The sequence below is a fragment of the Pagrus major genome, chromosome 11, assembly GCF_040436345.1.
Source record: "Pagrus major chromosome 11, Pma_NU_1.0".
Classification (NCBI taxonomy): Eukaryota; Metazoa; Chordata; class Actinopteri; order Spariformes; family Sparidae; genus Pagrus; species Pagrus major.
Genome location: NC_133225.1, coordinates 20071248 through 20143336, shown reverse-complemented (window position 1 = coordinate 20143336; position 72089 = coordinate 20071248).

Here is a 72089-nt window from a genome sequence, read left to right as displayed (position 1 = left end):
CAATAAAGACATTCACGAACCCGACTTTTCCTGTAGGCAAAGGTTTAATAGCCTGGAGTGCTTTCCTTTCAGGTGAATGCGCTTGTTCTAACAGGTGCTTAATAATAGAGGGGGAATGCGGTAGAAATGGGGATACAAGCCTGAGCCACTGTAAGCAGGTACACGAAACACAATAGGATTAGAGAGTAGATTGATCCTGGCTTTGTGCGCTGTCGTTTGGCCAGATTACCACAGCCACCGTTTTATTGTGTGGAAATTGGACCGAAATTTGTTTTCAATTTGCCTACTGCTTGAATTGCATTTGGGCATGCCTGTTTTCTCTGTGTGTCTGTGTGCGACACAGAGGAGAGGTGTGGAGAGGAGAAAAGTGGCGTGCTGTGCACTCTACAATTTCACAGGATTAACCCGTTTCCCTCAGATAATTGTGTCGCTAGTGACACTGAATCAACTGTATTCCTTTGAAAGGCTGACATGAAACAGTGAGACTTGCAGAGCTGCACCAACCTAGGCACGCAAGCTCGCTCCAGCTCGTGTTGAATATGAGTGTGTGCGATTCTAAACGAGGTCCATAAGACCCAGCTGTAACACTGAACATTTTCAGGTGCAGAGTGGAGCCTGAATCGATTGTGCACAGACTGAGAGCAGGTCACTGCAGCAGTTCATTATTATTATTTACTGCCACTTCCTTGCGGTGCTGCCACAGCATGTATGCACAAATAAGAATCCAATTACAGTCACATGCAATTTCAACACACTGCGACTTTCTCTTAACAGCACATGCTGCATTTTTGGGGACTTTTGCACAACTGATTTAGATTGAACTTTAATCCCAGAAATCATTTTACAAAGTGTCAATGACTCCAGACAACAACACATTTACCAATCTGGATGTTTGTGATACTTGGAATAACTTGGGTCTCACTTGGAATTATATTCTTATTGGACAGTTCAACCACACTTAGGATGGTATGTTCAGTGCCTTTTATGTAGAAGCTGTAGGTTATCCATCACTGTGTAGGTCAGCAGTGAGTGAATAAACATGTAGTCTGGCAGACTTTCACACAGTAGACTAGGCTAAATGTATCAGACCAACAACTTTTTAAAATCTTAGTCTGAATTCATTTTTTTATCGTGACCATCTTTTCCCAACCTTAATTCTCTACACATGTCAAGGCTAAAATTTTCTAATGTGTGTCTATAGTGGTTTTGCAGAAAACAGTGTTCTACACAGTGAAGCTGTGATGTTGAACTCAGAAAAAGAAGAAAAACACATTTTTGACCTGTTGCTTTATTTTAAAGTGCTGATGGAAAGAATTTTTATGGGATTATAACATTTTTTATAACAGTTGACACCATTTCAAAAATTAAGTGTTGATTGTAGTCTATTACCCCCTTTCACACTGGCCAAAAAACCCACTTGCGCACACAAACATCTGGCTTTTGTGTGCAATATGAATGTAAATTATTGGGATTCACTTCCGGGTCAATTAACCCTGCAGCAGTCACAGGTATTTACCGCCTCTGGCTCAGCTTGGCTGTGACGGGAACACAACACCAGGGTAAACGGCGTTAATTTACTCTCCTTTTCAGGCGCAATGCTATGACCTATGTTGAAGTAAAGGCTGCTAACATGTTAATATCCTTCCATCCGTCTCTGTCAAACAGAAAGGCTCGTCCACTGGCAATGTGTGTTGATTGAGTAAATTGCTGATTATAAGCGGGTTTACCCATGTTTAAAAAACCTGCGCATACATGCTAAGTAAGGTGTCATTCTGCTACAGTGTCACCAGACATTTAATATTCACATTGTAGCTTTGACCATGTGAATGTAGCTGGCATACACTGATATTGTACAAAAAAATACTTTAAAAACCTTGGCAGTAAATGTTCAAAAAATGACATTGACCATGTATCCTGACCTTTCTGCCTGGTTAGTGTCGAGCCTGCCAATGGATTTTGTGTGAGAGACAGTTTAGATTTTCTGCTTATGTTTCAGGGATACTGAGGATTTGACTATCCTGAACACCAGAATTTCATTTTGGCAGATAGAGCTGATCTACAGCATATCAATTAGGGGAGATAAGCCTCTAATCTCAGTTGCAGCCTCACTTCATGATTAGACTGATAAGACAGCTGTATTATTACATAAAAATCTTTCCTGGCTCAACTTAACCCGCACTCAACCCCCTTTACATTCAACGATTTTACTCCTTTAATGTGCAGGAGTCGTACTGTGTATTGAAAAGGCTCAGCGTGCTGCACGTATCCATCCAGTTTTACCCCATTTGTTGTTATTATTTGAATTGCATTGGACTGTGGTGACTGTGAATTGGAAATGGGAGGGCGAAGCGGAGACCACCTCAGTCCCAGTATTTTAGGCACAGTTCTGCCTCAGTGAGCCAGGCTGATTGGGATGCAGCAGGGTCTCTCCCTTTCTCTCCCTCCTGCTTTCTCTCCGCGTCTCTCGTTCTGCTCGGTCTGAAACAGACATTCTGATGAAAAACAGAGGGGGCCAAAATGTTTGTGAAGGCAGGGCACATGCAGGAACACACACACACACTCACAGAGAACATATGACTTGTTTTGTGCATTGCATACACAAATGTGCGTTCAGTGGAGCTGCAAGCCATCCCGGAATTTCAATACTGCTCCAGTACAATATTTACTTAAGCATACGTTCAGTAACAGCATTATCAAATGAAATGTGCAAGTTGAAATGTCATTCCAGCTTCGCTGTCAGATCTAGCCAGCAGCAAGAAACAGGAGAGGGAGAATGTGGAGGAAGTCTTAATAGACGAGAGCTTCAGTCTGGAACTTGTCAGTGAACTGCAGGAACAGCTCAAAACATGACAACATTGTCAAACCGTCCACCACATCCTAGAACAGGTACTAACACACGGTACCGGACTGCAGGTGAATGAAAATCAGAGTAGACGATAAGCCAGTAAAGCCTCTGGGATACATATCTGTGAATCCAATTAGTCCAGGTGAAGGTGAAAACACAGCGAGCGAAAATGAGGATTTATTATTACAGTATATATTAATATGAAGTGTTTTGCCCTTTGTTATTGTTAGAGGACACAATACATGTATGTCAGAGTGGGTAAATATTTTTGTGTGGTAAAAAAATTTTTTAAAAAAGATCCCAGGCCCTTGCCATACTTGTTAATTGACGTAGGGTCCTGATTCCTTAATGTGATGACATGAACAAAGTGAAACAGCCATAAGATCCTGGGCCTCTAGACAAATTGTAATACCAGTGACAGAATGTAACTAAGTACATTTACTCAAGTATTGTACTTAGGTAAAATTTTGACATACTCGAACTTCACTTGAGTATTTCCATTTTCTACTAATTAACACTTCCACTCCACTACATGTCAGAGGCAAATACTATAGTTTTTACTCCATTACATTGGTCTGGCAGGTTTAGTTACTTTCCAGATTACAGTTTGTTCTCCCTTTCCTGTCCAGTGAAAACCATGTATCTTGAATTGTGCAGCCATGGAATTTAACTAAGTATATTTACTCAAGTACTGGACGTAAGTACAAAGTCGAAGTAATTTTACTTGAGTACTTCCATTTTATGACACTTTATACTTTTACTCCACTACATCTAAAAGTAAGTTTTGTACTGTTTACTCCACTGCATTCTTCACCGTGTTTTTCATACCCTTCCTGTCCTGTCTTTCTGTTACTTTGTACTTCCACTCCATCACATTTTAAAGACAAATATTGTACTTTTTACTACACTGCATTTATTTGAAAGCTTTAGTTACTAGGTTCTTTGAAGATTACATACTGCATCAGAGCCAAAGTAGCACATTATTAAATGAATTTATTTGATGGACAATCAGATGAAACATCGCTGAATGCTGATTAACTGACCTGATAATCAGTCGACCCATACATTTAATATCAGTTATTTTAAGACTTTTACCCGAGTAACTTTGGAAGAGAGTTGCATAGTTTTCATTTCCCATCTGTTTTTACTTAATGGACACATTGTTTTCCACTTCCTCCTTTGGTACCTAGAAACTCCAGTTGTTAAAGTTAACACTGGTATTGAAGCAGAACATGACGACCACTGTGACAGCAGGTACACATCCAAGAGCAAATATTAAATCAATAACTCACGTACACACACTGGTGAAGCCCTCAAACTGGCCTCATCGCCTGCAGCATCGCTTTTTCTATTAGACCATCTTAACACTGGCTGCCTGGCTGTTTTCTTGTCTTGCCCTTAAAGCTTAATATCAGTCTGCCCTGTCTTCTGATTGCACATTTCATTTAAAGCCTTACTGAACAGTGGAGTCACCAACCTGTGGCCAAAGAATGAAGTGGGATTAAATGGAGTAAAGATTGCCTCTGTGCGCTGCATGTCTATACACCTTTGCCTACAGCTTCAGTGACATTTATCCAGTGTTCAGAATCAGCGAGGGCTGATTGTGCTGTCTTGATGATATATGTTGATGGAGACCAAGTCATGTTCATTTGCATTTCTTTTTTTTCTGACTCCGCTGACTTTGTTTCCAATTTTTTTTTAAGTGTTTTGTGCCTCACTTTGGCTTCTGAGATGAGCAGCAGCTCCCCCACCGCCCCCCAACGTCTTCTTGATCTTTAAACCCTCACGTCTAAACATTTGTCCGGAGTCAGCCAGGCATATGGTGAAGATTAACCACACATTGTTCTGTTTCTGTTTGTGTATGACTCTCTGTAGCTTGTACGTTGGGGAGAACAAAACACCATCTGAGCATGTCCAGGATTATCATCATCTCCATGGCGACTGCCTCCTCCACCTCCTGCTCTTGCTCTCCTCTCTCTCCCTCTGTGTGGGTAATCTGTGGCGTTCGCTCTGCGGCGCCCACTCATTCATCTCCCATCCCTGCCACAAAATCTGAATTCTGAAATTGCAAAAGGAGTAATAAACAAGATTGACTGCAGCTCTCCCTATTGATCGCTGCTCCGATGTGCTCACATGATTTGTAATATCCCCCCAAACCTTCCCTTCCTCCAACAATAGCACCCGATGGCCAGGCCACACAGAGACAAGGCAAATTATGATGGGACAGGAATCAATTTCTACTAGATTAAGCTCCTTGTTCTACCGTGGCCATAGGGCTTTAGAAGTGAAAGGAAGCATGTACTCAGAAAAAGATGCTTGTAAAAGATATAAAACCCAGAAGAGAAACCCTCCATTATGCTTTTCATCTCAAGGTGATTGTATCAGACACCAGCATGCTGCAACCGGCTGGCAGTCAGATTCTCGCTCTCATCTCATCTCATATCAACAAAAGTTTTCAAAATGCCAACATCGGTTCTTAATGTCTTTAGTTGTTCTTTACTTCTGCTCTTATCTTCCTGGTGTCCTCACAGGACATAAGATTAAGTCTACAAGGGAAATGTGCCGTAGAGCAAAGTTCAAAAGAAACAAACTGATGAAAAAGAACTTAAAGGCTTGAAATTCATCAGAAGGCTTTTTCTCTCAAAAACTGTCTGAACATGACTCGAAACTTCAGCAACCAAATACACTGTTGAGTTGAATGTTGCAGTCGTTGTCTTTGATGGGAAACTGCCTCACTGTGTGGCTCTTTTTGTTGGCCTTTGATAGATATTTTACTGAACAAGTTGCCCCTCACGTGAACTTCATTTCTCAAACAGCCAGTCCTCACCAGAAAACAACCATGTAGGTCGTCTGTGAAAGCAGATTTTTTATTACCCATATTTACATTTATTGTTAGGCGGTGACCTTGAGAAGGGTTGTAAATATGACGGGATGATGTTTAAAGACAGGGGCGTGTCCAGACTTTTTTCCAGACCAGGTGGGGCACCCACTTGTGCGCACATGCACACAAACCGGAATAGCATAAATTGTTCTATTTCCCATATCTACTTTAATTACCAACATTACTGGTTTACTTTTTTTTTTAACATTACATTCATTTAGCTGACGTGTTTGTCCAAAGCTACTTACAGTAAGTGCTTTTAAAAGATTTAAAGAAATATTTATGATCACAACACAGCATCGACACACCATAAATAAATACTTCCATTCTTTGGTCTTCGAGGCCTCAAAAACAAATTGTACTACCAAAAGGACGCTGCATACTAAAGAAAACAATGCACATTCAAAAATTCTCTTCAATCAGTTGGTTAGGATAATGGGGTGGCACTAGGGGTGGCCAATCAGAACTTCAGAGGTGGGCAGTGCCACCCCAGGCCCCCCTTCTGGACCCGCCCCTGTATAAAGAGCAACAAAGTCCTCATTTGGAGGAGGTTAGGGTGGATGGACAACCCAGAATCTCACCCAGGAGAATGCTGTTCGGGTCCCATGTGAAACTAAAAGTTGACTAATTTAAACTTACTTAACAAACTTTACTTAGTTACACATGTAATGTAACTTAAGTTACGTAGCTAATGTACTTATTTTAACCAAACCATGACCTTTCCCTAAAGCTAAGCAAACTGTTATCACCAGATAACAATAAAGGTCTGATACACCTGTCACTGTTACTCTCAAGTGGTCACATATGCTTTGGGGTCACTGGCAATCAACCTATTCAGTAGTTAAGGTATGAGTACATGATGTTGAAAAACTGTGTTATCCTTAATGTAACTGAGATCAGACTGTAGCGTGTGAACAAGCGGGAGCTTGAGTCCCCTTGTCACATTTTTCAGATGTGTGCACTGACATGTGACCAACTCCCGTTTGATACAGTGTGTGGTGACAATTTGGTTCTTGCCAGCGACTGAAGAGTTTGATTTGTTATTCACTGATAACAATGTGTGTGTGCATTCAGCATAATCGCTGCTGTACGTGAACAGAGAAGCGAAAGAAGCCGGGTGGGGGGGATTCATTTTCAAGTCCGATTTTCACAGTACACCACCAATAAGATGCAGGGTCCCACTTTCTTTCCCTCCTTCTCTTTCTCGTTGCTATGCTTCCGCTCCTCTTATTACCATGTTTACAACTTGTTGGCACCCTGAACGCTGTGTTGGCTTTGGCCGCTGCGCACAGAAAATAAAGGAAAGGAATTTTGAAAACATGTCAGTGAGCGCGCTGATATAAGAGGATCAGACATGCAAGAGTGGAATTGGGCCCTTAAGTGTTCCAAAAGAGAATAAAGGGCGAATTATCATTTAATCCCACCCTGGTCAGTACAAGGAGGGGGATGAGAGGAGAGAAGAAGGATTCATTTGTTCCACAAAAGGATGTGAGATACTGGGAATGGTGTCAGACAAAGGTTTGTGGCGTGGGAGGATGAGGAAGATGGTGGTGGAGGGTCAACTAGTGAACAGCAGCGGGCCCACTCAGGCAGAACAGGTAGAAAAGTTCGTCTTTGCTAACATCTCTTAAAAGAGAGAAATGTTTTTGCAAACCCCAGATGTACGTGTCATAGGCCATGTACCATATTGACATGTGAACAAAACGTGCCATACCACGTTCGCACTACGTATTTATTTCCTGACTTTCACGTCGTGAGGTGGAGGAGATGGTGGTGGAGTTACAGGTGACGAGGCTGCCAAATGTGCAACCACAGTCCGAGTCCATGCTTTCGGCATTTGTAATTGCAAAACCACTGGGTATTTTTTAAGGAGAACTAGGGACAATTCCCAGCCGTGCATGTTGCAACCAAAACTGGATATTTTTCAGGGGAAGTTGGACCACTATCAGCTGCGTATGTGGCAACCAAAACAGGTATTTTAAGCCAAACCATAATGTTTTCCTTACGCTCAACAAGTGCTTTTTGTGTCTAAACCTAACCAGAGCATAAGCACAGCACTGTGACAAGAGGGAAACAGAAAATGTAAACTAAATGTAAAGTTGCAAATATAGAAGTGCAAAGTTTGAACTATATCTATGGTTTTGCAGAAACATACTCAGCTAACATTTACTCTGCCAATTGGTTTGGGCAATGGCATGGAAAAGGGCCAAACAGCAAAAATATGATGAAAAACTGGACAGAAAAGCTGTGTTAGACTTACCTTACGATACAATCTTGAATTTGTAGCTTTCCCCTTCAACAGAGTGCAGACATGGTATATTTTTACAACATTTTGGGCCTCCTGTTTAGTATCATGTATGAGAAAACAGATCCTGAATGCCTATCTGTTGCGAAACAGCAGAAAAACACATCCAGTTATCTCGTACTGTAGATCATCACTTACTGCATTCTGCATACAAACAGCTGGCATTTCATTTGCAAAATGGCCCCATGTCACAACACTGCTCTGAATAAAAGTTAAACATGATACACTGTAATGCACCGAGATAAGCACAGGAGTAATGCATCTCTCTGAGTGCAGGCCTGTTTGTTTCATTATGAGAGGGCTGCAGAGATAAAGGCACAGGGAGAGATAATGTGTGTGTTTGTGTGGACCCACTGCTGGCTATCTCCCTCGTGAACATAAAGCATTCCATAACAGAAGAGTCGGCTGTGATACCCACTGTCAAATAAATAAATGTGGACCTGACTCTTATATCCTCTATAGAGGAGCATTGTAAACAATAAGGGGAAGCTTTGTTCGATCAGGGAGGTAAAGCTTTCGCATCTGAGGAAACATACAGACAGGGGTCTGCTAGTTATGCCGAGGTTGCTCTTGCGTGACCAGAAATACTGTATGTCCGAGGAGACAAATGAGAAGAGATGCAGGTGTTCTGCAACTACAAGGTAAATCTCCAGCTTCCTGTAATGACTTACAGGTCCCTTAACAGGCAGCTGCAGGTCCCTATGAATGTAAATATCTCCATCAGAGAATTATTAAAGAAAGTGAAGAATGTACTGCTTGTGGACATAAAACAACAATTAGTTTCAGAGGGCTGATAACAGCTTTCCTATTTCCTTTTCTAGACTAGTTTTTTTCCCCTTTTTTTTCAATATGTGAATAGTTATGCAGATGTAGCCGAGATACAGTGGGAAACAATCATAACCTCTCCAAACATTGTGAAATGATGTTGTGAAACTCTTAAAATACAGACTAAAGTTCCTGAACAATGACATGAATAATGTTTGTTCCATGAGGACAGATCATGTCCTCAAATAGAAAGGTCAGCTAAAGGTTTCTTTAAAAGGAGACGTGTAATTCCTCTTTTTTTTCCTCTTTCCTTCAGTATTTAATATAGGTTCTTGTGCATGTAAAAGATTGTGAATGTTAAAAAAAGGGTCAAAGTCCACACCAACAGAAGCTGCTCTCTCCCACAGATAAAACTGCTCCTGAAACGCCCTGTCAGTAGTCTGGCCTTTAATTCTGTGATTTTGTGACATCACACTATGTCACAAAGTCACATATCTGCATCATTTATGCCTAGTGGCTAGTTAGGCACAACTGTTGCTTTTAACAATGCTGGCTCATGCGTGTGTGAGCTGACCAATCCGAGGAGACTGGGTATGCAGGAGGGGGGGCCTTAAAGAGACAGGAGGTAAACAAGGGTGTTTCAGACAGAGGTGGAATACAGCGCTGCAGCCCTGGACAGTATGGAAATTGATGCTTTTTTGGAGCATTTAAGCATGTAAACCTCCTCTAGTAGCAACCCAAAATAAAACTATGAACCTGAAAATGATCCTCATATGTCTCCTTAAAGGTTTTAGAAACAGAAAACCTTAGTTGAGAAAAAAACTTAATTGATTTGTTTTCATGGGTTTCAAAAGGTTTTGGAATGGTCTCTTGAAGGCCACTTATCTCACAAGCTTACTTTCAATATTCAACCAGTGCTTTATAGTTGTGTCATAATTATTTTGTAGTGCAAAAACACATTTCTCCTAATTTTGTGAGACTGTGAGGCCTGAACAGCTCTTTTTTCCAAAATGTTTACCAGGATTGATCTGTAAATCAAGTAGGACTGACCAACAGATAGCAGAGCATTCATGTCTTGTTTTTTTTTTTAACAATCAATGGTTAAGATAAATATCAAGTCCTATAGAGCTTAGTGTTTGTTAATTCTGCAGGCTTAACAGCGTCTCAGAGGGAATTACAGATGAAGGAAACTGAACTTAAAACTTAAGACAAAGGCAGCGTAAAGGAGAGACTTTTGGAACCGCCTAGGTCTCGAAAATGCTTTGTGTCAGCCCGCTTACCGTTTCTCCTTGGCTGATCAGGCGCCATTGGCAGAATCTTTTTTTCACTTCAATTTTAAATTTTCAAGCCCCCACTCATGGTGTATTACCATTATCGCTAACTGCGAGACTCCATCGAGCTGTCTGGTACCTGTGGACATGCGTGAAAATTGCTGCAAAATGCTAGTCTAAATGTAAATGGACTCAGGTAATTGTTATCTTTTGTGAGTAGAACTTTTCTCATTGACTCCTCTTTTTAGGGTATTCTGATTTTTTCATTCAGTATAATTTGAATTTAATGCCCCTGATGCATGGTGAAATAGGGTCATATAAGCTGTTAAAAATGAATTTCTGACACTTTAACCTCTGTGTTTGTAAGTGCCTTCAATTTGACTGGAGTAATAACAACACTGTTTTGTCTGTGAGGAACCTTTGCAAACTATTACAGTGTGTTTGATATTGTCGCACATCTATTTACCACGGTAATAACCTTTCTCCATGTTTTGTTCGACTCTTGTACTGCATCTGCATGGCCCCATTTAAAAAGAGCCCGTGGTTTAAATGTTTCCCAATGATTTTCTATTTCTTTGGCAGTACCTGTGTGTCCCCATCTGCTCTCGATTTGTTAAACCTTGGCAGATTTCTGGATCGTCTAATATCCAGATTTTTCTTTTTTAAAGTAATTGTAAGTAGTTGTTCCCTGAAACACATGATGTTAACAAATGTGAAATTAATAGTTAAGCCTGAAACATGACTGCAAATGTAGGGCAATAGGCATAAAAATACAAAAGCTGTTTTATACGGCTTCCTTTTAATTAGGCAAATGCTAAAACTGCATTTGTTTTCCTAAATGTTATAGATTTAGATTGTTGCCAGATGCCTTTTAGCATCTCCTGACCCACGTTATTTCCTTCTACTCCAGCCACGCTGGCACTACTAACCCTCGTTGACTGCAGAGGTTTACTTTCAATCCTCCGTGTCTTTCTCTCTCTGTCGCTCAAAAGCACAGGCATACACACACCTCAGAGCGCCACCATCTCCCTGTGCGACATGCTTCATGCGCTGAGGGATCCACTGCTGATAAGCAAACCCCCCACACCACCACTGAAAACTGATTTCAGGTCTCCAAAGCAGAACTGTCCACAGAGGACTATCTCCACAAAGCTGCTACGCATGAGCTGGTGAGCTGTCTCATTGATCTGCCTTTCCTCACAGTCCAGCCTGGGCATTCACTCTTGTTTGCTACGCCTTAGCGAGTCCACTTTGGAAAACATCACCCATGGGAGAGGTGGTGGTGGTGGTAGGGGGGAGTTTTTTAAAAAACCTCATACTCTCCAAATAATAAACTTTGGTTCCAGCTAGCCACTGCAGGCTACGCGCGGTGATGTCATCTAATAAAATGGAAATTGTATGCATGCTATGCAGGAGAAACGAGTGGGGCTTTACATACGGTGCCATGCACAGTGAAGTGGAAGAAGCTAATCTGGCACTGACGCTTGCACATGCGTTAATGTGAGTATGTGTGTGTGAGTGTGAACATGTACTGTATATAAGTGAAAGCATGCATGCTTTCCGACGGCACGCCAAAGCTGCCTAGTGTATAGATTCCAGATCCATGTTGTGAGAGAGTGAAAGGGTTAAAAGTCCACAGCATCATCCTGGGACTCTTGTATTCCCCCTCTCCTAACCAGCACACACGCCATTTTTCTAGTTCATTTAAAAGTTCCATGAAAACATATCTGGAATTATTAAATCAAAGGCAATGATGGAGCGTCTTTGGATTGGTCCAGTTGTTGTTTTTTACTGAGTGAGGATTTTCATACACTAATCTGAAAACCTCTCCCCCCACCCCCTTCTCTGTGGGTTAGTGGAGAGGCAACACACCCCTGCCGCCTCATTGTTTGGTAGTATTTTGGCCTCGACTGCTCCTGTAGGTGGGTGGATGGGTGTTGTCTGTAGTGTTTCGATGTTTTCTACCAGAGCTTTGGGACCTTTTTGTGGGTTTAGGATCACATTGCCGTAATGGAATAGCTGCACGGTGGGAAAGGGGGTGAGTCATGCTTCTACTGTGTGTGTGAAAATGTGTGGGGTGGGGGTTTGAATGGGCGAGCCGGGTTTGGTCGTGCATTTCACTTGTTTATGCCCATTTACATTAGTCATATGGACATACACCAAGTATCCAAGCATCTATGCAATTCATGTTCAAAAGCACAGTAATTTACTGGGTTTGCGTTCCCAGTCTTTCTTTTTTCCGGTGTTGAAGTGATGGTTCTATCTACCAGTATGGAGCCGACCATTTTCTCAAGCAGAATTCGGGAATTATTGCAAAGGAAGTGATTTCCGTTATCTTATTCAGTTATATCGTGGTTCTCAAGGAAATTTGAAATATTAGGCTGAATGGCAAAGCCAATACTCACTTTTGGATGCTCACAATGAAAAAGTTACTGAAGTTAGTGGAGATGAGTGACCTCACACATGGACACAAACAGGTTTATTTTCATGTATCAGATGCTGCCAGACACAGATGGTTGACTCTGAATTGCATTTGATGCTGCAACTAACCATGTTTTTTTTTTTGACAATTAACAAAACAGTTATAGAGCAGAAACCAATTCCGGCCACATCAACAACAAAATCCGAAGACATCTCAAACTAGAATTGTAAGCTAAGGCCAAAAGTCCCCTTTTGTACTTTCTCATAGATATCAAGCACCATAATTCACCGGATTTTTTTTTTCATCCAGATGCATTACATCCTCAGAAATCAATGAAAATGTCGAAAAACACCTTCATGTTGAAAAAAGTGATAAAAATGTTCTGGATCTTATCTGGATCTGCACCAGATGTTATCGGGGTGTATTAGTATCTGAGACTCATCCTTCATCCAAGTTTCATGGAAATCCTTTCAGTAGATTTTGTGTAAATCATGTCATCACACCTTAAAGTCTCGGAGTTGGAGAGAAGGTAACAAAGCAAAAGATAAATGAATACAAATTCTCCAAGGGTCTAAACAAGTACAACAAATTTCCTGCCACTGCACTAGGCTTGCTGAACATATCATGCATACTGACCGTGCTCCAAGAACCATGTGTCGTTTTTTTGCTTGTGCTCATGGGGTAACACTTGGTAACTTTCATTCTCGTGCAACTATTATTAGCTTGAAAGCAGACAGTCAATCTAATGCTGAGGATTCTTTTCAAAAACTATCTCTCCCCATGGGTGCAGCAGCTTTGATTTGATTAAACCTGATCCCTGGCTCTCAGATGTCGTTTAAGGCTCCTGGCGTCAGCATTATCTGTGTCATCAAGCAGACACAAAATGGGCACTTTTGTTGCATTTGCTGCCTGGCATAGTTAAAGGTCAGAGATCAATGTTGTTATTCATCCAAACAAACTTCTGCAAACGTGATATCATCTTTTAAGGCTTGCTATAAGCTCCAAAGTTGACTCAGTAACACAAAAGCTGCACACTCACACACACAGTATGAAACCAAGGAAATCAATCTATGTTTACTGATAAGTGACAGCATCTGAAGTGTGTCATTGACCCTAACAGCTGCTCTACTTGTCAGAGGAGGGCTGTGTGCAGTGCCCATGAAACCTCTTGGAGAAGGGGTTCGCCCCTGGGCTGAGGATTTAAGATGTGATAAGGTAATTGCCCAATGTTTAGACAGAGGTATCATTGGTCCTCCATCTCTAGTTCACTGTCAAGGAGGGTTAACGACCAGGAGCCCAGACAGTGATTAAACATTTATACAGGACATCTAACCCTTTATATATCAAATGGTCTCTGCAGCATAGGCCTCTGACGGTCCAGCTCATCTTACGTCTCTTCCAAAACCCTGCACCCCTCATCAGCCTCCTCTGTGTCCGGACCTTCACAGTACACATGGGAACTGTAACCCTCTGGACACTGTTCATATTTTTTCATCATCTTCTTCCAATGGTGTGGTATGCATCTTCAAACAATATGGGGTTGGAGCTGCTACAGCCTTAAAAAATGGCATATTACACGCATAAAACAGAAAACTTCCCCTCCTGGATTTTAAGCATTTATGAGCAGACTTTTTTTTCAGCAGAGGACAACTGCTTTAGCTGCTGTGGTTGGAGAGAAGCTGCGTTCGCCATTACGTCTACATTCAAAACCTTGAATCATTCAACGGTTATGAGCTACACTTTGCCAGCCAGCATTACCAAGGAAGCGAAACCTTTTTTTTCCAGCATCCTGATATGTTGAAAAGCCTAATCCAGAGAGGCTTTTATAAGCTTTTAAACTGATTGGCCATATCGTCATGGCCCCGGAAGCTCCTCCCAGAGCGCTCGCTTTATGTGTAGGAGTTGGCCAGTGAATAAAGGGTGTGGGGTTACCATTTTGCCACAGGGTGAACCTTTACTTTGCCACGGTTCCTCCCTCATTACTTCAGCCTCTTAATTTGTTTAATGCGCGGAGAAACAAAGCCAAGACAATATAAAGAGTTTTACTTCCCCTGGTGCTTTCCCTCACAATCCACTCTCTAAATTGAAGGAAGTAAGAAAATAGAAAGATGGATCAATAAATCCTTACCAGCAGTGGCCCCTGTAGCAAAGCTGTTCTGCCACATCCTGTAATAGCCATTCCCACAAGACCTTTCCACCTGCTACATCTGTTCTCCATTGTCTCCCAGCGTATCTCATTGGAGCTACTATGGCATATCAAGCAAAGGACAGCGAAGGTTTTGTGGCTAATCGTTACTGCCTCAAGGCACAGATATGGGAATCTGGCTTGTAGCCACTGGCCTTACTCATATTGTTCTGTTGTTGTTCAGTTCCCGTCTCTAGGGAGCTTTTCCGTGCTCAATATGAACCTGAGGGTGTCTTTTAAAGATGATATTCCAGAGATCGATATGAATGAGTGTGGTCATTGGGGACATGGCCCTATTTGGAACAAGTGCACTGTTGGGGTGAACTATAGGCACTCAAACCACATGACAGGCTTCAGGCGCAAGGTCTGGTTTCAATCTCAGATAAATAAATCACAGCTTAATACCTGTCCCATATAATTCCTCTACTACCTCTGTGACTGGAATACAGGCTTGGACGGGGGATAAACCAGAATGTGCACTGCATCCCAAGAAAAAGAAAGTGAGAAAGAGCGATGGTGGCGGGGGTGGAGGGCCAGTTGCTTTGGATGGGAGGCCAAACGTTCGTGTTGGCAGACATAAAGGCAGGATCTGTCTCCCTCCCAGTCGCGCCTGTCCCTTTTCCAGCTCGGACGGGGGATAGAAGTCTGGGATTGGGTTACCCTGATTAGAAGATTGCACAGGCTGACGCGCCAGGATAAAGGATGGGCAAGCCATGTTGGATGTAACCCAAGCTAGCAGCTAGTCTCTAGGTTAATTGGTAGGATTAGAGAGACAGGTGTTCATGGCTTGTCGGGGGAACAAGTTACACCTGAGACACAGGTATTGACGGGCGTTTCAGCGTAGCATAAAATTGCTACATTATGCACTATTGTGTTTCTTAGTAACCGTCCTCGGAAGCACTTAGAGGCAATCTTATATGGCTTACAGTAAGCGTCCTCACACATGTATCAACCTGCACTCCTAGAATGAAGCTGCCTGGTTTTGTCTTACATGCATATTTTAACACAAGCTAATTCAGGTTTGCATTAATGTGCCTCCTACTCTTCCTGCACACAGACACGAAAACATTGCAGCTCGAAATTGTCCTGATCTGAAAGGCTAATGTTTTGGGAAGGAGAGGATTAAGATAAGTCTTTAATTTGCAGCATCTTTCAGGACTGTTGTGTACACAGCCTTGGAGATTAGTCTCTAGCAAACAACTGCTCAATTAAGAAGTGAAGATAAAGTTGCAGCAGGGGTCCAAATACTTGCAGAAAGCAATATAAACAAAACAGGTTGCCACACTTACAGTCAATTTGTAAAGGGGTAATTATAGGCCTTCTCTAGCTGCTTTCTCTGGTTGTTTTTTTGCCACCCAAAGAAGATATACAAATCCACTATACTTGGGCTTTAACCACAGTTTTGAGCAACAGCAGATGCTTTTGGTATTTAAGTGTAACCGACTCTTTGCTGAAAACCACCGTACTTAGTAACTATGACTACCTCGCTTTCTCTTCATCCTCACCTGAAACCGAACACCTGAACAAAGCCAGTGAAAGAAGACCGTGACCAGGCTACAAAGAGGCCATTTGGTCAAGCTGGACTACCACAATGCCTGAGGGTCCTGCTCTGCTTTGCAACAACGTCTGGCCATGTTACCTCCTTCGTCCCCCTCCGCTTTCTGCCCTCTGCCTTTTCTCCTTCCTCTCCCCTTTCCAAAACCATGTGAATGCCACTGACCCTTGCCAGGTGAAGTTGACAGCAGTGAAACACACTCTAAACCTCAGCTGGATGGTATGGATCTAAAGTCGGCGGGGAGAAAAAGAGAAAGGGTCTCATTCATTATCATTGGCAGCTCCTTCTCCTTCGATGCCTTGCTTCTGTCTCTCTTTCACCTCGCTGGTCCCGTATGGGCCTTTTCAAACTTCATAACAGGTTTACAGCATGGCAGATTCATTTAACATTACATTACACCACAGGAGACCTGGCCAGCTGCCTCTAAACTAAAGGGGGAATGGAAAAATGACAGAAAGCGACGTGGCCATGGCCCAAAAAAATCTCAACCCACTCAGAAACAAGTGGCTCTGTGTTTCACTGAAGCCAACAATGGAAGCCCTAGCTACATGTTGATAATCCCTGCCGTGTTTTATGTGCTCATTAAGTATGGATTCATAATCGTGTTAAGAGCTTGCCAGGATGATCCAACACACAGTGAGGAAGGAGGTGGAGCCTTTGAGTAAACAAGCACCTTGCGTTAGCTCATCTTTCATTGCGAGGGCCTCGTCCTGGGAGTTGATTAAATAGCTCTGGTTTAATGAATGAATAATGAAGATGGTGATATACTTAGTCGTGTATCACATGTCAGTATTTACACATGTTTACGTGGGTTTAGCTGCCCGGGACCCTGTGCTGCCATACGGTGGATGAGAGCCATTTCGTTCACACTTTTATCAAGAGTATTACAGATACATAAAAATACTCTCTCACGACATGTAATGACTTTTTTGTGAATTTTCTCATTTTGCGTTAATGCCACCTTTTAATATAGTGCAATAGTGCAATTCAACAGCACCATAAAAACAGCTTCTAAAAGCTGAATCAGCACCTCTCTGACACTGTGTCAAAAAAGCTGAATATTAAATACTTATTGCAGGGCTGTACAGGGTTGAATTGTGCCCAATGTGGGTGTACCTATTAAAGTGGCAACTTGGTGTTAAATCTGTCACATAATACGAGGCTCATATGAGGTAAATAGTAAAAATACCTTTTAGTGTTTGAGGCAAAATTATTACAGCAAACCCAGTTTTTCCTGTTTCCGGATAAGAGCTTGAAAACAGCTTAAACCAAGTAAACTTATGTGCTTTCCCCCCAATTCTTAATCCGCTGCGCCTCTGAGGACATTTTTCAACTTATGAACTTTTCTCAAACACCCCTATCTGATTTGTCATGCTCAGAAATTCCCATTTTCCTCACATCTGATAGGCAGTTGACAGCTATGAGCCTCGTAATGATTGGTCGAGAGAGGCTCTGTTTAACAGGCGATCAGTATGCTCAGTGATGGGTGAGGATTCCATTAGGGGGAAATTAGGAAACTCAAGAATAGGAGTAGCAATAACGGCTGATATTAGACCTCTAAATCATCCGGCTCTCCAACCTTATAGCTGCCCAATCCTTCCTGTCTGCCCGTGTCTCTCCACTTCCTCCTCCTCTCTCTCCCGCATGCTCTTGTCTTTGAGACCTTGTCAGATTGAAAGAGCTCAATCAGTCAGCCTGTTCTCTGTGGACTCCTGGCCGAGCTGTTGATAAATCAAGCCCTATTCTCTCACAGCACCAAAAGACACATAGAGAGGAGGACACACTATCTACACTGTCTTGACCAGGGACTTGTGTTATTAATTTTGCAGAGGGCCTCTGTAGAGAGCCTCGAGGCTGTGGGAAACTGTGTGTATTCCCATTGATGTGTGTGTAAGAGTGTCCCAGTTAAATCTTGACAAAAAGAGCAGGTAGACCGACCTCCATATATCCACATTCCACTTGTAGTCAAGATGAATTTGATTTTCGTTATAGAATAAGAGAGAAAGCAATATCCAGACATTCAAAATGCAAAGACAGAAATAAACAGAATTATTAATGTAACTTTTAGGAGAAGTATGTTCTATGGACTCTAGTTGCGTTAGGAACATCATGCATTGGTTTGTGGACTCCCGTTTTGAAGCCTAAAGTTTGGCATTACAACTGTTGCCATCTTGTTTTTTTTGGGTGGGGCTGGGGAGGATATCCTTATCTGACTGACAACCAGAAGATCTTGACAATCACAAAGTAGCCACGCCCTAAAGCATACCCTGCTTTATCATCTATTTTAAAATGTGACCATAATTTACAAAATAAACATCAAGCTGTATTGAGGAAGATCTGCAACTTGCGACTGAGACCATGAGCTCATTAGCAATCTGTTGACTCTGTAATAAATCAAGTGAGAATTAAGGTCATTTCCTCGTAAGCTTAAATACAATTGGACTTCTTTTTGCAACCAGTGGAGTCTCCCCTTTATGGCCCCTAGCAGGAATGCGTATTGGCACTTCCACATCAGCAACAGCATTACAGCTCGCAACTATGCTAATTGGCAACTCTGATGTATTCATCAATACCAGAATGCAGCAGAGTGGAAAAAGTTTTGTGTGCAAAACAACAACAGAGAAAGAGATATTTGTGGTTACAGCTACCTACAGTATTGGGGATATAATTTGGCCTTAATCTGCTATTTTATCATCTTGCTGTACTGTATTATTTATTTTTTATATTATATTTCGGCCCTTCCTATTGTTTTTTCCTCCAGAGCCAAGGATGACATTTATTCACATAACTACACTCACTAGATCATCCAATGTGGGAAAAACAAAACATAACCAGCACGACAATCAGACAATTTGTGAATGATAATATTCTTTAGAGTTCATACATTTACTCTACCAACTTTTACCCATATTTAAAAAACATTTGCGCTGTAATGAGGGTCATGTACTAGACTTGTTTCATATATTTTGTGTGTGATCACAGGAGCCCCATGGGCGTCCAACATGGGCGTTGTCGCCGGGTTTGCTTTCTTCTGAGCGATCCCCTTTGGTTCAGGTCAGCGAGCATGAGCGCCCGCTACAAAGCAGTAACACTTAGTAAGAGCAACTCTCTGCGGGGTCCCCTTAATGTTGTCACATGCATGACATGGCAGACATCCAGACCACATACAGACAGTCCCGTCCATGCAGATGATGGCTGACATTGAAACATTGGTCAGTGTCGGCTGTTATAACTCACAGCCTGTGTAGTTATAGACATGTTTTTGCATATACTGTACTTTTACTAATTTCCTTGACGGTTTGCTTAATGCACTATTTGTTCATCAGCAGCAGGATTTTCAAGCCCACAGCTGCGCTTGTTTACACATGGGAGATGCCATATGTGCACTTCCACTGCAACACTGCTCGATGTCCCATATTATTTAGCTTCATAATATTGTTTTAAAACAATAAATATGACTAAAATAAATAATAAATAAATCAGGATTAGGATGATGTTCTTACTGATGGTTTGCAGATTAATCTAGTGCAGGCATAATGATATTCATTAAATGAAAATGAAGAAAACCATAAATAAATAGATTAATAGATTTTTCTAATGTAGAATACACAATCTGGTTATGCAACAAAATGTGCATTCAGGGAATGGATGTCCAATTAATGGAGAATTGGTCATTATGAATTTAAAATACACTGTACATCAACAACACCTAGGCTTGATGAAAAGATAAATGATAAAAGTTGATAATATTTGAACATTAAAATGTCTCATATGTGATCAATTCTACAGAAATACATACTGCTATACATGTTGAAGTGGCCAAATAATACAGTCAGCTGTTAAAGAGAAGATACTGTATATTCCCATGGTTGCCGCAGGATGTATTACGTTGCCTATGTGGACATTACTGGAAGAAATGAAAATTTTAATTCTCATAATAAAGCCTGGCTCCAGTGTAACTTAATAGTAGCTCTCGAATAAGAGACAATATGTCTCAACTGAGCCAAATTGGAGACTTTTCCAGATTCAACCCCACCCTATAACGTCTACACTTGTGCCAATTACCACATTCAAGCCTCACAGTGAGAGCTGCATACCGCAAATGCAAGTGAATTAAAATCTTCATAAATTAGAATCATATTGAAAAAGACTTAATTTTGAGCTCATAAACATGAGGATATTTAGGAATTTCCTTTGGCCTCAGAAACTAAAGGTACTTTGTTCTAGATCTGAAGCATATCCTGACCTAAGGGGAGGGTTTTAATAGTGCGAGAAGAGAAACACATTTTAAACCGCTGCAAATGCAATTGAGGAGGAAGAATTTGATTAAGAGGGTGGTAATCGAGTCAGTGTGCTATAACCAGAGGCTCGCCGCTGCGAACTGCTATTACACAAGTGTAACGAGAGTGAATTTAGCACCCGGCGTGGGCATTTTGTTAATCCAGCTCTGTAATTTAGTCCTTCCTCCCCCATCTTTCAATTATCATTATCATAAAATGAAGTGAGGCCTGAGAAGCTCTACGTGCAGCGAAGTTTTTAATTACCCGCTTCAAAGCTTTGTGTTTTCATCTCTATTCAAGATGAATTTTGAAGTTCCTGCAATGTCATCTGGAGCTCCTTTTTCTGCTTAGAAACACGGTGAGTCGATCAGGCGTTAATCAACGGAATACCGAACAGAGATGAAGCTCAGATTTAAAACCAGCGGAGTGAGTCTCAGTAAGTTCAATCTCAGTCAGCAAAAGTTGCATTGTATGTAATGATGTATGAAGTGTGTACATGAAGGCAGACACAGGCATATTTTTACACCTGGGCTTCTATGTGCCTACAGTACAACTCCATATTATGCTCCAGGCAGTTTAAGACATGAGCGTATGTGCACAGTCAAGGATTTCTCCAGTATCAAATTACCAGGAAAAAGATAAAAACACCCGAACTATTTAAGGGGCAGAGGCCAATGACAACATACCAATTTGCTTTTGGGGAGTTTCATATGAACAATTAGGCTAATTCTAACCTCAGGCATTTTCCTCTCCGCACCTACTAAAACCTGTCAGTTGAAGTCATTGTTAATAAGCCTCCCTGATGGTATAACTTATGATAAAATGCGGTAATGCCGAGCTGGGTTCACGGGGGCCAATCATTAAGGAGATGAAATCAACTCCTCTGGGAGCCGCGGAGACCTAAATTGCTCTTTTAATTCATTAACAAGCAGATGTAGACCATCCATATTCAGCTCCCGATGGGGACTTACCAACCTAGGCAGGGGTTAAAGGGTATTCTGCAGAGGAAGCTGACCCACCACTCATCAGCCTCGCTGTGTGGGAACTATCAATCAGGCTTCCACAGCCCCCACAGAAGGGCTCATCTTAATTGTGGCTTGGGTCTTCATCAAATATGGATAGAGAGACCTCCCAGTAATGTCTTAATTACTTAAGAAGAGGACAGCTCTGCTCAGTTTGCCGATCAGCCTGTCTGGGGCCCGTAGGCAATGAGAGGCAAACTCTGAGGATGGAAAGATCTCTCACTCTGTTCTCCTGCTTCCTCCATCTCTACCTCCCCTTCCTGTCTGCTTCGATCTCATCAGCATGGATGCTCGCTGACAGGAAATCAATCTGAGAGTCTTCTTAATAAAGCCCTAGACTCATTTCAGCTCCTCCTCTACGCTCCACGTATTACTCTTCGGCCTGTGGTTGTCTCGTACTTCCTTGTGTTGGTGAGTATCTGGAAGTCCTCGAGAGGGTCGACTGACAAAGCTGCGGCTCATTTTGAGAAAGCTTCCTTGTTCAAATTACCTGGCCTTTAAATGAAATATAGAGAGTTTTACAGATAAACAAATTCATCCTTTAGTTTGACCACTTCTCTTTCATGGAGATTGCTTTATTTTCTTTAATTAAGCTGAAGGACATCAGCAACAAACCCATTTGGCACAAGCTACCCCCTCTACAAACGTCTGCTATTGGCCACACAGCATAAAATAACATATTCATACATCATGACTAATGCAAGACAGTACAACAGGTAACCTGGGCCAAGCAATCCTATTAGTTGCAGATGTGCTCCAGCCATGCTGTTTACATAATGAATCGTTAGCTTTGCTTAACTGGTTGCTATGCCAACTCCGGGTTGCCAGGGTGCTAGTTGGCAGCCTGATTGATTAAGCCTGAATTGGTGATTTACAATTTATTTTTTTTGTTCTTGTGTGTTTGCTACTTTGCAAACACGAGTAACAGCATGTTTTTTTCTTCATAGATCTTTCTTTTATAATGGATTTTTATGGCAACAGACTTCTTGCTACCAAGGGTGTAATGTTATGGAGGACTGAAACTGCCAAAATAAAAATGAATAAATAAATAGATAAAATAAAAGGCTCAGAAAATATGTTAATATGCCTTTAAATGCAGTAAATATTACTAATAATAAATGTCTGCATTAATACATTTATATAACGTGACATAAATGGTTATTTCCATTTAAATTTGCACCTTTGTTTATTTACCTTTGTCTTTAAATAATTACTTAATTTATGTGTTTATGTATCATCTTTCAAATGCAAAGGGAAAAGAATATAGGAATAAATGCAAATAAATGCAGAAATAGATACATTTAAAAATAAGTTAATTAATAAGTAAAATGGTATAGTAAAAACTATGAAAAGTACGTAAATAGGTAAATTAATACAGAAGCAATTTATGTCATATTTTCTATATTTATTTATTTATTTTTGTGCATTAAATGGACTATAAGTTATTTATTGAGTTATTTATTTATTTAATTTTGAGTTTGGTGGTTTTAGTCCTCCATACATGTGTCCTGCAGTTATAGCTTTGGTTACTATTCCCAAAAATTTACAAAACATACTGTTGTTTGAATGAGGCCATGCAAGATAAAAAAAGCATGAAGACATTTGACATTTCTGCTTCTTATTGTTGCATCTATAGTAGTGATTACATCATGAAAGCAAGAAATGCTGAATGATTCATGATCTCTAAGATGTTCTCAGTAATAAGGATGATTAATTCATTATGAGGAAACATCAGTTCCCACAAGATGCTAACTCACTCAACCCATTGACTTTAACCTCCGTGTCAAGGATGCCTCGGTAGGGGCAGTACGTCCATAAAAAACTTAAGGTGTGTCTGGTAAGCCAGCCGTCAAGATCCTGGGAGGCCGCCTTTGGCCTTGGAGGTCAGGAGGTGAAGGCGACTTAGTAGTATTTCTCTGCTCCCCTGCTGGAAATTCCACTTGGAAAATCCAGATAATCCCTCAATCCTACACAAAAATGTACACAAACAGCTACACGTTTGGTACACACACACAACAGTAGTAAACACACAGCAAGTGCATGTGTACATTCAGGCAGAAAACAAGTGTCTACACACACACACACACACACACACACACACACACACACACACACACACACACACACACACAGAGACTGAACGTAGGCCCCAGCTCACCACAATGCGGATAATCTCCTTTATCTAGCCGAGCAGTGCTCACCAGGTCAACTCCCAGATTACCCTTCTGTGGCTGTGTGTATGCGTGTGTGTGTGTGTGTGTGTGTGTGTGTGTGTGTGTGTGTGTGTGTGTGTGTGTGTGCGTGTGTGTTTACCACTTATCTTCTGGTGAATGTTTGTTTGCCAACACTGCACTGCTGCTTCCAACATTGCTGATATTTGCTATATGCAGTGTTGCATATCTTCATTCAGATGGAAACTTCTATATACACATTTTTCTGTGTTGGCTTATCTTCCTGGGCTGGATGGATCCTGGAGACTGTCCTCAACAGACACATGACAGCACTTGGCACTCTGTAAGACGTGTATGTTTTTTTCTGACAAGTGACCTCGTGCAATCATGTGAAGAATGACTGTTCTCCTCAGAGAGAAAGGAAAAAGTTTTGGATGTGTGACAAATTACTATCAAATCAACTTGTGCTTTGCTTACTAGCTCGTTCACACTTTCCATGCTCGTTATAAGTGAATTAAACTGGCTTAATGGCAGATGCATGGAGTTCGACCTTCTACCCTCTGGATTAAGATTCAGACTACGAAAGATGAGATTTTACAGGGTGAAAAATTATATCTATTCTAAATCATCATGTTGTCGAACTTGAGGACTTGTTTCAATCTTGCATAAGGACAGTGGCAGGATACTGAACACCCTGTAGTGAGTATAGTATACCTCATAATGTTTATGTATTAGCAGAGCAGGACAATCTGTCTTGACATCACCTTTAAGTCGAAAGATACCTAAGAACATCAAGCAAAAATAATTCAATTTTCATGCTGTTTTTGACCACATTGAGGTTTCCTCTGTTGCACACTCTGATTAACTGCATAAGGAGAAAAAGTCTAAAGTTAATTGTGTGGCCACTGAGCATGGCTGAGTAAGGAACCTCATCTTATTAATTGTCATCATTTTAATTACAATATAGGCAAGTTTTCTTTTGCCAGAATATCCTCTTTCCCTCATTTACATTGGCTAATATATTTGAATTGAGCTTTCATCAAAAAGCATTGTGTGGTTCCTTCTTTTGTATTTTTTAAACGGTCTTTGTAGTTTTTTTTTGTCCACTGACCATCACATGGTCATGTGTGGATCACAGAGACAGATGTGTGGGAGTTGTGTGCCTGTGAAGAACAAATGAGATCGCATGTGTCAAAGGCACAGGTTCTTGGCTTTGATCACTTTGGAGAATTAATGTGCCAGGGGAGCTGTCAGCCTCAACAGGGGGCGCTGTGGATGTTCTCCCAATGGCTGCCGTGCCACGGTTAAAGAGTGTCGAATCAAAGGGAATCACTCCAACCATCGTGCTCCCAATCACCGCTAATTACTGGTCCGTGACTCAATTAGGTGAATGATTAATGGCTTTCCAGAGAGATGTGGAAGGATTCAATTACAAACAACACACAAGCGACAAACCACCGCTCACCTCATCTGTGCTAGTAGTCAGGACTGAAATGAAGCAGACTTTGGCCAAATACTATACATAGAATTTCAGTTTTTATTGCAACATTTAAAGTAGTTTCCAAACTCTGCTACTGCTTCATACTGTAGTTGAAGCTTCTATCTGGAAAATGTCTGTTCTTAAATCTGTGCAAATGTTCTCTTACAGTATGTCCCACTGGCTGCAGGCCCCGATGAACTACTTATTGGAATGAACTGGCAAAATGCCTCCAGAAAAGAACCGATCCGGGGGAGTCTGGCACATTTTCATCCGAGGAGAGGTTTTGGATTAAACAAATGTATGATAAAGCAAACGTCTCACTAGGCCAAATCTCTGTCTGCGCTCCTCCCCGGCCCTCACCCCTGTGTATCAAACAAAGTGACATTTGAAAGAGAGCAGAGAGGGAGAGTGGGCAGATGAAGGGAGGTGCTGGGAGTGAGAGAACGGGGAGGTAGCCACAGAGCCATCTGGCTGGAGGAGACGGATTTCAATGAATTTTTCTCTCAGGAAATCACAGAAATACCTTCGACGCAGACAGATGAAAAAAATGAGAAACCTGTTACGTATTAGCCCGATATTAAACAAATGTCATCTATTTTTGTCTCCGTTCTCTGCTAAAGGAGGTCGAGTCTATACTGAACTGCTACTGAAACCCATCACGGTCTCTACCAAGACTTCCAAATGTGTACATTAGAAATGCATTATAGCACTTTTTTATGAAACTCCTACAGAGTCTTTCCTTTTGTTTTTCATGAAGTGTGCGTCAAGTCTAAAGAGGAAGGTAAATATTTGGGTCACTATTGCAATTTGCTGTTGCTAGGTGAAAGAAAATCCGCTCAGGGCTACAACACATCAGTGCCTTGGCCTGCATAGTGACACTCACATCACCTCCGGCTACTCTGTGGCAGCTCGAGCTGTGACAACACCAAGTCTGTCACTCACCTTTCACACCTATTCTGACATATTCCAATAAGCTCACGCTGACATCAAACGACTCTATGATAACCGTGACAGAACTAATTTGGATTTTGTGTGGCCTGTGGAATCTTTTCTTTGTGGCTTTTGTTTCAGAGGGGATTTGTATGACAGTTTTTTGTTTCTTTTTCACACTTGAGCTCATCACTAATCCAACATTTATTGAAAAAAAGTTAAACACTTGGAAGCGTGCAAATGCACACACTGCAAATTCAGACTGTAACGTGAACTCACATGGCTCATGTCATACTGACTTTCACAGGCTGTGACAGTTAAAATGCACTGCAAACTGCACACAAACAAAAGCTCCCTTGCCTGGTCTATTTCTCCCTTTTTGTTGTATTATTCGTCACCAATTTGATGATGATTTTTTTGTGTTTCTGCGTTATCCTAAACATGAGGTCCACGACACAAGACTGCAAGACAAAGCTATTTATCAAACATCAAAAATATAACAAGGCATCTTCTGATGCCACACATACAAAACCAACACAAAAACAATAACCTAACACTTCTATATACTTTCAAATGTATTTGCATATATGTTTATGTGCAGAAATATTAAAATAAATTGTGCACCGAACAGCAGAAAAAAGAAAATAAATACTAAGGCTTTATCAAAGTAACTGGCAAACTTTTGCATGCAAGTGTCCATATATAAAAAAGTCTATTTCCATAACTAACCTGTTACAAAGGACAATAGAAAGCAATTTGGAACTAATTTTCAATACTAACCAGATACACTTTTTCTAGACTGTCATTCAGTTCTGTCCACTTTCAACAGTGAGATACCAGATTTCAACTGAGAACATAATGACCTTTGCTTCTTAAATAAATCGTATACAAATATTATATTGTACACACATACATATAATTATCTCTATGTATCTTAAATGTACCCCAAAAAGAGTTCCTTTACAAAAGTTGATCTTTTAAATATTAAAAATATACCTCACTGAACTCACAGTTGTAGAATAAAGAGCACACTTCTTTTGACAAAGATTCATTGGTCAGAGCATTTAGCTCTATAATATCAAGAACCGGATTACAAAACTAAGCTACACATTGGTATCCTCCAGAAAACTTCAAATGATTCCCATCCCATTTGCAAAATATTTTGTGAATGCAAATGCAGCCATATCGACCTCAGCCTGGACCTACTTGCTACCTTCACAGGAAGAATCTGTATCCATGAATGGAAGGTTGCCTACATGAATCGAATTGTGCCAACAAATGTTTGCAATGTACCTTTTCTGCAACCCACATATGTTGAATCATTACATTTCTTTCTGTTGCAACTTTACATTTCCTTAGTTTCAGTTGTGCTTATGGTCTGGTTCGGTATAAGCACAAATGACACTTGCTAGGGTTAGGAAAAGATCATGTCCCGAGATCTCTGTCATGCCATTGTCACTGGCAGCCTTCTCACTTGTACCTCCACCACCGCCCCCTCCACCACCACAAACATGTAATGTGAAAGTGTTATGACAGGTATTAAAGACATGTCAGTCTCGTACACGGGCCTTTGACAAGTACAAATGCGAATGTATCAGTGATTTGCTGAAACATTTGACCCTATACTTTGTGAATTCTGTTTGAGTTTCACCTTTCTTCAAGCATGATTAAACTAAAATAAACTTGCTGCATTTCCAGACAATTCTCTGTAACCTTTTTCTTTACTGAATGAGTCACCCCACTACCTCCACGTACTATAATGACTAAAAATACATTGTCACCTGCAACAAAGCACCAATAAATGTACAGTTCTACTTTGTGACATTTACAGAGCTCCTACTTATAGTAGCTGTCAGTGGAACACCAGCAGTGTGTTGGAGGTAGAGAAATAGTCTTTCCCACAGCAGAACAATGAAAACAACATAGCGTGCTTGCATGTCGTAGCACTAGTTTCTCTCTAATTCCAATCTCTGAAAGAAGGATAGTCTTTCCTGCACACCTCCATTGTGCTCGCAGAGTGCAATTTCGGTTTTGAACAATAACTCTTGAACTGTACGAACCAGCGAGACTGTGTTCATTATTAAGCTACAGCATGAAAGATTTTTTGCCACCTTTAACTGCCTCAATCTGTCTTTTTCTCATGCTTACTCATTTCTGTCTCTGTCTCAGAATTGGTAACTAACGGCTAGGTGTGTCTTCTTTTCCCGTGGAGGAAAAGTGAAAAGGCCTACAAACCAAACACACTCTTTCACACAGACACAAACCCCTTTAGAAGACACAGATGGAACTCAAATAGAAGGGATAAGCAGTGTGGTGGGACAAAATAACAGGTCCGAAGATACCTGAAACCCTAACAGTAATATGGGGTGCCAATAAACACAAGCACACACCCCAGAAAACCATCAGTCATAATATTTATCCCTTACTTGTCCTCTGTTTATTTTCTCTGTCCTTTCTCTTCTTTTCACCCTCAAATGTCTTGCCAGCAAATGCAAATTGGCAGCACAGTGTCTAATTTGACAAATGGTTCACTGAAGTATTCCTTTGAAGAGGAGAATATCATGAGACACAGACAGAGGAAGACACAAAAGAACGGAAAGAAACAGTGATGTATGTTCAGTTTATCAGGCGTTGCGTTGTTGCTCACCGGAGATCAGAGAGAACGTGTCAACCCCGACAAACAAACGTTAAAAATCGGCTTCAACCAATCCAGGCGCCCCCTTTCTCTCAAACTTTCCTGGACTTCTTCACACTTTATTTGACATCACTGGCTTCTTTTTCTAACAGATGGCCCACGTGTCTTTTGGAGACCTCGAACTGAGTTTGCCCTCGGACGAGTAGATGTGCATCATAGCCAAATGGGGTGGTGGAGGGTCTTGAGAAAGTTGCAGTTTGTGAGAAAGTTGACCCTTTTTGTGGATGATACACACATTTATCTAAATGACCATCACACGCCAGACATTTAAACCAAGCAAAAGTCCAACTGTGGCATGTCTCCTCTGTCTCTGTCCAGGAAATGTGCTGAAGAGTAAGCAGAAAATATCTGGGAAGAAATATGAAGTGTGGGAGTCTACGGGCTCCCAGCAGGTCACCATTTAGAGAGATGGAATGGAAGAACAGCGTGGATGGTGCAATATCTTATCCGTCACAAATCCAGGCCTGGGCTTTCTCCCCTTGATTTCCAGCCGCCCTCTTTCCCTCCATTTACGCCGTCTGCTAAGGATGTACATGTATCTGTGCAGATGTTGGCTTGCTCTGATTTATGGCTATGTGGATACACAGTAGAAAGAGAATCAAATGGATAGTCTGCATGTGTTCTTTATTTATAGCCAACACAAATGAAAAGTGAGCTCATCCTTTCCCTCTCAGTTTCTCCTTCCTTGCTCAGTTTCTCTCGCCCTGCACAACTGCCTCCTCATTTCTTACAGCGAAGCATCTGGAAAGAGTTACAGTCACCACTCGACCACAAGAAAGGCAAGTGTCTGCCCCTCAGGACCACGTTGATTTGGAGAAGACGTTGCCAACGAGGACCACTGTGGGTGTCCATAAGACAGTGCTCATGGACAGAAAGTACTAAATATGACTGAAACGCATAGTAAGTAATTTCTGCCGTGAGGGTTCTCTCAATCAAAATAATGAAAACAAAAGACGTTGTTTGATGATGGTTTGAAGTAGTGTGGGATCATGGGAGTTGCTATCTTCATTGTTAAAGGATAAGTTTGTCCTTAATTAATTATGTTCTCACCCTCATGCCAATGGAAATTCGGAAGAAGTCTTGCCGACAACAAACCTTTTTTGGAGCTTCACAGCAAAACAGTGTTGCAGTAAACTGCTAGTAGATGGAGACTTGTTCTAAAAATGTAAACAAAACAACTAAAAGAAAACACCAAATGGCCCCATACATCTTCCCTGGCATAATCCAAGTCTTTGGAAGCCCCAAATTGATTTGAAAAGACATTCTTTTATACCTTTTCAAAACTACATTCTTCACTGTAGCTGCTAAGCCAAAAAAATATCAGCACGCTCCTCATCTGAACTGGATGCACTAGCTTGGCCGCACGTCGAGGATGTAAATAACGTCTTTTCAAATCAATTTGACATCTTGGGGCGTCTGTAGACTTGGATTATGGAGCCATTTAATATTTTTCTTTTATTTACGTTTTAGAAAAAGTCCCCATCTGTTTCAGTTGTTCAGGAGAATGCAGCAACACTGTTTTGCTCTGAAGCCCCAGAAATGTCTTGTGACAGAACTGTCCTTGATGCTCCATCTGCATCTGGTTGAGTAGATAATGACTGAATTCTGAATTACCCCTGGAAGTTATAGCAACAGGATCCGGCATGAATTGCGCCATTAGCTTGAGTAAAATTCCAAATTTCTTCCAGTTTGAACATCAACAAAATAAATAACAAAGGTCTCGTCATTTTAAGACATTTTACTGTGATTTGACTTTTACCTGTGACAGCATTGTTTTTGGAATAGCTGAATTTCAAAACAGTGTTTCACTACCATTTGTCAGCTTTTCTTAATCACTCAATGAATATTTTAATGAACACGTCAGGTCTTATTTATTATTATTTATATTCTAATTTTGGAGGAAACACTGAGTAGGTTGATAAAAGTAATTGCCACAATATAATATATAAGATAATGACATGCAACATTTGCAACCAGTTGCTTCAGTACAAAGCTATCAGTGTCTGTCTTATAAAACCCAGTCAACCATAATAATTAATATAATTATTTTGGCTTTGAATATTTCTTTCTGTGCTAACAAGACAAGCATGGTGTATGAGGATGACTAAGGCAGAACTGCTCCGTAGGTATGGAGCAGTATAACAGACTGAAGGAATTCCACTTTTCCACAGGGAGGCAATTTTTTTTTCCTTTAGAGAGATCCCTACTGCATGATAAGAGAAACAAAATTACAGTACAAAATTAATTAAGATCCAGCAAAACGATTACTGGATTAGTCTAGCATTAATTGAAAACTCTAACGACGACCATATAGAGTATCACAAAGATTAGAAGCAATCTGAGCCTCTTGTGTTCAAGGAAACAATATCAGGCCGGATTTTTTATTTTTTTCATTTAAACGCCTGCTGGTGTGATGGTGGTGGCAGGGGGTGAAAATACTGAATCAATTACCACATCTGCTAAAGTCACAACACTGAGACTATACACAAAGTTGTCAGATTATAAGAACATGAAGACAGCTTGATGGGAAACTATGTAAATTACTTACTTTTAACACTTTGTTTCTAACTTTGCATGTTCACACCCTATTCACCACACACATACACACACACACACATACACACATTCTCGCACAGTACCCCATAGTCTAAAAATAGAAATCAACAGTTTCTGACTTCCAAAGCTATCCTTTTGAGCTATTTTGGGGTCTTTGCCAGCTCAGCAGGCTAACACTTCAAATGCAACACCTTCAGCTTCACAATGAGGAGAAAGGAGCAGTGATAGCATTGCCGTGGGGTTAGCAGACTGCAGCTTTCTTCTCTCCGAGCCTGTTCCCCTCGTCCCTCCCCCTGCATCTGCCATGTGGGATGTTGTGTGTTACTGAAGGCAAAGGCTGCTATTAGCAAGAGAGATGCCCTGCCTTAGTCTACCAGGCACACCGGGTCTGCCTGTCTCCTCAGCCTCCAGGCTCTAGATGTCCAATAAAGGTAATCCCCCCTCAACAGCACACATGGTAGAGTGGATGGTTGAGTGTCTTTTGGCAGACGTGGATGGTGGGCTGACAGCAAGGTATGGATTTGACTGGGATGAGGTCATTGTTTACCTGCAGAGGTTGTGATGAAGTAGTGCTGTGCTGCAGGGGAGAACTTTGTGTGGAAGAAGAGCGCAAGGAAGACGTCTCCGAATCTCTTCCGACTGCACAAACCATCTCTCTCAGTCTTATCAGTCTCACATTCCATCTTCTTCCTTAAGTATATATGAGGATATACATGTACATGCTTGTTTGGAGGAGAGAGATTGTGCTGCCGCGTGCACGCTGTGTGTATTTGTGTCTGCAAGCGGAAGGATCCAGGTAGAAGCCAGATAGCCACCGCCATCACTCACACCAACAGCGAGTCTTCGACTTTGCTGAGCCCTTACTCTCAGATAAGGCTTCGGATCCCTTCGGCTCTGCAGTTTGATCAATCTGCAGATTTACAGCCACCACTGCAGCACACTGATGAAGCATAAGAGCAGTAAATTCAGCTCCCCTCATAGAAAACTCTCCTCTCTATCTCTCTCATGTATTGATGTAACACCCTTGAAATCTTTCCTTTCTAGTTTGGGTGGAATAACTAGCGAGTGGCTGATCTTAATCAGCTAAGACTTGTTCCTTTTTCTGTTTCTGTTCATATTACTGTTTTTGCACACATTTGCGGAACATCTAATACTTCTCTGAAATTGCACGATTTCTCATTTACATCCCTTAATGTCGGTGCCGATCTGTCAGGCGCTCAGCAAGACTTCGTCTAGCCCTCTGAGAAGCTTCCCTGTGTAACTGAATTTTCACCCCCGCGGATATTTGATGCTCATCACGGCTTAAATGGCGGGGCTTGTTCTTCTCGTATTCAGATTCATATCCCTGTCAGTGTCTTCTCAAGTTCTCCTCATAACTTTTAATGCTCTGCGTTTGGAGTCTTTTTCTGTCTTTTTCATTAATTTTTGACTGTCTTGACTCTTCTTACAGCCAACATTCGCAATAAATTAGATCTTTCACAAGCAAGAGGTTCTTGGCGCTCCTACAAATATGGATTTTGACAAGATTCTGACCTAATTTTGTAGTCAGAATGACGCTCATTGAGATAGTTTCCCCGCTGAGTCATCATAACTAGACTTGGGCAAAAATCTGATGCCTGCCAAGCTTCAGTCAGATGCTGGTGGAAAACACAGACCCCTTCAGCTCCTCTTAGGGTCTTTTATGATTCTGCAGAGGCAATGCACACCTGACTATAGGCCTGAAAATGGCTCTCCCTTGGGCTGTTACTTGAGACATGATAAAGTCTCTGGAGTCTTAAAGGCATGGAGGTGATGAAGCAGGCACAAAGCCTGGATCCCCTACTCCTGCATTGTGAAGGGGGGCTGGGTAAAAGGATAAAGGGGGGCTTAATGGCAACCTGCCTAACCTTCTAACCCTACTTTGTTTGAAGGGAGGAACCAGGGGTACCTGACCAAGGCTCCATTCAGGAATAATAAAAGCACAAAGCTTGGATATCCGACATGTGGTTCGAATTCCTCCCATCTTTACAAGGATTTGGTGAAGGCCCTTGTCACAGGTATACAAAGAATTTCTTCTATTTGTATTGCAGTATCTGTCCTAACTAACAGATTTCACCACACCAGTCCACAAATGACCACATTATTAATATCCCAAGATGCACTCTCACTAATTCTACCTTTTTTCCAGCTTGGCTAGCTCTGTCCTTAAATGTCTGGCAGCTGTAGTCAGCGTTTATGAATTAGATGTACACACTTACTAATCTAAGTCAGTTGGGGCAGGTGCGGGGGTGGGGTGGGGTGGAATCATTACTCCTGGTAAGGCTGACATCTGAGGCCCGGAGCAGGATAAAACACTCTGATCTCCTTCCCACATGCTCTACAGCCTTGGAACTTTCCCTTAGCAGCCAGATTCCTACTGACTGTGGATCAAACGAAGCCTCGTTTCCCCAGAACGAGTCTCTCCTCATTTTCTCCCATCGTGAGCATCCTTCCTCTCCAGCTCGAAATGTAGGAAATACAAGCTCTTTTTACATATTTGTGTATATTTCCTGCTTGTTAAGCCTTGAGTGTATTAAGTGCCAATGGCTGTCTGGGCTCACCAGACATTCCTCTAAGAGGGTAGCAGAGTGAAAGAACAGAGAGGCGCTCCCTCCCCTTGCCTGTGCAGTTTGCTCTGCACCTCTCGTCCTATAGGGGGAGCCATGACCTCACGTTCTTGCCGTCCCACGCTTCCTCTCTTCCAGCTCTTTTCTTGTGCTGTTCTGTTTCACATTGCTCCCACTGTTGTACTTAAAAACAACTTCAAGCCCCGGCCCTGCGAATACATCAGAAACGGCGCATACTTTGATCGAGCGCAATACATCTTGCACAGTGACATGGACATGCAGACGGGCAGCAACATACAGCAGGTAATGATACGTGATATATGTGCTTTTGGCTGCACGATGGGCCTTAGTGGCTGAGTAATAGGTGTCACTGTCAGTCAATTTGACTGCAGCTCTATGGACAGCAAAATATGTGGTAATACGCTGTTGTTGGATACAGCGCAGACAGAGGCAATATCTCAGGACAGTGTGGTGCCTGTGTTGCCCATGTGGCTGAATAAACAAACAAGCCAAAGCCAATTCCTCTATAATGCAATAAAGGGACACACGCACACGTTATATTTGATGATTTATACATTTGGTTCATAACTTCAGCTGTTAACATTCTGCTAAAGAAACACATCACATAAAGGCAGAAATATTAAATAAAATAATGTTTATCTTTGCTTTCAGAATGTTAAGCCATGAATTTTGTTTATGAAAGTAGTCCACACCCTTTCTTATCTCTATCAAATTCAAACACCTTTCTATGTATGACTATATGACAAAAAGATCCTGATAACACATGGTGGACAATAGATGATTTATTTACATTGCTGTCTGTAACCTTACTCAGCACTTGAGCACTGAAGACAGACAATGTCTACATAATTGTGCATGCAAGTGCATAAGACTGAATGCTATTGAAGGATCCACTATTCCTCTGACCCTGTTTGAGCTGCAGGGCAAATACATCAGCCATGTGCTCTGAATAAACAACATAAAGAAGGGGTTAGTCAATGGATCTCTGTTTTCCAGAGATAAGTGTGGCTTGAACACAGAAGCGTCAAATGTGGAAAAAAAAGAAGGATTTTGATGTTTGTTCCTGACCCAGAGATTATACATGCCCGTGGAGTGATGTACTTCATGGCCTGGGTGACAATTGGCAGGATGTTGGTCGTTGTTTAAGGACCTTCATGCAAGAGAGACTGTTTGGCCTGAGGCGAGGTATACATCTGCATGTCTTTGATGCTGCGCTTCGGTTGATTCACATGTTGGGTCTGGGGTCAGCTGTGCAAAGCAGTCCTAAGCAGGCCGAACGTCTCACAACACACTACTGGCTGGACAATTATCTCTCAGCTGGGCAGACAACATGATACAGAGGCATACACTGTATGCCCACTAGGTCTTCCTGAATGAGCAACAACATTAGCCATAATAACATAATTGAAACCATTGAATAAATTAGATCTTCAAGTTAAGAGCCTATTATTTATTCTTCAGCTGCTTTGTCTGGTGTTCAAAAAATGATGGAAAGTCATTGATTGAAGCTATGAAGCATCTTCAGACTGCATGTGGCCCTGCCAGCTAGACTGATTAACTTACCAGTGATTGATGCTTATATAAAAACATGATGTTTGTCTGCAAATGTTGGGACACCACAACTATGCAACTTTGTGCTGTATTTCATGTTGTTGACTTTTAAAAGCCAGCATCTCAGTAGCAAGTTCCTTAAAAATACATGACTGCTTGGTAGAGTCAGCAGTACATTTAAAGGGGCTCTGCTGAACTTCTGTTTTGTGCTGAAAGCCGGTCGTTATTTTATGTTAGTGGACTCCATTTCTAAACTAACGTTAGCTACTGTTGCTCTCTGTTAGCGGAGCAAAGAGAGGCACTGAGACGAGGCACTTGAGAACGTGCATATAGTCACATCCTTTGGACTGTTGTAAAAAATCTGACCCGAGTCCGAAAACGCAACCATTCTTAGTTTCAGTTGATTATACACTAATAAAAAAATAACTATGGCTTTTATACTCCACGTTTGCTCCTAAATCCTACACACTGGATCTTTAATGGTGAGTTGAGACTATGGGCTTTTGGATCACTACATTGACCTGCTCAACTCTACAAATTATATGATCAGTGCTTCATCACAGCCGCATAGCCAGACAAGAAGGTCAATATTGGATGATTCTGCAAAACCCTGGATTATGTTCAGTGATGTTTTTTTTACACTGCTTTATTATTTACTATATACTACATACTACAGTATGGATGAAGTCAAGGGAAAAGTTGTGGTCATGTCTGTTTGTGTTCGGCCACTATGGGCTGAGGTCAAAAAGTCATTTTTGCTTAGAAAGGTTCCTAATAGAATGAAAGACCTGGAGGTATCTAGGTGGCAGCCATTATAAGAGCTAGTTAAAGTCTCTAAATGCTAAAAAAAAAAAAAAAAAAGTGCATCATTGCTTCCCTTCTTATCTCTGTTAGCATAGGGAACACTGGACCATCCTTCACAAAGGAAAGGAGATAATGCTGCCCCACAATTCCTTGCAGAGGCTAGTGTAATTCGATTTGGATTCTCCTAGCAGCACGGTTGTCTTTATGAATTCTCCTTCACATCTCACCTTGACCTCATGACATTTTCCATGGAGGTCAAAGGAACCCCCTATATCCATTCTGCTACATCGAGGGCACACTAATGCCTTTATTGGGACCCTTGAATTGAGTTTAATCTACTTCAATGTGATTCAGTGACAAAGTGTATTGAAATTATAAGTTGTACGTCATTTTAAATGGTGTGTAAGTGCGCCCACACATGTACAAAGCCAGTGTTGGGGGTTGAAGTGGGGGTTGGGGTCTTTGTACAGAAAATTGACAATATGCCCAATAGCTCATACTGGACTGCACCACTGTGTGACCCATCTGCTCACATCTATTCCACCACTACATGGATATAATATTCCTTATGCACCATAACGACCATGGACTCACATAGACACACTCATTATTGCCTGAATATGCACCAACACAAACCGCACACTCTATAACATGCATGTAATCATACTCTCATGCAGGTGCAAACACATACACACGCGGATGTGCACGTATTAGCATATCACATTTGCATGCATCCATTTGACCAGGCAAATATTGATGATTAATCCTAACTTATTGTGTAAAAATAATAATCTGATGATTGCTAACGTCTAATTGTCACAGCTGTGTGGGTCTGTGTGTGTGTGTGTCTCTCTCTCTCTCTGCTAATAGAGCGAGCGGGTCCTAGCTCATTACTCTGGCAGAGAGAGAGGCTGCTTTATCTACTATCTGGCCCATTTTAAAATGCTAGCCTATTTTTAAATGGGTTTCTACACAACGCCTTGTTAGCAGCAGAGAACGTAATCTCTCACTAGGCTTCACTACACCCTCCTTCTAACTACCCAAGTCTCTCTCTCTCTCTCACTTATTGTCTGGCTTTCTCTTTGCTTGTTGTCTCCTCAGATAATTAATGATAATGGGAGATGAAGTGTTGCATCTTTTCTCGGCGAAAATAATAATTTCATGCAATGCACAAAAATCAGGATCATGTCCACGAGATCTTGTTTGCTATTGCTGGAAATAAAGTGACAGTGATTTAAGAATAGTTTATGTTATTGTTGATGTTATGGAGTTTACGGTAATGGACAGACCGTCACTACCCGACTTCAAATTTAACACCTGACTAGAATATTCAGCACACAGGTGGACTGATAAAAGCACTCTCCTCTATACAAAAGGGTTTGAGCAGTTAAACGGCTAATTGTATTTCCCTCAGTGCTGAAGATTGACTGTGTTGTCTCACATCTATGAAATGATCTACAGTGAGATCAAAGAGAACCGCTTCCCTCTGGAGCGAATCTTGAGAGCTTGTTACTCGCAATGCTTCAAGGATTTTTCGCATTGTCCATCTTCCCTGCTCTCTGTGCCTCCCGCTTTCTCTCATGTGCTCCCTCTCTTTTCTTCCATTCCATCTGTGTCTCCTTGCCCTCTGTTACTAAGGGTACGATCAGCTTTCCTGCTTTCCCAGCTTTGCCCCTTCGCTCTCTCTCCCTCTCTTGTTCTCTCCCACGTGGTGTTCAGGGGGGGATACTTGGCCGACACCCAGTTTGCAGGCAATGTGTTGTAATTGCTTTTGGTTGGTGGTAAAAAATAAATACATCAATAATCACCACTGGAAAACAAATTCATTCTCTTACAGTTGTTATCACTGCATTCCTGAATGTGTTGTAAATGTAAATGTAAATGTAAATGTTCATGTGATGTCTTTGTCCCCAGTTGCTTTTTGTACCAGAGCCTAAAAACTGTCCTCAGAGTGTTTCTCTTTATGTCTCAAGTGTTTGCATACTACGACGGCACATCTCCGCATTTGCATGTCTGACAATTGGCTGCAGGAATCTGCTGTGAAGGACAGTCTCTTTGTCTTTGGAGGGAACTCATTAGGTGTGCAGACGTTTGCCCCATCCTCTTTAGTGCTTACTCCGTCAACACCATTTGTGCATTTCATTTTTCACGCCTGCTCTTTCGCTCCACTCCCTCTGCATCCCCCCCACCCGTCAACCCCAGCCCGCCTCTCGCTGTTTCCACCCTCCGCCCCCGTCCTCCCCTCTTGTTCTCTATCCCCCTCGTCTTGGACCGGTGCAAATCTAGAGCATTCTGCTGCAAGGGCTGATATTTCTGAAGCCAAGTAACACATACATTCATGTTTCAAGCACCCATGACTGTGACGGACATGTATATAATGTTATCAGACTCTGTCAGACATGCCAGCTCTCTGCTGTTGTTCATTTGAAAGCTATTTAATGTGTCAGGCCCGTGTGTCGTGGAGACCTACAGTGACTCTTTCCTGTACCATGACGCTCTTTTTGCAGGTGTCGACACACTACTGCACATGAATATAAAGCACATTTTACATTTAAATTCAAGTATTTAGCTGACGCTCTCATCCAGAGTGACTTACAAAGAGCGAGCAGCATGGGGGGTTGTCAGTGTCTTGCAGTACTGAACTTCAGTCTATCATAGCAGTTGCAGGGATGGATCCTGTGACACTCTGGATGTTGAATTTCATACTATATGCTCTGAGAAAACAGTGTAGCAGCAGTGAGAGGCTCTATTAAGTATACATTATGTGTAGTGAGATGCTACTGATGAAGCAGTCTTCTTTTCATTGTTAGTGGGATCCTTGAAGTTCAATTTTCTAAACCCATAGGGGGTAGAAGTCTGTCTTTATCTGATAATGAGCCCCATAAGACATGTCCTCTCTTTTCGCTCTGCGCTCCAGTTGAAGAAATCAGAGGCCGATATACAACCAATCATGGGCTCCTGAGCCCTGTATTCACATCACACCGTCTTCCTTCCATCCTCAGAGACGATGTTTCACTTTGAAAGGGCTAACATTTCATCTGCACAATGTAAATGTCTCAGTCTTTCACTGTTCTTCAGCCGATTTAAATGGCACTCAGATGTGACTGAAAAACTCAATGGAAATTGTACAATGTGGCACCAGTAAACTCCACAAAGCATGATTTACTTTATTTGTTTAGCTGTAATGTTTTCATGTGACAAGATAAAGAAACACAACAACCATGATTACAGAAGAACATCAAGAATCCAAGTCTTTTCAAAATTTTGAGTGTTTAAAATTGTAATATTTTATTTATTCAGTCAACTGCTCAATTTTATTTTCTGCTTTTTCTTTTTACATGAACGTCCAAATTAGTCATTGTCAACCATATTAAAGAGGCTGTATGTAACAATTTGTAGCAATTCACATGTAATAATCACTTTTTTTATTGGCCATGTGAGAGGATTGTTGTACGATGTGAAAAATTTGACATTCCCCTTCTCTCGCTGTTGCCTATACAAGTCCGTGGACGATTTTTTTAAGTTGTTTTATGCTGCTGGACTGTGGATTTCTTTCATAAGGACTCTGGTCGGATTTTCCACAACAATCCAAAGGGTGTGACATTATGTACGCTAACAGAGAGCAACGGTAGCTAATGTCAGTTTAGAAATCCAGCCTCCAGCAAAACACAGAAATTTCATAGAGCCCCTTTAATGATTTCAGAAAATACACCCATCTGGCATTACTCACTGATGGAAGAGTCCCAGTCCGTCCTAAGAGCTTACCCATGGTGATGAGCCAGTAAGTCCATAACTCATAGTTCACCTGTTCTGCAGCATCGGATTATTCTCAAACTCTAACAGCTCCCGAGATGAACCAACAACAGCCCACTGGCTGGACTACAGGAAGTAACTCCAGAGTTATCGGAAAATCTCTGAGCTTCTCCCACAAGAGCTGTCAGCTGGTTTTTTATTTTTTTTTGGCCAATCGTTGTATTTGGTCTCAAACTAGTATTTCTGTTTGCTTCCTGGTATTGCGAAGAAGAGTGTTCATTCATTGGTAATTGAAGTGTGGGTTCTGTATGACCACTGACTGCACCCTAGGCAGAGGACCGAGGGCATTTTCCAGTTAAGTAAGCTACATAGTTATCATTATGGAGTCTGTTCTGACACAGTCTAATAAAAACAACATTCATTTTCTAAGAAAGTGGAAATAATAGGTCAATTAAGCCTAAATAAATTCTTCATTCTGTATTTTAAAATCTAGCTCCCACAGCGTCTGCTTAGAAAAATTCTGATAGTTGATGACCCGTGGTCTAAGTGCTGTTTTTGACTGCTCAAGCTTCAGTTTATATCTCTGGTGGAGAAATACAAAATCATGTATTCATTTATTCCTAAGTCAGACTTGTTAACTTATAAAAATACCAACCATGTAATTAATTAGTAGCACAATGTGATCTATCCCTGTGTTGCTAAAACCCAGAAAACATGCCCTCAGTGCCCTCAATAGTAACTACAGAAGAATAAAGAAGAAATGTCTTTGGTCAAACACTTACTTCTCTGTAGAGGAGTGAATACTCCTTGTGCTGATAATGCTATTGTCATTCTGTACAACCCGACTTCAGTATAAACCATCATTTTAAACATTTCATTGGTCCCCACTCAGACCTCATAATTATACTGTAGATGTTATCATCGTCAACCAAGTGACTACATCACAAAAGTGCCTGAAATTAAACACTTTAAAGTTGCACACGCTCAGAGAACGCTACCTAACCCACCTCTGACACTGTTACAGCGTGCCCACTCCAGGTTTGAGGACGACGTGGTGTGTTTTTCTGTGTTGGTGGCGGTCCAAAGCGGCTCTTCAAAATTAAACTGTGGAAAAGCCCCACAGTCAACATTGGCTTAGCTAGTGCCCACTGGCAAATCGGGTCGGATGTGCAAAAGTCACCTTGACAGTTTCCACAACAGTGCTGTCATTGGTGAACAGCGATGTCATCCAAATAGATGGTGGGTATTAAGCGCGTTAAAGGACATCACACACAGTCCAGAGGAGACACTGCAAATGTTGAAACAGAGCAGGCAACATAGTGTTTTAGCTGTTATTGCAACAGCCACAGGAAATATCATCACGTTTATGCACTACGTGACTGTGTATGTGCATGTATGTGATGCTCTGATGATCAAGGCCGTCATGTATTATAATAAACTGAACAATATTGGGTTTCGCCCAAACCTCTAAAGCCACCCCCCCACCATCCGACTCGATATGCACCATTTCCCCTCACAATAGGGGATTAGTGATTTACCTACAGTACTACAATGCAATGCACATGTCGAGCTGACAGATTTAGTGACTCTCGCCGACGGGATTTTTCATCATAATATGCACTTTATTCTTCCTTGTAAAAGTTCCCTGTCATGTTAAGTAGGATTGAACAGACATAACAAACTGTGACAGTGTCTGTGATGAATGATCCTCCAGTCACAATCTGAAATTTCACTGCTTACAATTTCTCAGAAGCAATTTTGTTACATAAATCATAATCTGTGTATATGAGCTGTCAAAATCGAACATTCTAGGAGCAGGAGACTCGTTGGCTCCATCATCCCAACATGGCTGGATATGCTTACAGCATATCTAGATTATGGGAGCAGTAAACTTTTTCCAAGATTCATATTTTTCCTCACAACAATTCCAGTTTGACCAGCGTCTGCAAAAGCAGCTCGACCACAATCACCAAAACATTTGACACAAAGTACAAACACAATTTACTCGACACGTGTACAGCTAAATTCTTCAGTGTAAGTGGTGAGCAGCAGTAGTTACATTTTGTCAAATACATGCAGAACAAGCTCACTGTATATGCATGCTTTTGTAAATCTAAAATATAGTAAGCTGCATCTAAAGCTGTGGGTCATTATGAGCCAAGACACTGAAAATCCCAACCCTAACCTACAAATGCTCCCCATACTCACTCTGTAATAGCACTGAGTTCCCAGAGAGTCCTATTGGACTTCTGTTTGGCAGGGGGGCTATTGATTTCATTAAGAAGACGTGTGGAGCACATTACAGAATGATGACTGCTTCATGGGAGGTCAACAAGAAATCAATATGAAATTATATTACAGCTTCGACTGGCTGGGGTAAGGCCAGCTACCACGCACCACTGCCAACGCCCGGCTGGAAAACGATGGAAGGATTTCTCCTGCAGGAATTTCATGTGGGAGTGAAACATGGTGAAGGTAATAAAAAACTGAGGATTAACCATGGCTTTGTCTGTCAGTGCGAGGCTGACTACGTTGAACTGACCACTATCCTGTTGAGAGTTTCCATGTGTGAAAGGTGAAAACAGGAAGAATGGAAGATGTAAACACATTTCAAGTGGACCCTAAACACCATTCTCAAATAGCCATGCTAATCAAAGGGGGCAACTTTTGTGGATTTAATAGCCTATATATTAATGTCAACATTGTAGCTTTAAACCTTAAACACACAACACCAACCATTTATCAGAAGAATAACTTGTATACTACTATTTTGCCACAGCAATATTTTTTGAGAGTCAGGCAAGATATATTCTATCATCTCATCATATAAGTTTTTTTTAATAATTATTTGGTTTATCTGCAATGTTGCTAAATGAACAGACTGAATAATATGTTCACTGTCAAAATATTCAATTTGTTTTCTTGGCAAAATCCACTCTGGAACAACAAAGGCATAATTCATGTTTCTATGGTTTTAGGCAACTCTTGGTTCTTGGTTAAATTAAGGGGAAAAAATTCTTGTTCTTGGTCAGTTATTGAAAAAGAAAACAGTGACACAAACCACAGCATGTTCACTTTTGTTAATAAAGGATGCAAACATCGGCCTCCTCCGTCGAATTCCAGCACTTTGTGCATTTTAACCGTGTTGCACATTGTGGACTTGCTAGTATGTTGCTAGTAAACATAATCTACACTGCAATTATGTTACCTGCAAAATGTAATGGGCAAAACTATTTATAAGTGTATGCAGTAAATGTAATTTAGGAGACAAGTGAGGCTGTTCCACTAGCACTTTTGGGCGTGACTGGTCAAACTGAGCCAAGCTGAGCCAAACCACGCCCGGGATGGACCCTCTCTGGAGTAGGTCCAAAGTGCGCCAGCCCGACCACCAACAGGAGTTTTATTGTGAAGAATTTATAGGAAATGAAACATGTCTGCTACCGTATTAATGGAGCTTTGTTACAGCCACTTTTCTGACCACTACACAAGCCAAGCATGTCATCAGTGAAAGACACACCTCCAAGCAGGTAGCCTTGTGTTAATGGAAATGCAAATTCCTGCCACGCTGCATTGATGTGCCAAGTCAATCCGAGTATGGAGCCAGGCTGGCGGATGTAATAAGAAAATGCCAAAGGCTGACACGACAAGGTTCAAATCTTCATTCATCAACAGTTACACATTTTTGCGCCGTTCCTTTTGTTTGGTATTATACCTGCAAGAATACAATGAAAATACACCACTGGATAGAAAAAGAGGACAGGTACATATTGCAGTTTCGAACATATACGTATAATAGAAGCTACAATGCAGGATTGAAGAAAGCAGCAGTTGCTTGGAATTTAAAGAAAAGGATAGGTCAGGGTTTTCATGCATGTGCTGGAATGTGGCTGACAAGCTGAAAGACGGCTCCTGATGTTTTCGAAGTAAAACATGTCAAGCAGGAACAATAGTGGAGTAACCAAACAGCAACACAACATACATTTACAGTCTCTCGTTGAATAGAGCAGAATGTTGGAGACAAAGACAGACAGAAAATATATTCAAATCCAGCCTCCCTCCCCCATGCCAGACAGCGGCGTACCCTCGTGTGGAGCAAGGGAACACCCTGATCATTAATGTAATCATCACCCCCACACGGGCGTTAATACTCATATTACTGATAAAAATGACATTTGAAATAGGATGTCTGACCTCTTTAAAATGTCTCGCTCCAGGTCTTTCTATTCTGTAAAACATGTTCTCATACTAATGGAGTTCATATTCACAGTTCTCAGTGGCGGGGTTTCATCTACTACCGCTCCTGCACTGTATCATTAAACACTACTGTATAATTTATTGATGCCCTACATTATATACACTACATTCCAATGCACCGAATTTTGTCGCGCTGCACTTTGCCATACTATTGAACTGAATGAATAATAGAAGAGTGTTTGGCTTGATCAGAAAATGGTGGAGAAACAACAACACAATAAAAAAGGCTGATTATTGTGGAGAGAGCTCATGCGGGTATGAGCACAAGTGTATTCCACAGGGACACAGAGCAGCCTGCTGCTTTTGTATGAAGTATGTTACGGTTTTTCAGTCTGTCTTTTTAAAAAATTTTGGTCGTGTTTGAGAATGTTAAAACAATAACTCCGTGATGGATTCTGAACACATGTTTTATTCACTTCAAACATAAGAGCATTGTAAGGGTATTTTCTTTTTCAAAAAAACTGAACACTGACATGAACAGCCTTATGTGGGCTAGCTGAGATACAAGAAAGTTACTCACCAGGTCACCACCACACAGATGCATCTATGGAGGTTCTGCAACCCCAGGCTGATGAACACGAAACAAGTTTATGCAAATGAGCGCGCAGAGTGAGGGCTAATGAGATTTATCAAAGCTGATGCTGTAACCGTGGGAGGCATGGTTTGGTTGGATTGTGAGGAACCAAAATAGGTGTCAGGAAAAGCATGCCCCCTGGCAGATGATTTATACCTGCTTATCAAAAATATGATATCTACTAACATGAGCTGCCGTGAAAGACCTTGATGGTAGATGATTAATTACTGTGTGAATTAGTTCTGAATTAATTACATTCTCTGCTAGACATTATTAAGACTCTAGACGCACTGAAAAGTTCTCAATTGAAAGATATTTGTCTAGGGCTGTCTAAGTTGTAGTCCCTTCATGCTAAACAAATGTACAGATAATTGAAATAAGAGTAGGATAAAATATATATTTTAAAAAAAAACAGTATATACAGTAATTTATATGCACATGCACACATATAGGCCTAAACCCAGGAAATAATTCTGTAGTGCATTTTTTTTTATTTGTGTCGGCTGAATTGAAACAGCAATAAAAAGGTAATGATGATAATATGATTTAGATCTTCACATAAGAAGTTATCAGGTGAACACTGTCCATCAACTTCGACTGCGTTTGAGCACCAAATATCATTAATGTTTAAAACACAGAGTTCGCTTCCACTCGTCCTACGCTCAGTCGGCTCAGAGCACGTTAAACCCATCAAGTGCAACGGCACTGGGATGATTGAGACAGAATCAGCCGTTATGTCGAAAACGCCCGTCCTCTTGTTCATTTGAATGAGTTGAATAGTGTGTTTTGTTTAACACAAATGGGTCATCGAATGATGCTCCCACACAGCATTAAGGATTGACACTGATTCTGTCTGTCCATTTCATTATCCTGGGAACAGACATTAGCCAGGAGTAGCCTTAAGTCAAAGTGGGGTTAACATGGCTAATGGCTCTTACCTTGTCAACTCTGTTCTTGGGGTGGTCGGTCATATCACTGTTTGCAGTATTTGGTGTGGTTGGAAGATACTGTGGAGTGCAATCAGTGATCGTGATCAGTGATCGTCTCAAGGTCTGTTGCTCTTAATCCAAAAACGCTTCCTTCTCTGAATCTAATGAGTGTTTCTGTCATAGGTAATACAAGTTTTAGCAACAGATTAAAACAAGAATGTAGCCTCTGAAAGAGCTACCGGCCACGGCATCTACATGTGCTGTCATTGCCATTGCAAAAATGAAAGTCTCATTGGGAAAGAAACCATTCTTATTGATTGAGCCAAGCCGTCCTTTTCACAAAAGTCACTCCTGATGGGAATTCTGGGTATAGGTAATGACATACCACTAGAGCACTTGGGATGTGGTGGAAGGGCTGTGGGGGCTTAAGCCATTTCACCAAGGAAGCCATGAAGTCTCAGTGAAGGAAAAAACAAGCAGAGTGAATGACAAGTTAATTGGTGAGATCTGTGGACCTCAGGGTCTGGTCCTGATGTGGAGGCCAGACGGGGTGGGATGGTATGCCAGCTAATCCGCCTTTGTCCTCCCACCGGTGTGGGACCAGCTCCTGAGAGAGGAAGGACCTGTTCAAGTGAGTACCTCAACAATCTGATTGTTCCAGCTCCAGTTCCAGTCTCACAAAGGCTTGGTTTATTTTTACTTTGACTGAAATGGCCTTTGGCGTGTAATCTTTGGTTTATTGACATCGAAGAAAAAAAGTCTCACTGCAAGCTTTGGAATAATCAGCTGTTATTTGAAATGGCAAGATAATTTGTGGCTATTAACGGCATTTAATTCTGAATAATCTGTCTTGGTATACTATACAAACAACTCATTAGTCCTTTATTGAATGACTGTGAAGAATTTTACTGGGTTTCAAATACCCGTGAGTTTCTGCTCTGATGCACCAGGATTGTCAAACCTATTGGTATACACCAGGGGTAGTCAAATAGAGTCAGAGTCCCCCGCACTAACATTTCAAGCCCAGACGCCAGAATAAAATGTTGGCAGTTAACGTTTCTCCAAACCACTGATAAGTTTATATTTGTACGTTTCATAGGCCCATGTACCAAATTGACGTTTCTGTATAAAAATTTGAAACTGTACCTAAAGATATGTAAAGTTGCAACATATCTGTGGTTTGCAGAGATGTACAATGGCAACATTTATTCTGGCGATTGGGTTGAACATTGCTCACCAGTTTCACAGGTCCAGAAAGGGTGAACTGAAACTTCATGACTATGGAGTAATGCTGTATGTGAGTCTTTTGTTGTGTACCCAAGTAAGTATTTATGACAGCCCAGCACAGAGAGAGAGGTCAATAATGAGTTTTCTTTGTATTTATAGCTGAAAATGTTGATTATTTTACCATCTCTTGATGTGCCATTGCCTTAAAAATGTAATAATCATAATATTCTGCTGTAAGTTTTGTTTTTTTGCCTTTGACTAACCCATATTTCAAAACCCAATCATTTTTAAATAACATCGCACACCTTTCCGTCCTGTATTATTTTTGAACATTCTATCTTGCTTCTGGCTGAAAGACAGCAGGTGCGTTGAGGTGATAGCAATGTATCGCTCAAACAAAACTGTGCCCAAATGTAATTTACTGGATTGAAATGGATAATGATTGAAGTCAAATATTTCACTGGTTTAAGTCTATAATTTATACAGCAATTACTGGATCATTTGTTTGGTGCCAATGCCACTGTAGGCATCTTATAATTACAGGTATCTTTGAACATTAGCAGCAACAGCTGGAAGCAGGAGGTAACATGTTTAGATGGTATCCAGTCCCATTCGAGATGTAAGGAGGGTCGATGGGTTTGGCAATTGTTGGGATTGAGTGCCCCATGGAAGTCCTTACTCAGAGATGGAGTCCACCTTCACATTCAGCACTAACAGTATTAAACATCATCAGTGATGTCCATTAGTGTACCCACTTTCCCTAAACCTGTTTATCTACTTTTAGTGATTTCCAACTTTATGAAAATCCCCTTTGAATGGATTGATGGAGTTGAACTTGCTATCAGGGAGTCAAATGAGTAGATAGAAAAATATGTTTTAATGGCAGAGTTTCTTCTGGCTAAGAAAAATAAAAGTTGTGCCCCCTGATCTAAATGAAACAGTCCAAGGAGAAATTAATATCACCTTTGCTTCTTTAATGAGGAATGTCATTTCAGGATCCTTGAACTTTCACAACGTCCCAGAAATAAAAGAAAGGCTGTATTCATGTATAATGTGTTCAAAACACTTAATTGAGTTTGAGAATAAGGACAAGGTCTGTCAAATATTTCATATCTGTACGAAATAGGAGGGAATATCATTCTCCGTGAAGTATTTTTTTGCACAGTATCAGAGCAGAGCTGAAAGCACGCCATTAAAAAGAAACATAGCAAAGAAAACCTTTGAGTCATTCATCACAATTTAGTTACTTAGTCCCATATTCCACACCTGGGTGCCCAGCTTGCCATTAATGTCAGCTGCTCACCAATACAAGTCAGCGAGACACTCCAGAATATCCAGTCTGACACATTGGCTCCTCGCTTTGAAAATTAGCGATTCATATTTCAGTTAGAGGCATTTTATTTTCAGTCTGAATTCTCTGTCCAAAAACATTTCTCCTCAGAGCTGGAGACTTACTGTAGAGCAACTGTTGTGAGTTTAAAGACAAAGCACAATAGAAATTTCATTTTTGGAGAGCGCATTAAAAGGGATAATGCCAAAACAATGAAATTATGAAAATCTGCCATGTGATCTTATTATTACTTGTTTAAACGTACCATCATAGACGGAAAAAAAATCTGTGAGTGAGTCTTAAAAAACTAAACTGTCAAGTTGTTATGCTAAAGTGTTAACATTGAATCTAAGTCTAATTCAGTCAGTGTTAATAACCAGAGATAGCAGTTACTGCGGCTTTAAAATGCAAATGTGCTGGCAGTTGAAGTCTTCTCTGTAATTACAAACTGGCCAATATATACCTTCTGTAAAGGATTTAGTCACATACTTGCAATAAAATGATGTTATATCTTCTCAACCATTTAATTTAAAATGTATTGCAAAGAGCACATATCATTACACAACTTGATATATTACAACATTAGATCTAAAGAGGGACATTATAATCCATATGTAAATGATTTCAGTTCACATTCTAGCAGCTCATTGTCCAACAATGCCTTGTTCTGTTTAAATTACTTACTGACCCTTTTTTTTTTATCTAAAACAATACATCATGTTAATTGAGATTTACACATTAACTGGCAAGTGGTAAAGTGTGTGTATTTGTGGCCTTTCTGTGGCCTTTTACATAAAAATGCATGCACTTTTTTCATTAAGCTACCATACCATCAAGAGGAACTGAGTGTGTGAGACAGTCAGAATGAAGTGGGAAAAGGTGTTCTTCATTTATAATGGTTGAGTGAGGAACAGTTTGGGCGTACAGTAGCTGGAGTTGGAGGTCAGTGCTGTTAGTGAGCAAACATGTTCTCACTCCCTCATCAAATACAGCAGTTTAGCCAGTGGCTCTACCTACCCCACTACCATCAGTTTTGCACATGATGGGCTCGAGTTAGCGAAGTAGTGCTAGATAATATGCAACATACGGTAGACTTTCAAAATAAAGGCTTTGTCGTCAAGATAGCATTTATAGCTAATGTAAAATTTCCATTTAGACATTCAAAGTAAAGCTTGCTGACCAGCAGTTCATAGTGCGACATATTATAACTTTTGGACTGCCATTAACATTGTCAAACTGTTACAGTTCGGTTCGGTTTGGGCACCGAAAATACTTGTGAAGGTTGAGGAAAAGATCATACATACATTTTTGGGGTTGAAATAACTACATTCAGTCTTTTAATGTAAGTTATTCCATTTACGCATGTTAATTTACTTGTGTTATGTAAATATAAAAACAAATCACTCTTGACTCTTGGTCACAAAGGGGTGCAAACCCCAGTCTCCATAGGGAAAGTCCTGTGGGGTGCTTCAAGAAGTGACGCTAAAGGGTTACCTACAGCGTCAAACTTGACCAGGCTGCTGTATTTGACGACATACAGTATAGGCATCATCGTGTCAGAACTGAGTTAATGAGACTTGTTTGACCCCTTGGAAACTCTTTTTTTAAAAATCCTTTTCAGTCCTACTCACCACTTGCAGTAGCCAAAAGTGAGAAATGTTTTCTCTTTCATGGCTTTTTACCATAGCTATACTTGACATGTTTAGAAATTGTATCATATATCCCCTGATTCAGTGCTTTCTCCACTGCACTCAACATTCAGAGTAACATCACACACAACAGACACTACACTGGTATCCAATCTAAGGATTTAAGCCCTTTCAGACATATTTTACCATCTATATATGTATTTCTAACAATCACTCCTCTTTCACTGAGCCTGAGGAGGGATACATTGAGCAAACAAACAGCTTGAGGTCTACCTATGACTGTACATACTGAATGAGCAACGTTGAGTGAATCTGCATACATCTAAAGGATGCCACCACGCCAGCCTTATATTAATTTCACATTTATATTCATATCATGGCCCTGAGGGCATGTCTTAGCAGGATACCACTGTAGGGGGTATGGAGGGGTGGAGTACATACCTCCAAATCAACATCTCAAAGTGAAAGTGTTGAAGCATCTCAAAGAGCAAGCGTTAAAAGTTGCAAACATGCATACTCACCAGTGGGAGTAATGGTTGTTCATACTAATAGAGTTCAGTAAGCAGACTGAGGAGTGTTGATTGTTCTGTGGATACATTCTGTCCTCTGTAATGACATCAGCTACCTCACTGATACGACATCTGACACCATCCAGTTGTTTCTTGACCTCACCAAACATACCAAGCATTCAAATTTGGGCTTGCAGTCTCCGTTATAAACTAAATGAATGAATAAACTCACGTTTTGTACTGTGTTTTTGGTAGTTGCGATACTCAGGAAAACAGAAATGATCCAATTCTCTTTTGGACAGCAGGGCCAACAATAATACCACTTGGAAACACTGAGAAGGGGACAGACGTTTTCTGTTTCCACTTTAATCAAGTAAACACTGTTTGCAATAATTCTTTTCACAGCAGCCTAAGTTAGCTCATAAAACAGTATTTAAAAATCAAAATTAATAACAAAATCTTGTGCACAGGAAGTAAAAAAAGACTGAGAGCAGTTTGTTTAAACTAATAGAAGAATAATGTCAAGTAGTAAAGAGATGGGTACTTATAATGACCAGTTCATGGTTGCCATGTTAATATACTGGTAAAACTGTACTCTTCGTGAGTGCATGGTCTTGTGCACGTGTAAGCAGCAGTGGATTCAAGCTGTCTGAAGGGCTGGGCCAAATCATGTTTCTACTACCTTCAAGTTTATCAATCATGAGCCCCCTGAGACCCGGAGACATACATGACAGGTGTTGAATTACTATTGTATATTAATGAAGTGTCTGTGCCATACATATAAAAGTTGCAAATGCAAGCAAATGCCTGAAAAGTGATACATTTTATGTTATAGGGTTTCTGATTCATAATCATATCAGCAGAATCGTGAACTTCGATAAAATAAAAAGGACAAGGACTCTCAAAGCAAGTTACAAGCAATTAAAAGGATATTAAAATTCTAAGTTTCTATGTAAATCCAAGCAGATATGGGACACCATGACTTATCCCATCAGTTCTTTCTGCCAAAGTAAAAAGAAAATGCAGAATATAATCTTGAAGGTTTAGTACTTTAATAACTCTTATTAGAGGCTTTTATTAATGCTGTACTGATATACAGGGTTAAGATACTTTAGTCTACAAATTGTAAAGGCCCTGCACTCTCATGTTGAACCCACTGAAGCCATTTTAATTATTTTAACCTGACCTTCTCTCAGGACCACACGGGGCTATAGACTGTGCTCGATTTTATCTCCTCAACTGTTGCAACTGGGAAAACTTGAAAACCCTCCCTTCTTTTCACCCGCACTAACCATTCATAGACACAAACATACATACAAAATGTTTACATCGGGACACAAACCATACACAGAAAACCACTGCAAGATTCTGAGGTACAATGCCTCAGACATGTGCGCCTTAGCTCTGATGAAGTCTACTGTACGCTCAGTCTTTGTTCTGCTGCTGTGTAGAAATAAACAAGTCTTTCTATGCCTCCTCACACAGTGAATTTCAAGGCCACGTCTTAATTGAAAAGCTCGAGTGGGCCATTACATTTTGTGTAGGAGGCAGGAAAGAATAATTTGAATTCACATACTCTGTTCAAAGTGATGACTCAGACGTCTTGACTGATAGCATTTATTTGGCAGTCAAGTGAGAAACAGCATTATTAGTAAATCACACTGACTCCTTTATGTTTGTAATGATTTGTCCATTAACTCCTAAACATTGGTGTATTTGAATTAGCCCTTGACGCTGGTACAACTCGACTTTATCGGTTCTAATCCGTTGAGTACGTTCTTGGACCAGGTTTTCAGTGATAATTTGTTGGTCAAATGTCAAAACAAGAGTAGGCCCAAAGACATAAACAAGAGGACAAAACAGTGTTTTAATAGCTATTTTCAGAGTGCATGAATAAGCCATTACTCATCTTCCCCCCCACACAATTTTCAGCTTATACAGATATTCTAATAAACTGGTCATTCTAAGAAAGCAGACTGTGGTAATGGGAGAACAGCTCGAAGGTAAAGCAGTGGAAGAAAGTGATAGCTGTCTAAGGAGACAAAGAGAAAAGAATAAGTGGTAGAGGGGCGTTTCATGTGTGTTGAACGAGTGTTGACACGTCGTGCAGTGGAGAGGACTCACAGTGAAAGGCAGCGCTTTGCTATTTCCAGCCTCTCATTGAGATAAGATGAACAGGGGAGCCTCTTCACCGTATCTCCAGGATAGACCATCTGGAGTCTTCCCACACTCAGTTGTACATTCTCACATGATAATAAGTTGCTTGATTTATGTGAATGGTTAACAGAGAAACTCATAAAGGAGATTACTGCTCTGAAACTAGTCACTTAATCAAATGTTAGTTCACTCCTAAATTGTAAATTTCTTCTGAGTGTAAATCAAACAAATGACAAATAAATCAGCAAGTTGTTGCAAATTCCCCGAGATGGCTATTCATAGTCATTTCTTGGAGAGAATATTTGCCATTTGACCACAAAGCACACAGGCAATTGACTGACTATGATTACACTTTCCCTCAGCCCAAAAACTTTAAAGACAATCTTCTTATATTGAGCCATAAAAGCTTTCCTGTGCACAGCGCAGCCTCTGCATATCGTTGCCTGTTAACCCTGGAGGCTAACACGGCTAACGGTGCCTCAGGTCCGGCTCCTAAGATGGATTAAACTGCAATCGTTGAGGCAGAGGGCTCCGAAGCCTGGGGTTATGTATTCACAAGCCACCCACCTCCCGGAGGCTGAGGGCAGCCAGAATAGCAGGTCTTATCCAGGGCTTTTTCTGTGCAAGCCCTAACGGCACTATGTCATCAGCCTCTCAGAAAGACTGGCAAAGGCTGCAGTTTCATTTAACTGAAATTGACTTTTCCTTTTCTTGCGTGCAAGCAAGCAATGTGATTAAGACTGACAGTGTAATCCACATGAAATCTGATTTAGTGCATTCTTATAGACGAATCAAGCGACCTATTTGTGTTTTCTGCAATGTAGCATCACCGCCATTAATGGGGGGTTTCAACTGTCCGCTGCTGTCTGCTGACAGTGATAGTAGCATGGTTAGTAGGATTAAAGATGTTAGTCAGTGGCCTAGTCAGTTACTGATTAGGGTACCTTATATGGATGCTGATCTTAACACAATTCAGATTTTACATATTAGACATTGGTTATGACAATAGCCAGATCCACCACATTTCAGGTGATGAAGTGTCGTGTGATACGCTAACATTACTGTACTACCTTGCCAGCATAATCAGTAAAGTACTGCTTTCAATCATTGCAGACGATCACCATTTTATATTCGTAAAAAATAGGAAAGAATAAGAATCTGTGTTTTTTGTAGGTCTTCAAGAATTAATTCATTAATAACCATATAAATTAACCAATGATAATTATAAAAGTAATCATAAAATCTTGATTCATTTCTGATGAACATCTTGGTCCTCCCTACACCCAAGAAATTAATGTGAAGTGTAAGCGATGGTCTCGGACAGGGTCATGAAACAAAGGCTTGTGTATCCCATTAAGTTTTGTTCCAAAGATGAAGTTTGCCGCTACTGTCGGAGCAGCTGAGAACTTCACTGGTTCTTATCGATTTCCCAAACATCGCTGTCAAAGGAAACACCATGCATGAAGTAAAGGTATAGAAAATAGTTCACTCCGTAGGATAGCTTGCATTCCACTGCCCACTGCCACCACAGTAATGCCCGATGTTTGTAAACCAAAAACACTGCTGTGCAGTGACACAAGAAATGCTGCAATTATCATGGAATGCTGCACTGTGCATGGTCTGCTATATGTTCTGCATGACCAAACAATGTACCATCGAGATTCAACAGCTTAAGTAGAACAAATTGTTTGTGCTAAGACAATGGTTCGCATGCTCTTTCATGCATTTTAACAGTAGTGAAAGACTCCCCTCCTCTCAGTATAACATCTGTTTTCTCTATGCAAGATTTTATTTCTTGTGGTTGAAGATGTGTGTTTTTTGTTACCAGAATTGGCTGTCTTGGATGAAGAAATGAATTTCATTGCTGGAAAATACTGTCGATTCAATGCAATTCAATTTTACCCAGCATATATTAATATTATCTATATATAGTGTATATAGTCATAATAGTCATCTCAGGGCACTTTTCATATAGAGCAGGTCTAGACCTTACTCTTTTCTCGAGAGAAAGTACTTCTCAGGTAAAACATGCTTTGATTTCTTTGGCAAAAGGCAGTTGTGTTGCAAACTTTTTTGTGCAGATACATCCACACACTACACATGTGAGTTCAACCCCATTCATTTTTGTGAAGACCCCTGTGGTTGCTCAGTGGTATCTTGTCACTGTTAATGCTTGGTCTTTGAGCTAACAGCTCCGTCTGTGGGTTTTTGGAGGATAAAACCAGCTTTTGCACTTCATGTCACAAAAAAGTACATTATTCATCTGTCTGAATATTAATGTTCTTTTCCTCTAAACAAACCACATCCTTTGAAGAATTAACTACCCATCAGTTAGTAACACCACAGATGGTGTGGACTGACACAGGGACGTCACACTCATGTGACGACTAAATGTATGTGCGATAGACCGCATAAATCTCTGCCCGTGTTTTCCGCTGCGTGTTTGCATATGGGTCACTGCATAAATGTAGTATGGATGTTCTACAGGAGCTGGGTTCGTGACTCCATGTAAGGAGGTCAGCTGCAGGGCAAGCGTGTGATTGCTGCAGTTTGTAGCTGTATCCGTGTGTTTACATGTTCATCACCAGTTCAGCACAAATGCTGCTGTCACCTTTAAAAGTATAACTTGCACATGGCCTTTCTCTGTCTGCCTGTATGTTATTGCTTTATATGCACTTGTCAAAGGGATGGAACACAGGCGAGAAATTCACTGTCATACGAGTGTTGTGTTGAATCCTGCTTTGAATAAGTACACCACAAATATACACAGAGAGAACTACGCTAAGATTTTAAACAAACCAAACTTATCCCAGAGACAACCCAAACTCAAGACGGACCTGGACAAACTCTGGATAGCTTATGTAAACCTTGTTATGATTGCTGTAAACAATCTTGATAAGGAAAAAGGTGAAAAGAGCCGTATATGGCAAATTGTTCTGTATGTAGTTGTTATTTTTTGTATTATAAAGATGAAAGCTTTCTAGCATTTTGCTTCATCGGTAGCCTCTTTTTGTTGCCTGACGCTCCTCAGCAGGATGACGTCAAACCACAGTTGACATATAAACCTGTTTTATAATGAGATAGCGTTTGGCTAGATTTCAGCACAAAAACAGGTTGGTAAGTCTAAAAGTGAGGAAATGTGGTTTGAGTTCAAATGAATACTTGGCTGAGGTTATGGCACCTTTGCGGTCATTGTTACGATAAGAGACACTTGGTTAAGGTTTGGCAACAATCATGGTCATGATTACAATAAACACAAAGTTGTTTTTCTTTACCGATTGCTCTTGTCATAATTAATACAGCTGCTACTACGTTACTTGAACATAAACATACATCGTGTTGGGGCACTGACGTACTGTTGTTCTTCTTTGGAGGACAGTCTCGTCTTTGGCTGTGCTTCAAACGTCAAAGAGTTACACAACTTTTCATGACTATTTTTTTTCAACTGCATTTAATTCCATGAATAATACAACCCGGTATCGTGTCAAAGCATGTTATTGACCCGCCGTCCATGGGGTCATTGTCTAGTTCGGCCTAGGTGTGAAAAGTACAAGTTAGAAATAGTAACTATGCAACATTTAGACTTTCAAAATAAGGCTCTCTCAGAAATATTACAGCTTTGGCAGTTTGGTTAGGTTGGGCAGCAGAAATAGTTAGTATGTACGTAAGTTAAAATAAGTCAATGCTGACTTTTGGTTTCCTGTGTGTCTGTTCACGGACTTTGTCACTCTTTGTATTACGTTCAGTATACTGCACCTTCACACATGTGTGTACTACAAACACCTAATCAAGGCAAAACCTGACATTGACACAGTATCCTCTGGTGGATCGGTGGGTCGAATACACACTTTGGCATGAGACTTGTCAAAATGAAATGGACCGGATGACAAATACAAGGCAATCACTTAATGTGATCCTCTTGTCCTGTAAATGAACCTTTCCTTGTGTTTCTATCTCTGTTTCTAACATTGTTGCATATGTAAAGATGCTACTGTTTGTTTTTGCACCTATAAAAATAAACAAATACATTTGATCTGCTTCAACAACATCCAGAATGAAATATAGCATAATTACATCAAGTTATGAATAGATAACCTGATGAAGGTCTAAGAACCGAAATGTTGTTGTCATTAAACTTAATTGCGAGTGAAGTAGACAGTGTGCGGGAGTCTTTTTTCTGATTTTGTCGGCCTTTGGTCTTCTCCTACACACCTGTCGATCTTAAGGTGTGCAAAAGCTGAACTCAAAGAAAAATACTTGAAATCCCTTCCCATTTTATGGGATGTACACCCATATGTCAGGGAAAACTTTCTCCTCATGCACCTGTTCTCCATCGATTCACTTCGTTGCCTTCCAGACAAGGTCTTTCAAGGTTTCCTTATCCCGGCTACTTTTAGGATAACCACTAGATTTTCGGATGTTATATATGCCAATCCCAGCTTTCACTTCCTGCCCCCTCTTTTCTCTCCTTCACAAATCTCACCTCAATACTTTCTCTCAAAGATGGCTGGGAGCTACATCCAGGTCTCCAGCTGGATTGAAATTTATTATGGCAGTTGCAACAAAGCCAATTGCTTTCCACTGACAACATCCAAGTGCAGATTTTTCCGTGTGCCTTCACGTGGTCACGTCGCTCCAGTGGACATATTTCGCAGAGGCTCACAGAGCGGCCTGCACCTATACCATTTAAACGCACACGGTAAACCGATTTGAGACATCCCTCACTCTAAATGAAGCACATAATCAATCAAATTGAGGTAATACTGTCAAGGTCTGCTAACAATGCCTCAATGTGAATGAGTCTGATGCATTCCTGCATATTTGTGTCTAAGGCAGTGAGGGTAACACAATCTCCAGGAAAGTGGAGGGGAAATAAGGGGTCGAGTAGAGACAACAGGACACAGTGTAGGGTTAAAAAAAACTAGCTGGGAAAGAGCGTTAAGGAGGAAGACTATCAATGACCCTATCCCTAGACACTTCCACTGTATCTGTATCTGCCGGTTGTCTCTAGAGAGGCAAGGTGCCTGGACACTGCATTCCAAGGGAAGAGAGATTAACATTCCTCGGATGCTACAGTTTGGAGAGTTATGAGAGAGGTAGTCACAGGGGAGTTCATTTACTAACAGGATGTAATGGAGAGGAGGGAAGGAAATCTGATTTACTTACCGTTTAACATATGAAATACAGTATGACACTGATGAAAAGATAAGTGAAACCGGCTTAAAACATTTTTTCCTCATTTAAACAGATGTATTTAGCAAAAAAAATAAAACACTTTTTCTTTCTTAATGCTTAATCACTGAGTGGTTACCTTTGTTGTTATTCACAAAATCGACATTTGACAGGACACACTGAAGACAAGCATGTGGCTCCATTCCTTTCGCAAAAATGCAGCTGTTTAATTTCCCCAGCCTTCCTCAGCTGCAGCTCCAAAAAAAAAAAAACGAACCAGTTGTGAGTGGGTGAACAGTGTTGTGACGGGAGGGGTTGTACTTGGTTAAGACTGTCACAGAATGAAATATGGCTGTTTAAAAGGAAAGTGTTGTGACATACAATACCACACTGAGTAAGCCACAATGTGTGTGTGTGTCTAATGACATAGGACGGCTACTGTCTGTCTGTTTGCCCTCCCACTATTTCCTATGAATCCGTCTCTGCTCGCAGGACAAAAGGCTCCTTCAGTGACTCTGTCTGCCGACCAGTGGAGCAGCAGAGGCTTTGTCTCTGAAGGTTTTGTGGGAGACAGAGGGAGACCAAGATCGGTCCACTGATGCCTGTGTGTGCCGGAAAAAACATATTTATGTATCCTTTGAAATAATAAAAAAATTGACCATATGCACATCTGTAAAGACTGTTTACTCCTCTACGTCTGCTAAATGTAGTTTGAGGGTTAAGACTTTGTTTTAGGGTTAATGTTGAAGTTAAGCATAAAGTTGTGATGGTTAAAGATATCATATGTAACATTTCCACATTCAAGGAGACATATTATGCTCACTGTCAGGTTCATACTTTTGTTTTGGGTTACTACCAGAATACCTTTAAATGCTTAAGTGCTCCAAAACACATTGGTTTTGTCATACTGGCCAGTGCTGCAGCAATATATTCCCTCTCTGTCTGAAACTCTCTGTTTTAGCTCCTGTCTCTTTAAGGCTCCCCCTCTTGAATACCTTCTCTGATTGGTCAGCTTACACATGCCTGAGCCAGCACAGCTAACAGTAACAAAGCAGCTGCGCTAAATCAATTATTCAGTGCCAAACTAGCCGCAAAGCATTTATTATGCCAATGTGTGACTTTGTGACTTAGTGTGATGTCACAAAGTCACAGAATTAAAGGCGGGACTACTGACGAGGCGTTTCAGGAGCAGTGCTTTCTGTGGGAGAGAGGAGCTTCAGCTGGTGCGGACTTTGACCTTTTTAGATGTTTTACATGCACAAGAACCTATATAAAATCCTAAAGAGAAGGAAAAACAAAGCACAAAGCATAATTGGTCTTCTTTAAAATGTCCAAAAACAACTGGACCTCTCTATATATTTTGTTAAGTTGTGTGGTTACATTATCACAAATGTTTTAAACTATATTCAAACCCGAAGAAGTCCCTAATTTTATTCAACATAACAGTGTGTTACATTTGGTCCCCTGTTGCTATAACTTCTGGAGAAACACAGAAAACTCCTGATTATTCATTCGAGAGTAGGGGGGAGGTTGGTGATCATGACTAAACGTAAAAGTTTAAAACATGAATGCATCTGTGAACATTTCAATCGGAGTCACATCAGATAGATTTTCAATGAACAATGAAGACAGCAACTTTCATGATCAAGGCTATCAAACTACACACATGCTGTGCTTTAACGGTTAGAAATATGCAGTATGATGTGATGGAGAGTCCTCACAAACACAGAAGAATCTATTTGTTAGTATGCATCTCCATCAAGTCTGCAAGCCCCGATGAGCGTGCATATTTGTCCCATTATTAATATTTTCTGTCTCTGTTTCTGCATGACACTGTGCATGTGTCTGTCTGTGTGTGTGTGTGTGTGTGTGTGTGTGTGTGTGTGTGTGTGTGTGTGTGTGTGTGTGTCTGTCTGTCTGTCTGCCTGTCACTGTGAATGGGTTTGGAGATGACACAGGCTGTCAGACTGTAAAGCACTGTGAGGAGTCAGGGGATTGCGTGGGCCCGCTCTCAGATGCTTCCCTCTGTGACCTCGGACCATCATAAATCTCCTAATTCCCTCATTCCAGTGTCAAACGGAACGGCGCTCTCATGTGCTGGAAATTCCCCCGTTCCCAACTGCTGGAGAACAAATTCTACAGTAGCTCCGCAACCAAAGCTTTTCCCCTGTAGTGCAGTTACAATTTGACAGTGGTTGACAGTCATTGGTTATCTTCACTGGTCGCTATTGGAGACAATGAGACTAACGTCAGTATTTATAGTGTATCGTCTTTTGTCTTCTTTCATCCAGAGGTTATGGAAGTAAGTTATGGAATCAGATAAAAGCAGGAACATTTCTTTTTTATTAAATAGAGAAGAGTAGTTCTGCTACTTCAACAAAAGTCGACAGAAAGCAGCTTCAGTCGGAAATATCATAGTGATTGTTTTTAATTTGTAAAAATAATGGTTCAGTTAAAGGCAGTCTTCTTGTCCAAGGTCATCAAGGTTCAATAATTTGTCTTTCTACAAGAGAATGCAAGTTGTAGTCAATCTGTGAAAAACTTCTTTTAATGGTGGAGGATGAGTGAGATGCTCACAGCCTGAGCAGAGAAGCTGCTCCATAGTCTGGTGGTATAGCCGCGGATACTTCTGTATCTTTTGCCAGATGGCAGCAGGGTGAACAGACTGCGGCCTCGGGTGGCTGTTGTCTTTTTTTATGCTGCAATCCATTGCACCCAAAACTTAAGAAAAAATGACCTCTGACACAGAAAAGTTCATTGGAATTGGTGTCACTGAAGTCTGAATTCCAAGTCAGAACTTCAACTCAAAGCCCAGCTTCACCAACATGATCACACATGACATCACAGCAGTATAGCTGCACACACACTGAACAATTACCTTTTATGTTTTCATCACTCAGCTTTATGTAGTGTTTGTGTTGTGAAATGTGCTGTAACAACAGCTTTGCTGTCGCCATTTTCCTTTCCATTCAGTTGATTTGTCTCTTTTTAAGTGCGCTATAATGTGTTAAAACAGCTGCTGTTGTTACAAGTTCACAGACCTGCCATACAAACACCCGCTTGCTGCAGGCGTCCATGTTTTTGACGAACAAATGCGCTGGGGCGCATTCAGATTGGAAGGCTGGAATACCGACTTGATAATATGGACGTCTGACTTGCGGTGGATTGCAGCATTGGTATCCTTTGGGCTCTGTGCTGACATTTCACTTCATGATATCACTGGTGTGAGTGATGTTCTGGGCAGTATTAATCACCCGCTGTAGACCCTTCTTGTTCTGGACAGTGAACGAATGTTTCCAGTCAGCGAGGCAAAGGAAAAAAAAAAAGAAAAAAAACAGAAAATACATATACCTTAGAGGGAATGAGCTGTAGCGTAACTCTGTTGATAGATGTTATCTTGTGCACATATGAAAACATACTAGATGATAAGGAATATGTAAGCTATCAGCTAAAATTGAATAACATATAGGCTCATTTTCAAGTTGTAGTTCTGCAGTGGCAGCTGGCCAGCCAACAGCAACAATAACAATTAGATGTGTTCAGCTGGGTGTTTAAATCGACAAGTGTGTAATCTTAATGGTTGTGTGTTTGCAGCTCGGGTAGATCAGTCGATGAATGTGGCACTGATGACTTCATGTTCTCAACATTTTTGTTTTGACAACAAATAATTTCTGTCTTTGTTAGCAAAATGTCCTGCTGTCCTGATTGTTAACCAACAAAGAAAAAACAAGTGGTTGTTGTGAGGGATTGGGAGTATCTTGCCAACAGGCAGCGAGTTTTGAGTACGAAGTTATTGTGAGCCACTACAGTTATCATAACCTTGCGCAGTAATTACCGAGTCACTTCACATCAACAGCAGCAGGCTGCTCAACAAGTAACAATCCAACTTCAGCACCCAGCTTGTTCATCCCAGCCCACTGTGAAGGCTCCCCGGCGGCAGGGCATTCAGCACATATGACCTCAATGAGATCTAGCTGTAGCTGAACACCATGTCCATTGTCCAGAAAACAGTGTGCATTAGTCTGTGTGTGTGTGTACAACAAATCACCCATTTACCCACGAGTGACAGGCTTTCAACCTGAGAATTTTTGAAAAGGACTACCACAAAATGTTGCTTTCCCAAGCAGGCAACCGCAGTCTTTAAATGACAATTAAAACCCTCAAATGCCCTGAAACTGCTGAAAAGTGAGGATCAGTTTAAAAGAAGAAGGAATGCAGCAACAAAGAGTCAGGAAATGAAGAAAAAAGAGAGGAGAGAAGGGCCACTCGATTGAGAATGACATCCCAGAGATCACGTTTCAACAAGATTTGCTGCCTTAATATAAACTCAATTAATTCCAGTGTAAGAGGAGTAACACTTTGTAACATGTGGTATTAATGGGGCAGCTTCAAAAACCCATATACCTGTTAACAGTGATCACTATCACCGCTCCATATATGCTTTATTTGGTCTGGGATTTGATCAGAAGTACTCTATCCGTTGGCCCCTTGAGACCCTGGCAGCCGGGGAACCAACTTCCTCTCATGCTCCTGCTGCATTTATTAGCCCGATTCATGGGGACTTGTGTGGAGATTTACTGCTCACTTCATCTTGAAAGCTTTTTTATTGTTGTAATGTTAACCCGGAAAGAACATGCTAAGTCCCGATGTGAGTGTATATCACACACGGGAGCCTTGCCTGCGAATTCAAACCCTGTGGTTTCTAATATGCACACATATGAGGGATGGCAGACACATGCTATTAAATGTATAACACACTCATGAACACACATACCTACACATCCCAGCTGCCCTTGAGGCAAGATACCACAGCTTCCTCAGGTCTGCAGGATTAAAACGAAGGATTAATAAACATGTTACTTTGTAGTTAGGGGATTAACCCTCTTCCTTCCCCATTAATGGCACACACACGCCCAATACATACTAAGTGAGAGTGAATTACGTACGCACACACACAACTACAATTAAATGCAAAAACAGGGTCATTGAAATTGAAATACCAAGGCACCCCTATGCACACTTATACTTCGGTCCCGAGGCCTCATATCTCCTGAGCTTCAGAGGAATGTGCCGTGTAATGGCGTTAGAGGACGGCTGGAGGAGGTGGCTGGAGGCTGGTTGGGGATGAGGTGCTAGGAGGAGGGAGGCGAGGGGGGTCGTCTCTGAGTATTTTTTCTAAACAGTCAAAGTCTTGACAGCTCTCTCTTCCTGAGGCCCACCTCTGCCCAGGTGGCAGCTACTGCAGCATTGGCTGAGAAAGACATTTTTTTTTTTTGGTTGAAAGGGCTCAGAGGGTGGATAAATTTGACAAAGGAGTTCATACTGTGGAATTTCAAGTGCCAGTGAATCAGGGTGGGGGATTGGGTGTGGAGGGTGGAGTGTGGGTAGAGAAGCATAAATGGAGCAAGCCCTTCGGGGGCGGCTGTCTCCTCGACGCTGATCCCACCGAGTTTAATCCTTGACATCACGTGAGCAAAATCCCACCGCTGCCGTTACTTTCTCCTCCAGACAGCCTGTGGATGTGGGTTTTTATCAGCCCCAGGATGGATGTGGGGCAGCACGTCAGTGAGTTCCTGCTTCTTTGCTTGCTCTGCATTTTCCTGAATTGGATATAGGGCATGGAATGGGCAGATAAGGTCAGGGACGTAGGTTTCACAGGTTGTAAACCACACCTGATATATGTTCACAAGTGCCATGCACAGCAGTATGCAGGGGTATTAAGGATACAATACACAATCTCTTGCTTTTGCTTATTTAAAAAAATCAAAAAAATTGAATATATATATATATATATAAATATTTTTATATAAACTATATTTTCTGTTTTTAAGTATTTTAGTTGCCATTTATTAGCCTTTGTTAAACAGGAGACAGTAGAAAGGTAGAGGAAATAGGGGGTTGGGAGGGCTCTATGGGTTTAGGGTGCAATTACATGGTCTGCACCCCAAACCCATAGGCCACCAGGTTGCCTTGGCCCTCTCACTCTTTTGCAAAAGAAGCCTTGATTTAAATGAGACTTCCTGAATAAATGAAGCTTGACAACTGGAACAGCTTAACAGCTACTGTAGCCTCTCAACACTGAGACTTTTGAGAAATCACATGTCAGCCAGAGTCCACTGCTTTTTCAGATTTTCTCTTGGTACGGTTAAGCTTCTGTAGCTGGCAATCTTTGTCTGGATAGTCACTTTGGCTTTTGCTACCAATTCCAGTCACCATTTCTGTCGTTGGAAAATGTTTTGTTGCCTGCTGTGAGCCAGAGCACTTTTTCAATTAAAAAAACTTGGACAGCAGGTTTCAAAGCTGAGTTTAGGTTAATCACAAATGTATTCTTTCAATCAATATAAAGTAACACCATTTTATGCAAGAGGCAAAGAGAGGCATGCTATTGCTATTTCCCCCTCTGGCTATTTACTTTAAAACCAAAGCCGTCCCATCAAAGCAGCAAAGATTAACGATCCAGTTAATGACTAAACGTGGACAAACAGTGGCCTGTTTCGTTGCTCCACTCCCACACAGGTGCACTCACCCACACGCCAGGTGCACTGATGTCATCTGCACTAGACAGTGCAACCTAACAAATCCAGATTATAGTTAATCCATGACTTGTCAAAACATCTGTCACTGTGCGGCAATCCAGGATACACACCAAAACATCTGTCACAAAGGTCACTCATTGTAAGTGGAGCCATTTACAAAAGAACAAGCTGCGTAAAAAGTCAGTCAGCTTTTAAGGTGAGATTAGTTTGCTGAGAAGTTCTTTATTTGTTTATTCCTCGCAGAGTGAAATAAAATGCAGGTGAAACTGCCAGACTCACAGCTAAACCTAAAGTAAATATACACATAAATCAAAATGTCCTGAAGAGAATTTGGTTGATTTGCCCTTAACATACAACCAGTGACAAGGCAAACACACAGAGCTGGCGCAAGAACAGTGTGAGACTGAGATACAGAAAATTGCATACAGAATAGACAATATAGGAAACTGGGTTAGGAACAATACATTTTGAAATTGGAGAATTAGGGTAAGAGCTCAGTTTACCCAAGGGGGGAAAGGGGGGTTATTTTCTGCATGTAGTTTCACAGTGTACACACTCTTGCATGTCATTAACTTAAGAAGTTGAAGGAACTGGAGACACATGATGGCTGGCTCATGCAGTATTCAGTTTGTGGCTACGAAATACAATAGTTTTAATTTCTTCTCCATGACTAAGTAACTGTTTGTTTTTGTTTTTTTGATTTGGGGTATAGAGTGTGGCGTGGTTACTGAGCAGACAGTGGTGGGGCAAGTTCAAGGCTAATATCAGCAATGGTTAAAAGATGTACAACTACAACATGCGTCTCTGTGGTGAAGCATCATAAACAATGTGTCAACATTCGGGCTGAAAAATACCAAAAACTGCAGTTCCTTGAATGGCCACTGGCCAGAGGTGACTCTGAAAGAGAGTCAGTGTCAGGCCTGGACTAGAAGGAGGACTCAGATGCAGAGGTTTCACAGATCGAGCAGGCTTTTATTCTGAAAATTCACTTTTCAGCTCTTAGGACAGAGTGATAACAAAAGAGGCTATCAACTCTAGACTATCTGAGAATACAAAGACCAGGGAAAAAATAAAATTCAAAACACAACAGAAAATCACTCCAAAGGGAGGAAACAAAAGGCTGAAAACTAATCTACTCTGACGAGGAATAATCACTATGAAAATTTAATAACAAAAGGCGCTCCAAACGGAGGAAGGTACAAAGGCTATAAAATTAGGCTACACTACTTCTGAAAATAAAAAACTATGAAAACAAAACCACTCCAACAGAGGGAAAAAAACGGTTACAAAACAAGGCTAGCTTAGACACTGCTCTGACAAAAATTACAACAGAAAATCACTCTACTTAAGAGGAGACAAGGAATAAAGAATACCAACTTAGAAGCTCTGGACAAGGACGAGACAAGAACTGTGGTCATGGGGCTGGAGGTACACGAACAAACGAGATACTCTGGCACGGGACAAAGGGAGACGCGGACTATAAGACACATGAGGGTAATGGGAAACAGGTGGAAACAATCAGGGATCAGGGGAGACGTCAGACCGGTGACACAAGAGGAAGGGCAAGTGACCTGAAACGAGAGGAGAGTTACTTTTCAAAATAAAACATGAAATTCACAAGACAAAAAATCCCAGGACGAGACACCCCTCACCGCGGTGTGACAGTCAGTCCCCATGGACCCCATATTAAAATACACAACTTCACTGCAGAAATAAACATGTTTACAGGTTTCACGTTCAAGAAAACTGTACAGGTGGTGAATTCTTGTGTAACACAATTGTTTAAATTATATCCGGGCTTAAAATTATGCGCAGTAAGGGCATGGGTGCTTTGAATGACAGCTAGCGGCTAGCTGTCTTTAACTGTCAGCAGGCTTCATTCGGCCCACCAAGTTCTTCAGAAACGTCACATCATAGAAACTGTCCACATTGAATACAGTCACAAAGCACAGCAACTGACTGTGAGTCAGTGCAATTTGAAACAATATCTATAATCTTTAGAAAAATGTCTCTTGATTTGTTGTTTCGCTGGTTGAAAATGGCAAGAAAAGTGAAGGGAATTTTCGCACAATGGTTGTCAACAACACATCAACTGTATACTGTCAGCCCAGAAGAATCACGCATATCTAGCAGGTTAATTTTCCGTGTTTTGCAGTGATAGATTCAGAAAAGCAGCAGGTTTCCCTTCACAGCTCTGCTATATTTACTATCAAACAAGTTGTCTCTCACTGTTGGTAAAGGCACCATTAAGAAAGCAATACATTTCAGATTTATTATGGCTGATGAAAGTGACACAGAAAATCTCAATTTCAGTCACACGGAGATCTTAAGAGATGTAGACAAAGAGTACTCACAACTTTACAACAGCTCCCTGAAATGAACCGAAACTTAAATAGATTTTCTTCATGTAATTTGAAAATTTAGAGACCTTTAAACTGAAAGTGACAGCTTTGACTCAAAGTACAGTCAAATTCACTTTGTCAATTGACTCACCAGTCCACAGTCACCCTTCTCTGCTCCAGAGTTCATTTCAAACATTGCAGAAATGTCACAAGAAACACGTCTTGCTTGTCAGAGGAGGCCATACAGCTCTTCAGTTGCATCAAATAGCTCGTTCAGCACAGTTTAGCAGCAAAGGACAACAACCGACCGTATCAGCAAAATCCATATCACAATTTCCTCGACGTCCTGGGCTGGCAGTGTTTCACCACAGTGACAGCTCCTTTGGATGGATGTGGAGATAGTGTTATTACAGTCTGAATAGGAAACTTAAAAGGGCTGGTTCTTGTGTCTGTCAGGAAGAATGGTTAATGTTACACTTTCATCACGCATGCTCATTTTGAACACTGATGGATAGCGCGATTCAGTTCATCATCATTATCTTTCTAGCGGGCTAGAATGTGTAGAACTTGGGAGCTTGAGGGCCATTTATAATTCACCTTGAGATGAACACAATGATAGAAGGGTAGCGGTACACCTTGATGATATTAGCGTCCATTGTCGCACGTGGCTTAATGGCTACTCGAACAGGATATTGACCCAAGCAAAGCACGCCTGCCTGGCTTTATGATTCTTATCAGAATGAATGAAGCTGTGGATCCCGCTGAGAGTGATACTTTAGCCATCCATTCATAGACATTCATCACCGAGGCGGGAAGTGAGATTCCTATATCCATTAAGCGAAGATAGATTCACAGTTCCCTTGTGGCCATTTAAGTGAACGAGAACGTCCAGAGGAGGTCAACTCTTCTGAAATAGCCTTGAACCTACCTTGAAATCTCAAAGCATTCATTTTAGATGAGCTGCAACACCTTGGCTACTATAATTGCTAAAAGTTAGAACCCCATTTTGGTACAGATCATTTTAATAGCTGTTTTTTTTTTTTTTAATCAAAAGCAAGGGGTGAAAATTGCAAGTTCCAGTTTGCAAGGTCACAAAACACTTTTTTCATCATCACAGCCTTTGAACCATGGACTGGAAGACGGTTTTCCACATAAGCATTTTGTCTGTTTTTTGTGATTAGTGCTTCACTCTGTGCCATAGCAGTCCTTTTTTGTTTTCTAATGACCAAAGCAAAGACTTGATTTGTAGCTGCCTCCCCTTCAAAGAGGTGAAGTGCTGGATGCTAAATTGCACGATGGACTTCTTCTCAGCCAAGAAAGGGCTGACACATTCAGCGATGTTTGCAGACGATCTCAATTAATGCTTTTGAAATGCCATCTCTCATTAAGCCGTGAGAGCAGGGGCAACTCAGCAGCCAAAAGAGCGTATTGAGCTCCGGGTCTCAAAGGGAAGGAGTGCTGCAACACCAGATACAGCATCTGCTATTGATTCAATTACTTCCATGAATAAATAGATTTCTGTGGGTTATGGAATGGTGCCAGCTTGGAATATTTAATGACTTTAGTCAATAGACTTTTAACAAGTACAGTTTGAAGTTATCTGTTTTTCAGAAGTTGAAATTACTTTTGTTTGCAGAGGTGAATAATTTCATCTGAAGGCTTGTCAGAGGGTGAAAATAATAGGGATGTGGTTGTATTTTTGATTCTGTTGCCAGTTCTTTCACAGCTTGTCAGGACAAGAAAACCTCAGAGGGAAAGTGCTGGTTCAATATTATTTTGCTGTCGTCTCCGCATTAATATATGGTCTAAGACTTTTAAAATCGTCTCCTGAATAGACGCCTGAATACAACAGAAGTTAATATTTATGACAAATGCTTTCCTTTGTCTTGAAACACATCAGGCAGTTCTCAGCGTACGTCATTGTAATAGCGAGTGAAACTGACATCCCATTCTTCAGTGTGTCAGTCCATCATTAAGAAAACAATAGTTGAATTGTGGGTTCATTACACTTAACGGTGAATTACTCACTCTCATGTCTTTGTTAGTTCGGAGCATCCTGATTTTGGGTTCCTGCTGAGAGACCGAGAGCCCACTGATGTGACATATATTTCACTGTGGGGGAGGAGGCCCGTCAGAAAATAATCCGGTTAGAGAGAGAATGCTCATGACAAAAGGAGGAAGAGCAGCCAAGGCATTGTGCTCTGGCACATCCATAGTGATGTGTACGTTCATCTTTGATGTTAGCATCTTTTAAAATGCAAAGAAATGGATTTAGCTTGCAGTGAGTGACTTAGGCAGTTGGAGAACATGTCTGCTCTTTTATGTCTGCTTTCCTGGCTCCCGCAAATGTATCAACTGTGTGGAGGATTGACCAAAGACTCTGCATTTTGATTGCTATCGTATTTGCCAGACCTAAGCTGACAATGTTGGCTGAGGCTTTGATAACAAAAAAAAATTAAAAACCATTCAATCAGTCTAAAGGAATCGTAGTGATGAGTACTCTTGGGGAAGTGTCTCTTTTGAACTGCTCCACTGTGATTCCCCACCTCACCCTGTGCAACTCACTCGCCTTTGTAAGAACTTGGCCCCTCTGCCTGCCAGTTTGTGTGTCTCTGTTTGTGTTTGTGTATGTGTGTTTTTGACAGTCATTTTCTCAGCCGCTTCCTTGCCTCTGATTCTCTGTTGGCATGGTGAGCGAGCAGCGGGAAGCCTTCACTCCAATTTGCCATCGTTTGTCATCACTTGCCCCTGTGACACTAAGACACGCACACACACACAAACACACTTGCCCCTGTGACACTAAGACGTGCGCGCACACACACACACACACCAACACACACATTGCCTACTTTTTTAAGGCATGCCGACACTGGCGACCCTGTGACTGCGTTTTTGGCCTCCCCATAGCTCTGTAGTGCCATCTGTGATTTAAACATATGGGACGGTTTAAGTCAAAACTTACATTGTTTCAGCAAATCTGCCGCTGTGACTGTTACAAAAGTGGATAATGCCACACTACAGGTCCACCCACCATTTGGTCTTCATGTGCTCAAAATCTAGCATAAAGACCTACATTTTCTTTTTGGGTTGTCAGCTCAGGTCTGACACCTACCTAAAGCATCAGTATTTGATGATTTTGGGAATAGACTAAACAACAAACTATCTTTCTCCAGGAAGTTACCTTTTGTTGCTTTAAATTAAAAAGAAGTTCTGCATTACAATATGGCATGACTTGGACTGCATGTTGAAAAAGAGTCACAGACAGTCTACTGGCTAAGACGGCATTGATAAGGGCCAGCATCCATTTTGGATCTGACTTCTTGGTTAACCAGGATGATCCAGAGTCTGCCATTTCTCACAAAAAAAAGTCCCTATAAAAAACTGCACATGATGTGTCCTTATTCTGAGTATCATGAGCACTCATTCTGAAAAGAAAGTTTTCTATTGAATTGGAATTTTTAACGCTACATGCACCACCAATGAAATTGCTTTCTCTATTTTTTTGAAGTGGAAGCAGAAATAAAACAAAGGTATAATACAGAAAATATCTATATAATAAGTACAAACTGTAAACTAACTGCATTACAAGACACCAGTGCGGGTAATTGAAAAAATGCTTATTATAATTGCCGTGTCTATTTTACAGCAGTTCACCTACTGTGCTGTGATTGGCTGGTACAACTGTGCAGTCCCGTGTGATTACGCTATATACGTGAGACTAGATATCAGTTGCTCAATAGCAGTTGGGAGGAGTTAAGGGAGACAGTTGTGGAGGAGAGATGGTCAAACAGAACTTTAACACAGGAGACCAAGGTTCAATTCCTGCCTGAAGTCAAGTTTCCAGTTGCAGTTTCGTTAGGTTGATACATGAAAACTACTTGGTGACATTTAGGCACTAAAACTATTTAGTGAGGTTTGGCAACCAAAACTACTTGGTGAGGTTTAGGCATCAAAGCAACATTGGTTATTCCACCTGGGGTGCAAATACGTAGCATCTGCCTTTGGTAATTTGGATGAACCAACCATTCGATATACTTGATATACTTAATGCAAGACGCAAATGTGATTGTTTTCCCTGCCAACATACTGTAGTTTAAATGGCTTAAAATAACTGCAGTGCTTTTTACATCCTAGAGCCATAGTTAAATAATGAGGCATAAGTATGATTTGATCAATCCCTTCGGCTCTGAATCTAATTGTGCATTTGAAGCTTTTAGGGATCTTACATTTGACGAAAGTAATTAAGGACAAAGCAAAGGTCTCATTAAGCAAATTACCTTGTTGCAGAGAAGTCGGGGGTTAAAAGCCTTTGCTGGCTGATCCGTCATTCCTCTTCATCATCAAAGATCTTCAGACCACTGGGAGAGGTCTCAGCGTCTGCTTTCATTACACATTTATCCCATTCTATCGTTCATTTGCACTTCATTTTACAAGCATCTGCACAACTGGGTTCAACCGCTGCCATTTAAGCATCAGACCAAAGCATCTTTGTATTCCGGAAATCAATTAGGGCACATGAAATGTATAAATGTGCTTTACCCTCCATGTCAGAAGAAGAGTGTCAGATTTCTCTCATTTTGTTCCACTAACTTTAACAACAATAAGACACCAAAGCTGGTCATAAATCCAACTCAGGCATCCCAGGGTGTAGATTCATTTTGATGATGGATGATGGTTTAGAGCGGACTCAGGAGGGAAGCTGGAAGTGGATTCTATCTATTATTTTGGGCCCTGTGTCCTGGCTGGTCGCTGGCATGGTCAGTCGGTGCTCCCGCCTGTTGGGGAGGCCGAGCCAGAACCCTGCAATGGTCAGTGAGTGTGTTGACGTGAGGGCTCGATGCCATCTGGGCACATGGATTGACGAGATGACGGCGATAACTCTCCATAGAGTTCAGACGGACAGGAAGATGTCCCTAGTCCCTGCTGTGGTGGCGGCACCGAACCCCAGTGCTAGAAATGAATAGTTTCCAGTTCTGTGCACTATCACCCCTGGTTTCCTACATGTAGACCAGAGAGTGTGGAGACAGAGAGGACTATACTTATGATTCTATTTTCAAATACACAAAGCAACCTGGCTATCGGCCATAAACTCATTATGGTCTAATTCAACTTTAATTTCCTGCTATCCAGGTCCAATATTACCACCTGCCAAGTGCCAAATGCTGGTAAAATTTGCTTTTGGCAGATAAATCAATGAGGTTCCACTCCAACACTGGTCTTCAAGTTCCTGAGAGGATGACACGGTATGCCTTGGCGAAATCCAGTGCAATACAAATAAATTCTGATAGTTGCTGACAAACACTGCTGCAAAAGTTGAATTATATTCAAATGCC